This window comes from Coffea arabica, chromosome 9e (assembly GCF_036785885.1).
Source record: "Coffea arabica cultivar ET-39 chromosome 9e, Coffea Arabica ET-39 HiFi, whole genome shotgun sequence".
Lineage (NCBI taxonomy): Eukaryota > Viridiplantae > Streptophyta > Magnoliopsida > Gentianales > Rubiaceae > Coffea > Coffea arabica.
The window spans coordinates 2,160,911-2,232,999 of record NC_092327.1 but is presented as its reverse complement, the minus strand read 5'-3'; the positions used below and the strand labels follow the sequence as shown (position 1 = coordinate 2,232,999).

General features: G+C 35.4%; 2 protein-coding genes and 1 long non-coding RNA gene across 6 annotated transcripts; all 3 read right to left on the bottom strand.

The window, feature by feature from the left end:
- Positions 1-26,051: 26,051 nt before the first annotated feature.
- Positions 26,052-26,456, bottom strand: LOC113708404 (uncharacterized). Its single transcript, XM_027230862.2, has one exon. It carries the CDS (start codon positions 26,454-26,456, stop codon positions 26,052-26,054), a length of 405 nt encoding a protein of 134 aa, XP_027086663.2.
- A 10,268-nt stretch (positions 26,457-36,724) lies between these two features.
- On the bottom strand, positions 36,725-46,982 carry LOC113709611 (replication protein A 70 kDa DNA-binding subunit B-like). 4 transcript variants are annotated; one of them, XM_072066589.1, is made up of 11 exons: positions 46,603-46,982; positions 46,279-46,480; positions 46,059-46,110; positions 39,727-39,900; positions 39,374-39,644; positions 39,086-39,295; positions 38,916-38,994; positions 38,691-38,820; positions 37,740-37,897; positions 37,543-37,663; positions 36,725-37,464 (listed from the first exon to the last, which is right to left on the bottom strand). In XM_072066589.1, the coding sequence occupies exons 2-11, from the start codon at positions 46,314-46,316 to the stop codon at positions 37,045-37,047; spliced, it is 1,653 nt and encodes a 550-aa protein (XP_071922690.1). In that variant the 5' UTR covers positions 46,317-46,480; positions 46,603-46,982; the 3' UTR covers positions 36,725-37,044. The 4 variants fall into 4 exon arrangements, with proteins under 4 accessions (XP_071922690.1, XP_071922689.1, XP_071922691.1 ...); XM_072066588.1 differs by having other exon boundaries at positions 46,279-46,982; XM_072066590.1 differs by having other exon boundaries at positions 39,727-39,890; positions 46,279-46,981.
- A 735-nt stretch (positions 46,983-47,717) lies between these two features.
- Positions 47,718-48,894, bottom strand: LOC113709622 (uncharacterized). Its single transcript, XR_003452758.2, has 2 exons — positions 48,728-48,894; positions 47,718-48,033 (listed from the first exon to the last, which is right to left on the bottom strand). It is a non-coding gene; the product is annotated as an uncharacterized lncRNA (long non-coding RNA).
- Positions 48,895-72,089: the final 23,195 nt, after the last annotated feature.

Genomic DNA, 72,089 nt, shown 5'->3' with positions numbered 1-72,089 from the left:
GAATGGATTTTCAATAACCGTTTCGTTACTTTGGTTGTCATGAGGTGTAAGAATGATGCTTTGGCCGTCGTTTCTACAACCTAAACACTGATCACCCCTTGCATCCCCATTTTGAGCTAAAATTGGTGGTTCTTTTCTAATGCACTCATGGTCGTACCCCGCATTGGGGAAGGAGATTGGGAAATTTTGAAAAAGGGAGGAAAGAGAAAAGCAAAAATGCCAAAAGGGAAAAAAGAGGGAATCACAAATTGGAGAAATTTGAATCTATCTGGGTTTCAATTTTTGGGGAAAAGGAAAAAAGGGTTTTTGTCCATGTGAATCGCCTATGTTTCACAAATATGGATGAGCAAGGGTCTTCCTCAGTCAATTAATTCAGATACACGCAAAAAATTTCGCATTAACGAAAGTTTCCTTTCAGAGTTGTTGTAAGGAATGGAATACAAGTCAGGCCCTCTTCTTTTCCAATCAAGCATTCTATCCCTAGTTATCCCTTTTGAGCCTTCAGAATAAATTATTTCGTTTGGCAACCCCTGAGAATCGCAAACCCCACACTGGGGGCAAGTTGGGTTGAAAAAGGAAAATTTCAAGAAGCGGAAAAGTGAAAAGCCACAAAATCAAAAGGCAAAGGGAGAAAAGAGAACCTCAGTTCAAAAATAAACTGGGGCAAATTTTGTGAAAGTTCAAAAGAATGGCCGAAGGCCGAAAAATCAAAAGGGAAAAGAAAATGAAAGAGAAAAAGCCTCAATTGAGCAAAAACTGGGGCAAATTCTGATTTTACCCTAAAATAGGGTTTGACGCAACAATGCGATCTCAGATTCTTCAAACCACCTTTGAAATCCGTTTTCAGGCCTTAACCTTTCTAAGCACCCCACCTGACCCCATTACAAAGCCGAAAGTCCTGACTTCTGTTCTTTGCAATGGCCCTGTCAAGCAAATTTTTGATGCCGGAAGTTTTAGCTGTATTTCTGAATTGATTGGGTGTGAGGTTGAAGCAGCTCTTCATATGAAATCCCGCGAGGGTATTTCTGAAAAAAGAAGAAAAAAGATGAGCGAAATGAATGCAAAAGAAAGGTGCAAAAAAGATTTGATGCCGAAAGACCCTGTTGAGTGATGACAAAAAGTCAAACAAAGTCCAAGATCTTGGAGTCCAAATTGAGGGTAATTTTGAGAAAAACGCGATCTTCGGTGCAATGTCCTTGAAAATTATTTCTTTCTTTAGCTATCGTTTTCAAGCCAAATTACAAGCTAATAAAGTCCATCGTTGACTTATTCCTTCATGACAATTCAAAGTGACGATTATGCTCGTACGAAATCCATCAATCATTTGTGATCATAGGGGCATAACCCGTTTCCACATGTTTTAGCTATCACTTCTGTCCATACGTTACAAGCCTAGAAAGCTTGTATGTTGACTAAGTTTTCTTGAAAATAAGGGTAACAAACTCTTTGCTTTCACTAAGATGTGACATTGAATGGATTACATACAACTGGGGCACAAAAATGAGACAAATTCTTATCTCCCATTTCCTTAGCCATTTCAAAAATAAAGTCATGTGATTGGTCCTGAAAAGATGAGTCAACCAGAAGTGGTTACCCGTTACCCTAAGCACCAATGCTAAAAGTAAGGAAGAAATCTTCTTGAATTTGGTGTTACTTCGAGGAATTCATCATGAAATTTCTGCATGAGTTCAAACTTGACGCTTAAAGTTTCTTCACATTGTTGTATATGTGCATTCTTTTCTAAATGGGCAAAAGTGCGGTTTTTCTTTGTTCAAGTAAATGGGAAATCATCTAAACCAATTTTTGCAATCAAATGGGCCCAAACTGGGGCAAAATTTTTATTTGCAAAATTTTGCAAAATAAGCCCACACAGGGGCAAATATTTTTGTAGGCCAATTGAGGATTTCGTCCAAGAATCAAAATAATGCATTTTTCAAATCAGTCACGCTCATTTGAGTGCACGTAAGCCCTGTGCAGGTATTCACAGTTGAAGTCGACGAAAAGCATCTGGCGATGTAGAAGGCCGATGCCGAAGAAAGAGAAGAAAGAAGGGAAAAGGGCCCTACACTGGGGCAAATTATTTTTGGAAAAAGATTCTCTCGAAAAATCAGAAAAATTCAAAAGTCAAAAATCGAAAATCAAGTTCAAATTTTTGTTTCTTGGAAAATCAAAATTTAATTTCTTATATCTTGACAGATCAAATCCAATTTTACATTTCTGTCCGGGTCTATCCCGTGGGTCTATCCCAATTTTAAATTTTAGTCCGGGTCTATCCCAATTTTAAATTTCTGTCCGGGTCTATCCCGTGGGTCTATCCCAAATTTACATTCCAGTCCGGGTCTATCCCGTGGGTCTATCCCAATTTTAAATTTCTGTCCGGGTCTATCCCGTGGGTCTATCCCAATTTTAAATTTTAGTCCGGGTCTATCCCAATTTTAAATTTCTGTCCGGGTCTATCCCGTGGGTCTATCCCAATTTTAAATTTCTGTTCGGGTCTATCCCGTGGGTCTATCCCAATTTTAAATTTTAGTCCGGGTCTATCCCAATTTTAAATTTCTGTTCGGGTCTATCCCGTGGGTCTATCCCAATTTTAAATTTCTGTCCGGGTCTATCCCGTGGGTCTATCCCAATTTTAAATTTCTGTTCGGGTCTATCCCGTGGGTCTATCCCAATTTTAAATTTTAGTCCGGGTCTATCCCAATTTTAAATTTCTGTCCGGGTCTATCCCGTGGGTCTATCCCAATTTTAAATTTTAGTCCGGGTCTATCCCGTGGGTCTATCCCAATTTTACATTTCTGTCCGGGTCTATCCCGTGGGTCTATCCCAATTTTAAATTTCTGTCCGGGTCTATCCCGTGGGTCTATCCCAATTTTACATTTCTGTCCGGGTCTATCCCGTGGGTCTATCCCAATTTTACATTTCTATCCGGGTCTATCCCGTGGGTCTATCCCAATTTTAAAATTTTAAATTTCTGTTCGGGTCTATCCCGTGGGTCTATCCCAATTTTACATTTCTGTCCGGGTCTATCCCGTGGGTCTATCCCCAATTTTAAATTCATGTTCGGGTCAGTCCCATTTTAGAATTCCTGTCCGTTCAGATCATTTTTTGCAACCGAATAACACTGGTAAGTATTTGGTGTCTACTTCTTTGTCTCAAGTTTTTCCAAAACTCAGACAAAGAGGGGCAAACTGTAGACACCAAATTTTTGGTGAAATTTCATTTTTAGTTTTTTATTTGTTGTGTTCATTTTTAGTTTTTTGTTTCCAGTTTTATTTTTATTTTTTAAGTTTTATCATAGAATTTGTTGAAAAAGAAAAAAAAAGAAGAAAAAAGAAAAGCGTTCAAAAAATATGATTTAGTCGCTTTCTTGGAAGAAAAAAATGAAAAATATGAAAAATGAAAAATGAAACAAAAAGATGGAAAAATGGCCATTTTTGTTGTTTTTAGTTGTTTAGTTTTTAAATTATTTTCATTATTATTATTATTATTACCTGGTTTTTGGCAATTTGTTATTATTATTATTATTTATATTTTATCATTTCTGTATTTATTAAGGGGAAAGTTAAAAAAAAAAAAAAAAAAAAAAAAAAAAAAGAGAGAAACGCGACTTGCAAGCTGCGTTTTTGCAGCTTGCAAGAGAGGGCCTCGGTGAGCCCCTTGGGCTGCAATATTTGAAGAGAGTGCTGAGCGTTTTAGGGTTGGAGGTTCCAATATAAAAGAAAAAGAAGATGGCAGCCGCAAGAGGGGTTTTTTGGAGGGGAGAGGATCGACGGGCAGAAAAAGCTGAGCGAGGGTTTTGGAGGGAGAGAGAGCTAACGGCTAAAAGAAAAACTGAGGAGCAAGGGTGGCGAGAGAGAGAGTGAAAAGAAAGCTGGGATAATCTGAGGAATTTTCGGGGAGCAAGGGAGAGGAAAAAGAAACAATGACGGACGGATAGGAAAGCAAAGAAACAGCGAGAGAAAGAAAAAGGAACCAGAGAATCAGAAGGAGAAGGAGCCGTGAGTTTACAAGGGAAACAACCAGAAAGTGAAAAGAAAAAGGAGTGAAACAGAGGGGAAGGGGGAGAAGAAAGCTGAGAGATTCGAGTTGAGAGCAAAAAGGGAGACAAAGGAACCGTGAAGTGAAGGAGGACGACGAAACTGAGTGTGGTTCTTCCATCGCAGCGGTTGGTTCCCTGGAGAAGCAGTCGGCGCTCCACCACGCCTTGGTAGCCCAGACCATCGAACAAAGGAGAGGCCACAGTAAGCTATTCTCCCCTCTAAACTTTGAGTTTAAGTGCTGATTCTTCAGGCTTTCCCAGCATATATATACCTGATTAGACATTTACAAGCTCAAGTCTATGAGTTCCATGTTGCGTCAAAATTGTTTTTTTTCATGCCTGCCGTTGTCTTGCACGATCAGTGGGGAAAGTTTGAAGTCCATTGGTGTTTTGTTCCTAGGTTGAGATTCAATAGCAATCTCCTAACTTTGAAAAGGAAGGATCTTTTGGCCTGTTCATTTAATTTGTCAAATGCAAATCATGAAAAAGTCGCCTGTTTCATTCTATTGTCTGTTGTGGTTTGGATTGTGAAGCCTTTGTCTTGGTTGTTGTTGGAACCTTTTGTTTGGTTTGAAATCTGGGAATGGTTGCTCTGTTCATACATCACATGTTTGCCCAAGCCAAAATTCTGATATTCAGCTTGAGTTGAGAATTTAAGAAAGTTACGGCAGTTTTGTTCTTCAAGTAGTTGCATTTTTCCAGAATTTTCGTGTGGTACCTTTCCAAGTTTCTGGTCATTTGATTGTGATCATCATGTAGTTTTTGTTGCTCAGTAAAGTGGGATATTGAAATGAGAGATATCTAATCAAAGCTTTGTATTTGAATCAAAATCTGGTCTGCACCATGAAAAGGAAAGAAAGGCCGTTGGCTGGAAAATTTTTCAGAATGTTATTCCGATGTTTGCATTCCTTTTTCTCTAATTTTTGTGTTTGAAACCCAGAATTTTTTATGATGCAAAGTGAGAAGTGTAGGCTCTGGTTTAGATTGAAGTTTGATGCTGGGTTCGCATGTTTGGGGGCTAGAGTTCCTGATTTAGGATCTAATGCTTGCTGGAAAATGAACGATTCAGGTTGTCAAACCAGTTTTGCGCGTATGTTTTCCAGAATTTCTGCATGATGTTTTGCTGAGTTTTGTTTGTTTGGTCTGGTTTGGTTACATGGTTAGATCCTTAATCTGAGTTTGGAAATGAAATGCAGCTGGTTTCTTTCTTAGTTAGTTGCAGAAACCTGCGCACAAAGTCTGTTGCAACGAGCTCAAGGCTCTTGGTCATGTTGCAGCAGTTTGCGCAGGTGTTACTTTTCCTTTGCTGCATTTTGTTTTGTTTTATCTTTGTTTACCTGTTTTGAGGTCTATCTGAGGAGTTTATCAAAGCCGAACAAACCAAGACTTGCTGAACCAGTTTCATATGTTTTCCAGAGCTTCCAACTTGCCGAATGTATTTCATTTTTGCACTGGAATCTTGCTAAGTTTCTTTTTTTGTTTTGTTTGTTTGGATGATGATTTGCTGCCTAGTTGAAAGCCTTGTGTTTAGGTTTGAGATCTTAGAAACAAGTTGTGTGTTTGGGTTCTGCTTAATTGCTGATGACTGAATAAGAAAATTGCAGAAGTTTTTCTCACGTTATTTTGCTGCATTAGTGTCATGTTTTATTCGGCAAGAGCTTATAAGTGGGTTTCATCACCTTGTTTGCACATTTAAATTTTGTGTTTGATTCAGTTAATAATTGATAGTTAAAATCTTGGTTTGGTGAATTCGTTTGCATGTTGAAATGGATGAAAGGTTGTGGCTGAATTTTGCAGAAACTAGCAATGAGAATAGAAGCCTTCTGCGTGTTGCTGCATGAATCTGCATGAAAAATGTTTCCAAAAATTGCACTCCAACCCCTTAGCTTTTATCTAATGCTTCCATGGCCCAATTAATTGGAAAACTTAATTAATTTTGTCCTCCTAACATGCCATTTCCTCTTTAATACATCCTGATTTGTTTTGGGTAGATATTTAAGGGGTTGTAGAATGAATTTGAAGGGTCTAATAATTTCTTTTTCCTAGACTTGTAGTTAATTTGATTTTTTTTTGGATTCTTTGGCATTTGGTTGTTTAGCTACTAGTAAATTGCTCACCGTTTACCTTTTTGTGAATTTTCTAGTTTGATTTGGTAAGTTTCACCTTAGATTCTTAATTTTATTTTATGTTTTTAGTCCTTTAGTGTTTATAATAGTAATAAATTGGCCCTTTGGACCTCTTTTATTTTTATTTGACGTTTGTTTCCATTTTCTCTGATTTATTTGATAATTTAAGTGGTACCTTGACCTTTTTATTATTTTGGAGGGTAAATTAGTAATTTCACTACGTTAGGGCGTCGCTTCAAGGGAGGTACACTCTATCCCTCACTTGCACTTCATTTGACCCTATGTGCTCCTACGTGTTATGTGAATATGCATGCCTACTCCGCTTTCCTTACCTCCTTGCATGCATTTACTTGCTTTTACTTTTATTTAAGTTTTATGGGGTATGTGTACACCTCTTGGCTTGTAATAGATAGTGCTCGGAGAGCATCTTGTCCATTTCCCCTTCCCCTTTATGCTTTTATGGGGTATGTGTACACCTCTTGGCTTGTAATAGATAGGGCTCGTAGAGCATCTGGTCCATTTCCCCTTCCCCTTGGTTGCTTGCTTTTGTTGTTACATGTTAAATTGCTTTAGTAGGCTCTTGCATCTAGTCGAGCATGCTAAGTGCTACGTGCTACGTGTTTACGAGCGTTTTGGCATGTCTACTTGCTTTCATAACCATGAATGAATGGAATGGATGAATGTACGTCACCACACTAGTCCAACGCTAGTTGTGGCTCGTTATTTCATTAGGAATTCATAGAAAGGGCTAGTCCAACGCTAGACCCAATAAGATTTTTCCTTTGTTTTTCATTCATGCATTATTTGCCTGTTCACTACATATCACGCATTTTCCTTAGTTTTATCATTTGGCATGATCCTCGACCCTCCTTCTCCCCTCATTTTAGGTTTTGCATCCCATACTAGCTATAGGGTTCATTTTGCTTGAGTGTCCCCTTCTGATAAGGGAAACGAGCGAGTGTGGCTACCCGATAGCCTTAGCACGCTAGTTTTGCCTTCTAATCAAAGGGTAAATCAAAGTCGAAAAGTTAGGAGTCAACCCCCGTACCCGACTTGTTGCATTCCTCTAGGATCATGCTTTCATTTTTTATCACCTACATACTCTTTTAATCACATTTTTTCACATTTCTCAAACCATACCTTTTTACTACATGTTACCTATCACTTGCTTATTTTCACTTCACAAATGAAATTCCACTTTACCTTCTATTTCTATTATTCTATTTTCATACACTTGCACACGAAAATACTTGAACTTTATACCATTTCACACGAGCACCTTTATACAATTTCACACAAGCACTTGCACTTACACTTCTTTCATACACCTTCACACTTGCGCACTTGAATCTCATTTGCATTAACCGACCTCTATGAGGTTTTCCTTTGTTGGCCGCCACAATTCATGTGGTTTGGGACCAAAAGCCTCACGAGAGACATCGTAGCATCTAGGATTGCATTTTCTTTCCGTTTTGCATTCATATAGTCATATCCAACGTGCGAACATACATTGGGTAGAAAACTAGGAAAGGTAAGGTTAAGTCGCGCAACTAGCCTTGGCTAGGTCAAAGGGGTGCCTTGGATTCTATCCTTACCTTCCCCTTTGTCAAACGTGACTCCCGAACCTTTTCCTTTGGCTTACGTAGACTAGGAGTCGTTTTAAAAAGGGTTTATTACTACTTGACTTTAAAACTCATTTTTGGGTGACTTGGTACACCCTAAACCATTACCAAGTGGCGACTCCAAACTTTTCATTTCAAAACCCTTTTTAAAACTATTTTTTGGCCAAATCGTCGCTTTCCAAAGTCCCATGGCCTTTACTTTTATTTTGCACACGTTCACACCACACTTCACACACACATCACACAATACATCACAATTCATTCGAAAAGTGGGGCGCGACAGGGATCATAAAACTTATAACCTCTGGATCTTTTACAGTATCCAATAAAATAACAACTAACTGTTTTTGAGTCAAGTTTCTTTTCATTTGGCCTGTAAGGCCTTGCCTCAACTGGACACCCCCAAACATGCATATGCTTTAAACTGGGCTTTTTCCCTGTCCAAAGTTCATAAGGGATTTTGATAGTTGCTTTAGTTGAAACTCTGTTAAGAATATATGTTGCAATCTTAAGTGCTTCTCCCCAGAGTGACTCTGGTAAGGTAGAATGACATATTATGCTCCTTACCATGTCCTTAAGCGTTCTATTTCGTCTTTCAACTACACCATTCATAGTGGGTGAACCCGGCATAGTGTACTGTGGAACGATACCGCATTCCTCTAGGTATTTAGCAAATGGTTCTAGACGTTGTTCACATGAACCGTCATATCTACCATAGTACTCACCACCACGGTCAGATCTGACGCTTTTAATTTTTTTGTTGAGTTGATTCTCAACTTCGGCCTTAAAATTTTTGAACACGTCCAGTGACTGTGACTTTTCAAAAATGAGATATATGTAGTCATATCTTGAAAAATCGTCTATGAACGTTATAAAATATTGTTGACCATTCCAAGCAAATGTGGAAAATGATCCACAAATATCCGTATGTATAAGTTCTAAGACGTCTGAAGACCGATTGGTTTCAAATCTCCTTTTATTGGTTTATTTCCCCTTTATACAGTTAATGCAATTATCAAAATTTGTAAAATTTAAGGTGTCGAGAATTTCATTTGACACGAGTCTTTCTATTCTCCGTTTGGAGATATGTCCCAATCTCTTGTGCCATAATGCAGCTGAATTCTCATTGGCTAATTTTTTCTTTACTCCTCTAGTACTCAAATGCAGAGATTCATTAAATGAGACAATCGTATCAATTAAATATAGATTATCGTAATGCATTAAAGAACCAGAACCAACCAATTTTGAATCATGAAACAATTCAAATTTTTCATTTCCAAATGAACAAAAATAACCAAATTTGTCCAAAGCAGAAATAGAAATTAAATTCCGTCTAAAAGACGGTACAACAAATGTCTCATTGAGATCCAAATAAAATTCGGTCTTTAACAATAATCTAAAAACTCCAATTGTCTCAACTTGAACTGTTTTGCCATCGCCCACGTAGATATATCTTTCACTATCATTAGGCTTTCGGCAATTCAGGCAACCCTGCATAGACACACTGATGTGAGTTGTTACACCAGAATCCAGTCACCATGTATGTCTAGGTACCGAAGTTAAATTAACCTCAGAACAAACCAAATTAAGAAGCATACCTTTCTTAACACGCAAGCGTGATAGTTGGTGCAATGCTTCTTTTGATGCCCTTCAGCTCCATAGAAGAAACAACTACTCTTTCCCTGATCATTTGATTTCTTTTGTTGTTTCTTTTGTGGCACTGTACCTGCAGCTCCTTTTTCTTTCTTTCTCTTAAATCCCTTGTATTTATTATTAGTGGTTGACATCAAATGAGCACTTTCTGTCTGCTCTTGTTTCAACCTTTCCTCTTCCTCTACACAGTGTGAGATGAGTTCATTTAGAGACCAAGTCTCCTTTTGACAGTTATAACTCACCTTAAATTGGCTAAACTGTGTAGGAAGAGATATTAAAATCAAATGCACTAGTAACTCTTCAGAGAGTTTCAATTTAAGTGCATTTAATTTCGAAACAAGATGAGACATCTCCATGATGTACTCTCTGATATTGCCTTTACCACTATCTTTTATTGAAACTAGACGTGTCAAAAGCATACTAATTTCAGCCTTTTCGTTCTTGACAAACCTTTTTTCAATGTCCTGAAGGAACTCTTTAGCGGTTACAGTCGTTTCTGACATTGTTCCCATGAATGCTTTTGGAACGGCCTTTTAATAATCATCAGACACAAATGATTTGATCTCTCCCACCTCTTATTATTTCTCTTTTCATCATAGGTACTCTGATCTATAAGAGGTGGGGGAGAATCATCCCTTAACGCAAGGTCGAGATTCATTATTCCAAATACTATCAAGAGATTTTCTTTCCAGAACTTGAAATTTGTGCCATTCAGCATAGGAATATTATTGATGTTGGAAGTAATATTTGTAAGATCATTCGCAACTGAACAGAAAATATAAAATAATTAAAACTATACTCACATAACTAAAACAATAATAAATTCAAATAAAGGTAACTCCATCTCAAGATATCGATATTCCATTAATATTTCGTCTTTGGACAAAAATATTAACTTCTGAGTGATATCTTGGTGCAGTAAAAAATACTGATAATAATAACATGTCAAAAATAAATTTTTCTTTGGGCCAATTTATAAATCACATGTAAAATATAAATAATTATCACGTATTTATTACCACAAGTGCACATGTAATTTCATTAAATATTGACCTTCCTTTGGGCCGATCAATATTCATAAAATTACAAGTATCCAACTAGTTATATTTTAAAATAAATTAATTTTCATAATAGAGGTCACTTTGGTGGCATATTATTTCAATTAATTTATTCCAAAAAATATATATATATAATTGTAGACAATGAAATTTTAATTAAATTCTAAAAATTACCATTGGTCTATTAAATATTTTCATCCAATCGGATATTGCCATATATCATGTACACTTGGAAAGTTTGGTTATTAAATAGCCAATTATATTCCTCCACGTGTCAAGGTGAGGTGTTCCAAATCAATTCAAATTGCAGGGGTATCTCCACCAACCAAATCACATCATATCACATGTTTATCGGATAAATATCTAAATATTTATTTCTTATTAAAGGGATAATATTTAGAGTTGTTTTATCCAAATATATCTCTTATATACTGCAATGGCCTGACCAGTCAAACGGCGCCACGTCACGTGTCCCCACGGGTTTGGCCAATCAAGGGATTACTTATCTCTTTATTAATAAATATAAAATGAAGAGATAATATTTGGCTAGCACAGTCCTAATATGACTGCACGTCTTGCAAGACAAGTAAGTGGTATGCAGGTCTTTAACCTCTACCCCTTGCCACAGCTATAAATAGGGGTCTTTCAACCAAATCAAACACACAAAAAAATACACAGAGGGACTTCAAAGAGCATCATATACGCTCAAAGCATTGAAGCTCCAAGCTACAAAGGTTCGGCTCTTCAAGCTCTCCAAGTCTCCCAGATATCAAGACTTGAGTCTTCAAATATCTTCTAAAGTTCTTCAAATCTTCTATATCAAGATTTGAAGGAATCGGTGGTGGATCCAAGAACAAGCTGCGAAGCCCTTGGATTGGCGTTCGAAGAGAAGAATCGAGGGAAACTCTCCACAAGTTCGTGAAAACCCCAGAGATTGTACCTACATACTTTTCTAAATTTATATATCATATATTTGTCGTGCATTTTTCTTGTCGTTTTGCAGACTTGAAATTTTATCGCGTACAATAATCATACCAATATTCAAATTTAAAATTATACAAATTAAACAAAATTTTGATCAAAGTCAACTTTAGTTAACTCTGATCAAACCAATCAATTGGATCAAAACTTATTGGACCAAAGGTCCATATCCATAATTTGACCCAATTTATTATTCAAGCCCAAATTTTTTTTTGAAGTCCATAAATACTTTATAAAATTATATATATGGTGGGCCAAACATATGGACTTTGTAGGGCTTAAATATCTTATTAACTTTATTAGGGTTCACTTAAATTAAAAAAACCCTAATTTTCTTAACATAAATATATACATATTGGTTCTGGAACAACGAAACAAGTCAATTTTAATCTTCAAAGTGGGGAAAAGGACGAATGACATCCCAAAGCCAGAAGACAAGTTAGCTTACATCATCAAAGCATGCGGATCCCACTTGAATTTTATGAAACCAAAACAATGAATCAATCGAAACTACAGCAAGTACGGCAGAGACATGGTATCAAACTATGTAACATGTGGGCCCTGCCATGACTCTTGCAACATAATTCTATGGCTAGAATATCAATTAACAATTCGCCAAGTCAAGCTTGGCTCAGGTAGAACCCACGTACATTCTGTAAACTATGAATCAATGTTGAACAGTCATATATTGTGAAACCCGAAGCATGAATAATAAAGCATGAAACCCGAAATCGAATAACAAAGCCGTATATTGTAACGAAAAGTTGAACAGTCATAGTTTCAACAAATATCTCGTTGGCCGATTCTTCATAACCATCGTACATAATTGGTTTTAAAGATAAAAAATACTAAATCCAAATTATTTCCTAATAATCAACCATATGGGCTCTGATACCACTTGTTAGGGTGGTTATCTAAATTTAGCCTTTGGTGAAAACCATCACCTATTAAACCCAAGATCTATATGGCGATTATTAAGAAATAAATTAACAGCAGAAATAGCGGAAGCGCACCTGAATCCATATTGATAGCCTGATATATGAATCCTTAGAGAATTTGGAGTGGCCTTCCAGGTCAACACGTATTCACCGATTCTTGAGAGAGCCCTTTAGTATCTCTCTGATATCTTTCCTGATGATGGGATATCAGGAAAGGACTGTATATTGTGGTACTAGAAAAAAACGACAAATAATGATACCTATGACCTGGGGACCATAACCCTACTTATAGGTAACATTCCTGTTACCTTTTGGAACCCTATTTCAGCCCATCATAGAAATAGGAGTCCATAAGTCTCTACACATTAAAGGCCCACACCCTATTATATACATTAAACCCAAATTATATTTGATCACTTTATTTGAATTTAACCTTAATTGACAGCTTGTAATACATAATTATTCACATATAAGTCCAATGTTGGATTAAAGATCCAACAAAAACTTCATATTCTTGTAGGTTTTAATGGTTAAATCATCAAATAAAGGCAAGCAAGAAGTTAATTGAATAATTCTTGATGATTAAAGCACATTTGGAAAGTCAACATGAAGTACAAATGATGATAAAATAAAGAAAACAAGAAATATTCGAGAATGAAACTTTGGTTTGCAAAACAAGGGAAGAAATCGATTCTTGTCAAGAACCGGTTGGAGTTGGGGATTCTTGGCAGGCCTGTTTTGAAGTGAATTGAAACTTTTGACAAAGCAAAACCGGTTCTTGCATGGCCTGGTTTCGAGCTGGGGATTCTGAATTGAAAATGTGACGAGGTTATACCATGCACCAAATTTTAATAAAACATAAATACCTTGTTTTTTGAAGTATACAAATCGTTTATCGAATATAGGGATATTAGTTGTCGATCCTGACAGATGTCGAATCTGTGCAATAATAATTACCTACTCGAGACAAATATAACACTTTATATAGTGATGAGCAGGATCGTTTTCACAGAGATTTTTCTAGCTGAGATAAAAAAAAGTGAATCAATAATAGCAAGACTCTAGCTAGAGGAATAACTGTCAAATAAAGTTCATAAACCGATCATAGATGCAAGGATGAATTCAATAATTAGTTCTAGCATAAAAGCCAACTCTTCCTAATTTTGTCAATAGTCAAGATATGACAATTGACTATTTCTCTAATCAGAAAACAACCCTAAGTACAATCATAGAAGTTTAATTTCACAATTGCATGAATAATTAGATGAGTCTAATTCTAACTAGTCAACACATTACAAGGGTCTCTTTAACTTAGATTATTTGTTCCCCTAACACAACCTAGTTATACTAGTTGCTACCAGGGTTAAAGCAATCTAACACAACTACGGATTAAATTGCTTCAATTAGCAATCGACTATCAAGTCAATTCAAATACCAGGCCCTTTGACATTCGAATAACACAATAATCATGTATATTAAAACCAAAGAACGAATAAATATCAACAAATAAAAGAAATAGTGTAATCGATTCAAAGTCACAGTTTGTAGAATAAAGTTTTCAAGCTATCCTCAGGTTAGAAAGTGATTTAACCGCGCATCATTGAGTGAAATCCACAAGACTTCATTGGTAATAATTGTTTATGATTTTTTTTTTCAAAAGTGAACGGAAAACAAGAAGAAAAAGAAAGAGACAAGCAATGACCTTCTGCTAATGCTCCAAAGAGTCACAACGCGAAATTGTTGTTGGCCAACTCCTAATCAAACGGGTCCATGCTTTTCTTTTGCTTTTTGTTTCCTATTCGGTATCAACTACCATTAACACAACATGTTTCCTACATAGAAAAAGGTAACTACTAAAGATAATATTCCAAGTTCCCTAATCCAATATTAGAATTAATAATAAAAATTAAAGTCTTCAAAATCTTCCTCCAAAAACTGCCCTGAGTTTGACTTGGACTTGGAAATAGGCTCCGAACGCGCCACCATTAAATTAACTCTTACAATGCCAGAAAATTGCTCCTTTTGATCACATCTCATATAATTCCCTACAATTAGCACAATTAACTAAATATTAGTAGAATCCGACAATTAAAACAATATTTGGCAAGTATAAAGGAGAAATTAATCATAAATTTAATACCAAATTTCACCCTATCAATTCCTCCCACACCTGGTCCATGCTTGTCCTCAAGCATGAGAACAACAATTCAGCAAATAAACTCAAATAATGGTCATCACTCAAACCATCTATTGCCAAGATGCAATTATCCCACATCAAGTCTTAGTGGCTAAGTTCCAAGACATATTCTCCGGTTAGTTTGTAAAATCAAAGACTCGTCCAACTCATGGCTAACTAATATAAGGAGTTAGAATAGTAAATAAGCATTTATCAATAAACGGTTCAACTTTTAACCAAAATCTCAACATTAACCCTATGGATCAGCAGGTACATTTTTCATTTTTCACAACTCTCATTTTCATTCTTTGTTTTTTTGTTTTTTTTGTGAAGTGGGCTTAGTCCTCAGCTACTCAAGTCTTTTGATGGGAACTCTAACATCTACTAAATGAAGGAGCCTGATTAGTCAACTTGTCATCGCCTTAGGACAACATACTCATAGACATCGCTACTTTTTGACGCAAAAGTCGACGCTTTTGGTGAAACCTTGCGGTTGCTAGGTGACGACACTAGCGGAGTATAGCCGAACAACATTCAAACAGCATCCAAAATGAACAGTAAAATAAATAAATAAAGAAAATTTTCAGAAAACTTTATTTATTTTTCAAACATGGAAAACTAAGGTTAATAGTTGGCCAATTTACATAGTAAATGCCAGAAAATATTTTCACTGCCTAAACAAGTTAGTCAAGAACTGCAAAAGTCACAAAATTTTCAATATTCACCAAAGAGATATGCTCAGACATCCCATATTAGCCTCGGCTCATAAGAAAACTTAGCAATAGAAAAGTTTGAGCCATCTAACCATTGTTGATCACAAACAACTATAGAACTGTCCAAAAGTGAAAATAAGAGGATGAAAACACCTAAAATGAACAATACCTACTACACTATCATCCCCCCACACCTAATCATTACATTGTCCTCAATGTAACAAGAAAGAGCAAAAAGAAAGAGAAGGAATAACAAGACTTCCCTGAATACTACGGAGGGGGGACTCCGAACAGCTATGGAATAGATGGGAACGACGGCATGGAACTCACATGATGGAAGAATGCCGCAAAATTCTGGACATATGGAACATATGAAGTGTAAGATTGGTCACCCGCTCATCGATATGGTGAACCTGTACTTGGAGATGTCTCAACTCAACATCCACTGACGACTGCGGAGATAGAGGGTCTAGGCTCGTTCTCAGCTCTCCCCGAAGTAGTGAAGGGACCAGCATGCCCAAAAGGATGACGAATGGGTACACTAGTGGGTCCCGGTGGAATAAACTAATATATGTTATTAACCTGCTCCACGACACCAATTTTTTCTAGGCAAACCACATCCAAATGATCCATTTGACAAGCTACATGCAAATCATGGATAGATAAATCAAGAACACCCAAGTGAACTGCCAAATGAGTAATATACAACCAAATGATTAGAGTTTTTGTTTCTCTTAGTCAAGACAGTTTTGAATTGAGATGCCAACCAATACCCCAAATTAACTTTGATATTATTTTGCATACACAAAAAAAAAAGAATTTAGGTTTGGGAAAGCTCCCCGAACTATCCCTCCTACTTGAATAACTATAAGTTAAGAAACGCTGAACATAACGGGCACTCAGATCCTTGAGATAGGAACTCTTGAACTGACTAGGGTCATAACGGGCCCCGTCGACAGATGCATTCTTCCAGATTTTAGTGTGGAATGAGAAGAAGGGCTTTACATAATCACAGACACTCTCAACATACTCCCTAGAATTGGAATACTCATCATCAATGAACCCAAAGACCAAATTAAACTGGGTAATGGAAAAGTTAAATTGTTGGCCCATCAGTTTTAATCGAATGAAATCAGGGGTGGTGACAGAGTATCGGTGGGAAGGTCAAATTCGAAAGTGGCATAAAATTCCCTAACTAACTCCACAAAAGCACAGCATTGAATCGCAGCATAGGCACGCCACCCTATAGCTGTGAACATCTTCTCAACATTATCCCTAATGCCTAAAATAGCCATAATAAAAGGGTCAAGATGTTTGCAAGGGATAATCCGCCATTCACAACAAGTAGAATACCGTTACTTGTCAGCAGCTCTGGTGAAATTCAAATGCCCCCCAAAGTGAGAAGGTGAGGAGATGAACACCCTTATCTCTACCTAAGCATGCCCATTTACCCGAAGAGGAGTGATGGTGTGAAGGGTCACTAGCGGGAATAGTTGGTTGGGAGTTGGCAGTGGATTGAGACCCAAGTGTCCTAGATTTTGTAGTCATTTTTTTTCTCCATGTAGGCAACAGGCAATCAGCAATTAACAATGATAGTTGACAAGTGCCAAATTCACTGGTTAAATACACACCCCAAGTGACCCCTAACCGCTGAGGACAGCCAAACAGGTCCAAAACAAATAGTATCAGTGAAGAATCGAGACCTTGGTCCCCTTTCAATTAATAAAGACCAGAAATATAGCAACAACACCCAATATAAGTCACGAAGGCAGTGTAGAGGACTCAATGGCAATATCCAATTAAGCAATAGCAAAATCAACACAATTAGTAACCAACAGTCAAAGAAATTACAAGCATGGTGAACTCCTATGCAAAAGGACAATCGTAGTAAGGAAATCACACTTCAAGTGCATTTAGTAAAGTTCATGCATCCACTAATCACCAAACAACACCAATTTTCCCAATCACCAGCAATCGCAAACAAAAATGTAAAGTGCAGAGTAAAGCCCAGTAGCAAAATCAATCAGGCGAGGAAGAAAGACATCAGAGCACCATAACCAGACCAAAATTCCAAATTAGCTATAGCAATAATAGCCCAAATTATATATGGCAGTACAAATCGTACAATTGAAATAGCCTAGCAATTAGAAAGTTGAATAACCTTGGAGTGGCGACCCTAGTGAAGAAATTTATAAGGGGAACAAGGATAATGGAGATGGGGTTAGCAAAAATCAGGGCTGGGTGACGGGGAATGGTGACTTCGAACTGCAGACGATGGCGACAGGTGGCGGCTCATTTCTGCTTCGTACAGCGGATGGAGATGTGAGTGAATTGTCGGCGACGTGGCATGTGATTGTCTCGGGGAGGGGGAGAAGAAATAGCAAACGGCAGCGGCGAGGGCGGTGGCAATGTAGCAGCGGCGGTCAAGTTATGGTGAAGGGGATAGCGGTGGACGGTGACTTCGAACAGTAGGCAATGCTTGGTCAGCGCAGTTGGAGAAGAAACTAAGGGGCGGCTAGAGGAGAAAGAAAGAAGAAAGAGGAAAGAAAAAGAGAAAGAAAAGAGAAGAAAGATAGAAAGTAAACGGAGTTTTTTTTCCCCTCCCTTGGTGGAACAAGACATGGGCATGTCATGTGGGTCAAAAATCTTATGATGTTGAGATTGAATAATTCCTCTTTAGGGCATACCCTCTTGTTGCCTTGTCATTCGCTGAAATTTTTGAAATTAGAATATGAACTCTTCATCAACAAGATGTAGACACATCATGTTGGTCGAGAGTCTTGTGACTGTGGAGTTGGTTAATTACACCTTAGCATGTGCCCTCAAGGCGCATGCATGTCTTGTTGGGTGGACGTCTACTAATTATCAAAAACTAAAATTAAACCTACCAACTATGTAAAACTTAGGATAAAGATAATAAAACACATAATAAAAATGAATAGTCAATAGAAAAAGAATTGGTTTTGCCTCTCAATAAGCGCTTTTCTTTAATATCTTTGGGTAGACATGACCAAACGTTTTTAACTCGAATAGATTGGGTCCTCGAGGCACACCATCTTCACATTTTCAATTAGAAAATATTCATAGTAGGGTTCGAGGCGATACTCATTCATCACAAATTTCTTATCCGTCTTCAAGTTTTGAATTTCCACTTTATCATAATGGAAAACATTAGTGATAACAAAGGATCCATCCAACGAGAATGCAATTTACTTGGAAAAAACTTGAGCTTAGAGTAGTAAAGTAGAACTTTCTATCCAACTACAAATGTCTTCTGGGTGACGTGCTAGTCATGAAAAACTTTACTCTTCTACTTATAAACCACTTCATTCTCATATGCTTCATTACACAACTCTTCCAACTCTTGTAATTGCAATTTTCTTGATTACAAAATCAACCTATAAGGAGACATCCCAATAGGTGTTTTATACATATCTTATAAGCCCATGATGCATCTTCTAAATGCACACTCCAATCCTTCCTATCTGGACGAACCATTTTCTCCAAAATTAATTTGATTTCTTTGTTTGAGACCTTCGCTTGGCCATTTGTTTGAGGATGGTAAGATGTTGAAACCTTATGAAAGACATTATATTTCCTGAATACTGCAGCAATTGTCTTATTACAGAAGTGCTTTCTTCTATCACCAACAACGGGCCGCAAAAATGTTAGACTTTACAAAATTTGCAACCATTTTAGAATCATTAATTCGGGTGACTTTCGCTTCCACCCACTTAGAAACATAATCTACTGTAAGCAAAATGTAAAGAAAATCAAAAGATGATGTAAAGGGACCCATAAAATCGATACCTCATATATCAAAAATCTCATAAAAATTTATTGGAGTCTGAGGCATTTGATCCTTACAAGAGATATTACCTACCCTCTGACATCTATCACATGACTTACAGAATGAATACGCATCCTTGAATAATGTAGGCCAAAAGAATCCATTCAATACTTTATGCGCTGTTCTTTTTGTTTCAAAATGGCCACCACATGCAAAAGAATGACAGAAAGTTAGTAAAGAATTAAACTCACTCTCAGCAACACACCTTCTTAGTACTTAATCAGCACATTGCTTCCAAAGATAAGGATCATCCCAGATGTAGTATTTAGCATCACTCCTTAGTTTGTCCTTCTTGGCTTTCGACCAACTTGCAGGAGATTGGTTGGTCACAAGATAATTTACAATATCAGCAAACCAAGGAGAAAATAAGTTCATATAGAGTAAGTGCTCATTAGGGAAAGCTTCTCTTAATGGAAGATCCTTCTTGACAATAGATAAACGACTCAAATGATCGACAACTGGATTTTCTGCTCCTTTCTTATCCCTAATTTCAAGATCAAATTCTTGTAAGAGAAAAATCCATCGAATCAACCTTGGTTTAGCCTTCTTCTTGGTTAGCAAATACCGCAACGCTGCATGATCAGAATAAACAACAACTTTAGGACCTAACAAATAAGACCTAAACTTTTCAAGAGCAAATACAACAGTTGAGAGTTCTTTCTCAGTGGTCGAATAATTCAATCGAGCTCCATTTAAGGCCTTGGAAGCGTAGTAAATGGCATGGGTTGCTTTGCTAACTTTTTGATCCAATACTGCTATCACGGCATAATCACTGATGTCGCACATGAGCTCAAATGGGAAGTTTCAATCTGGGGGTTGAATGATGGGAGGTAAAGCAAGAAGCTCCTTCAACTTGTCGAACGCCTTCTTACAATTTTTATCAAATTCAAAACTCACATCTTTCTATAAGAGCTTAAACAGAGGTGTTCCAATTTTGAAAAATTTTTTTATGAATCTCTGATAGAATCCTACATGACCCAAGAAAGAACGCACTTCCCGCATATTTATGGGATAAGGTAAAGCAGACACAAGATCTATCTTAGCTTTATCAATTTCGATTCCCTTGGATGACAGTACATGGTCTAAAACTATCTCGTACTCAATCATAAAATGATATTTTTTAATTAATCACCAAGTTAGTTTCAATACACCTTTTTAAGATCAAAACCGAATTTTTTAGCCAATTATCAAAACTATCTCTATAAACGCTAAAGTCATCCATGAACACCTCCATAATTTTCTGGACATATTCAGAGAATATACTTACCATACATCTCTGAAAGGTAGTTGGAGCGTTACACAACCTAAAAGGCATCCGTCTATAGGCAAAAGTTTCAAACTGGCACGTGAAGGTGGTCTTTTCCTAATCCTTTGGTGCTATTGCAATCTGGAAGTGACAAGAGTATATTTTACGTATTTTAAATGTGTTTCATTATTTAGTTTTGGCGAGTTTTAACTACTTTTATAACTAATTAACTAGGAATCTAGTGAAAATATGCATTTTATGGTTTAAGTGTGAAAAATTACATTTATATGAATTTTTATGGTAAAAACTTCATGTTTTTGTAGGATTAAGGATTCAATCATCAAATGCTTGAATTGAGAATATATTTGGATGATTGATGATGATTTGTAGTGGTTTAAAGAGAATATGAAGTGCAAAAGAGAAAATGCAATCAAGAACAAAAGGAAGCAAGTTTCACAGCTTTGACACCTTGTGGTGTTTTGGCAATATCTTGAGCTACAAGCATTGGATTGAGGTGATTCTTAAATCCTTTTGAAGCTAAGAGATAGATATATATTTGGTATGAAGACATCAAAGTCCAGTTCAATCATTTTCATTGTCAAAAAGTCGGAATACAGAAGCGCAAATTCTGTGGTCATAAGCTGGAACAGAGCTCTGACCAGTCTTTGGTGTTTTGATCATATCTCGGTCCACACAGCTCCAAATTGGATGATTCTTGATGAATTAGAAAGAAAACGCAATGGGCTAAAACTCTCATGTTTTACACAAGAGTTAGTTCAGTCTCTAATATCAAGAAAATATCAGTTGAAATTGGACAAAAAATAGAGCAAGGATGAATTCCGCCCAGAAAGGTGCAAACCTGCAAAAACTAAAACGGGGGCTCAAAACGCGGGCATAGGCCACTTTTTCTATCCGTGTTTTAGTGGATTTCGGCTGCAACTTGCTCTGCAACTTGTGCTCTTTTCACACAACCTTTTTGACCACTTTTTCTGCAAAGATTCCGGCTGGAAATGATCAGATGAGTATCGAAACTTTGAGAAGCAAGCTTAGAGAGTTTCAAGAGTCAATTTTGCCAACTAGAAACAACTCATCTTGCTCTTGAATTCCTCTGCATATAGCAGCCTTTGGAGACCATTTTCAAAACTTTGGAAGGCTAGAGAAACTCATCAAAAATATAGTCTTCACTAGAGTTTCCTTAGTTCATTAGTTAGGGTAGTATGGAGTAGTTAGTGTAGTTTATCCATCTTGTATTTGTAGCTAGATTTGGATGAAGATTGGAGGAGCAAAGATGGAGAGTTTGAAGTTCATGTGACAAGGGTGACATATCTCCTATCACTTTCTCTTTTGTATTTGAATTCATGTTTGACAATAATACAAGTTTGGATCCTTTTTTCATGTTTAGTTAAAGTTTATGCCTAGAGTTATGGTTGAACTTGCTATATCTTATTTGTGATGTTTATTGGTTATTTGATGATATTATTTTGAACAAGTTATTTATCACTTTTGCTTTTCTAATCATGATTAACTGGCCATTAGTTGTGATTATCTAAAGGTGTTAAGTTTACAATGAGAATTGAAATTTAACACTAGTTCAAGGAAGTGATAAACCTAGGGAGTACACTCACGAGAGTAGAGGTGCACCTATGTGGCTTTAGTGACTTGTTCATGTAATTTCATGGAAGAAATGAGCTTGTAGTTAAGTTCATAACCACTAGAGTAGGTATGGTTTAGTTACAAGTATAGTTGATTCACTACGAGAGTAGGTTTCACATACATTAGGAAATTACGCCATAACTAGCCAAGATAATAACGTACAAGTAATCGGTAATGTCATTTGAAAGAGTAGTATGGAATTCTATATCTCTAGGAGCTTTCCTGTGCTAATTTTCATTACTTTTATGTTTATGGTAGTCTAAATAATAAAGGAGTTTGAAAAATACCGGTAATTGCAATCTTCCCTGTGGGTCGATGTGAGAACCCTAAAAATTTTCACATTTTCTCAGCCTTTTTGTTTATTTTCACTTCCGTTGTTTTATTTAAGTGAAACTTTGCTATCCATGTTTCCAAGGAAGTTTTCATTATAAATGTGAGCATGTGGTTGTGTATATTAAGTGTATTTGCGTAAGATTATAGATATATATATTCGTTGGAAGTACGGACGAACGCGGCGTGTGAGTTTGGAAAAGAAATTTCTGTTGCAAATGCTTGGTACCAAATCAGGCCAGATTTCCGGATTGTTTGAGGTTTTTGAAAAAAAAATTGGTTTCGCCTCTGCCCTATATCCGGCTGGGAATCCGGCTAGAAACCGGCCGGATTGTGACGTGTCACAGTCGGTCACCAGCTTTGACCGGCTGTTTCCTTCCTTCTTATGCTACTTTTTGGCCCAAAATATCTTCATTTCTTCCTTAGCTCAGCCGTGTGTCTTAGAGAGAAGAGAGAAAACTCTTATTTTTCTAACTTCAATTTTCACTCAAATCTTGAGATTTCACCGTTGGATTTTCAAACTACTCCGTACAAGGGCTAGCTAAGAAGGGTTAAAGGTGATAGTGGAGTTGTTTTTGGAAGAGAAGATTTAAGTTCCTACCTTTCTTGAGTTATAAGGTGAGTTGCTAAGAAAGTTCATTTTTTGTTTTAATAATGGTATGTTGGTGGATTATAAAGGTTAAAGATGCTATTTTGTGGTTGGTTTCATGAATTTAAGTGGAGTTGGTCCAATTTCTGATTTATTGGAAATTTTTCTGATTTTATATGATAATCATGGATTGGCCTTGGATTGATGGATTGAGATGGTGTTAAATGGAACTTGTATGCATTAATTGCGATTGTTTGCGGAAAATTTCCGCTTGTGGGGATAAATTCCGGTTCTAGGGTTTTGATTTGGGGATTTTCATATGGTTGGCTTTTAAACTTCTAATTAGCTTTGATTGAAGGATATTGTGGCCTAATTGGATGTATTTTATTGCTTGTTAACCGTATGTGTGATTGTGGTTAAATTGCTGTGAGAATTGGATTTTGGATTGTAGGGTGAAAGTGAAGAATTTAAGAGGAAATGCCATCCATTTATTTTCTTGTAATGTGAGTGAGTTAAAGTGGTTTTGGAAATGTGTTTTGTGTCAAGTTGGGCGTATTTCATGGAAAACTACATTGGTGCTCTCGAAGGGTGTTTGAGAAGCTACTTTCTATTTGAACTCCTATATTTTCGCTTGGTGAATATCATGACCGTTTTACCATTTTAAAACATGATACCTCTTCAATTTGAAACTCCAAATGTTTACTTACTCCTTCCCAAAATAAAGAAGTATGAATTAGGCTTTTCTCGGCTACGAGAAAACTACTTTCAAGTGAGGTTTTAAATGTGAAATTAGGGTATTTTGTCCTCCTTCTCACGTGATTTTCATCACGACATTTGTATATAATGTTTACTTGATTATAAGTTGATTTTTGAGTCACATAAACGATTCAGAAAGAATATTTCCTTAGCCTATCTATTTGGATACTGATTGTCTTTGGTCCAAGTGTTTTCCGTTGGAAATTTTATAACCCTTTTAATTTTAGTTTTGCGTTTGGTTTATGAAACCCTAGTTATTTCCGTCCACAGATCCAAATACCCTCATTTCACTTGAAAGTCATTTTTATACATTTTACTCGTAATTAGTCGGGTTTCTTCGATTTCACTTAATTGTTTTGCTAGATAAACTGTAATATTATTTCTCGTTTAATCTTAGGTTTCATCGGTGACTGAGGGTAATATCCGGAAGGATATTTTGGACGTTATTTTGCATAACTAGGTGAGTGTTCCTTGTTTGTTATACTTTCCTTGACTTCATGGCTTGTTGTAATTGTTGATAATATGTTAAGTGCTCTTAATGATTGCCAAAACGAGTTTTCTAGGCGAGTGTGTACTTTATCGCACTCGACATAAATGAATGTGAAATTTTCAATGATTCAATGATTGAAACGTTACTTGTGCATGAATGTAAGCCTTTTGGCTGAACTGGGCCTTGCCCTTCGTTACTGATCGACTCGAGCCATAAGCGGATTTGATCGAGCGATTTGGTAACCATGGGTGAATGTTTGGTATACTCGAGTATTACCTTGTAGTCTGGTGGAGCCTGGCCAATGTCCAGGGAGGGGTGAATGAAATGAATGAACGAATGTCAATGCAAACGAGGGGTGTTACTTACAAAAATGTATTTTTAAATGATTGGAGGAATAAGGGAATGAAAGGAGAATGAATGAACGAATGAATGAATGGCTCCTTGTGAGCACGTATCCTTTTAATGAATGTGTTATTATCGCTTTCCATTGTAAATGTTTCTTGAATTATTGGTTATCTATGGTTAATGCATTGGCTTTATTGTTTGATTATGTGTTCAGAACCTCACTGAACTTTTAGCTCATCCCTTTAGTTGTTTTCCTTAACAGGGGAAGGCGAGCCAGAACGGGAGCTTTGTGTAGACTAGCTTAGTCTAGATCTCTGAATTTTGTAATGGTTCTCGCCCTAGTGCTTGGCACGGGTTGGATGTATGACGATTTGAGAACCTTTGTATATTCGATATTTGTACTCCCTTTTGAGATAGAAATGTATATAAGTTTCGCTTTAAGTTTTGGATTGTTGCTATATTTATTCCTGTGATTTTATTCCAATTTTAATTGAGGACTGAAGTGAACGACTGAGTCCCGGCAAGAGTTGGGCAGGCGGTCCGTCAAAACCTTTGGTTTGCCTCAGGGGGAGGTGGGGCTATCACAGTCGACCCTTAATACCCTATACTCGCTCACGATTTGTATATTTGCGATAAATCGCGTGTGGAGTATTTAGGAATTATAAATGTAAAACTTGATTATGGATGAGCAAATTATATATGTATACCCTGCATACGTCAGGAAGTAACCTGAAAAATCATCTAAGTAACAATAGTACGCACAACTAACTAATCTTTCAACCATTTGATCAATAAAAAGGGAGAGAGAAGTGGTTTTTTTGGTTACCGCATTGAGTTTGCGATAGTCTATGCATTGGCGCCATCCAATGGATTTTCGAACTGGGACAAGCTCACCTTCATAGTTAGCCTCTGCTGTCTCCCTTGCTTTCTTCGGGACTACTTGTACTGGACTTACCCACGAGCTATCGGAAATAGCAAAAATTATTTCCACCTCCAAAAGTTTAATAATTTCCTTTTTCACTACCTCCATTATGATTGGTTTCAACCTTCTCTGTACTTGCCTCACGTGTTTTTCATCCTCTTCAAATCCAACTTACTGCATACATGAGAGATTGATACCTTTGATGTCAGCGACAGTCCACCCAATCGTCTCCTTGTGATCCCGAAGCACTCAAATCAATTTCTCTTCTTCACTAGGTGATAATTTTGCAGAGATAATCACTGAAAGCATCTCCTTATCACCTAGATACATATACTTCAAATGACTCGGTAAAGGCTTAAACTCCACTTCAGGTGCTTGCACAACAGAAGGTAACAATTTTGAATAAGACTCATGCATAAAAATTGGGGCAAATTCATACCTCTTGGTGTGAAGCTCCAAAGTCTGTAGTGCTTCAACCATGTGTTTAAGATTGGCACTTAATTCCAGAATGAATTGGTCAAGGCCATTTGTAGTTCATCTTCAACATTAAGTTAAAAGTAACTCCTACAAATCAAGGTTAATAACACTAGCAGAACACACAGAATCAGTTTCAGTGGGATATCTCATGGCTTTAAAAATATTGGAATGGACGATCTCCCCATCAAATTCCATAGTAAGAGTTCCCTTATTAACATCTATTTTGGTATGGGCAGTACTGAGAAATGGTCTTCCTAATATTATAGGGGATAGATTCATAAAATTCTCATAATCTATGTTAAGAACATAAAAATCAGTAGAAAATACTAGCTCATTAACTTGAATTAGGACATCTTCAATTAACCTGTCAGGATACGTATTAGAACGGTCAGCTAACTGAATGATTTTCTCAATTTGTTTCAACAGTCCTAAATTTAGAGAAGCATATACAGTCTTAGGCATCACATTGATCGAAACTCCTAAATCTAGCATTGCATTTCTAAGTCTAGTATTTTCTATTTTACAGGGGATAGTATACATGCCTAGATCCCCACACTTGGGTTGAAGTTTCTTTTGTAACACGGCTGATACGTTTTCTCCCACCACTATCTTTTTATCTGCTCACAACTTCCTCTTGTTGACGCACAAGTGCTTCAAAAACTTAGCATACTTGGGCACTTGTCTGATCGCGTCTAATAGAGGAATATTGATCTCCACTTTGTGAAACACTTCTAAAATTTCCTTTTCTTTGTCCAACATTTTCGACTTCTCTAACCTATTAGGGAAAGACAGCGAGTTAGAATTAACTTTAACAGAAGAGTCAAGAATTACCTTACCATCTACACTGCTTTTGCCTTCTTTCTCAATTTCTTGCTCAATCTGGTTCTCGTTCTTTTCCTTTGGAATAATCAGTTTTGGGTTCGGACCTTCAACCTCCTTGCCAGTCCTGAGGGTCATAGCACTCACATTTTTGGGATTTACCTCAGGTTGAGATGACAACTTTCCTTTCCCTTTACACTCTAGCCGATTGAGTGCAATCGCAATTTGACTCACTTGATTTTCTAGATTTTGAATGCTCGATTCTGTTTTCTGCTTGAATTGCACGGTATTAATAGCTAAAGTCTTAACAATATCCTCAAGAGAAGTTCCTGAGTTGGATGAAGAAGGTTGAGGCGTTGGTGGATATTGGGGCTAGAACCCTTGTTGCCTATAGGGGAAGAAAATCTGCTGTCTATTCCCTCATAGCTGAAATTTGGATGATCTCTCTAACCTTGGTTATAAGTGTTTGAGTATGGATCATAGTGCTTGTATGGCGCGGGGCACGTTCCTAGCCATATTCAATTGTTCCAAACTTTCCTCTTGCAGCATTAGATACCCATCCGTTGGATGACTAGTGTCTTTGCAGATTCCACCTGCTGCAAATTTCCTACTGTCAACTGACAAACAACAGAGGTTAACTCAAATAATTGCTGTTGAATAAAAGGAGCATTTACCTAATTTACTTGTTGAGTTGGTATGTTGTCCCTTGTGCCAAACTGTTTCTCCGCCATCCCCTCAATTAAGACCCATGATTCTCTAAGGGTTTTATTGACTAGTGCTGTGAGGACTCGAAAATTATTTTATATTTTTTCTTATTTAAAAAAAAATTAATCAATTTATATTTTCTTTTATTTTACCTTACTTGCCTATTTACTAGCCTTAATTTTATGATGATTTTAAAGGTTAAGTCAAGATTTTTCTCTTTTTCCTTTTAATAATTTGGTACATGTAAAGTTTCATAAAGTATTATGGTAGTTTGACCGACTAGTGAGATGTGTGCAATAAATTTGGGAGACGAGAACGAGTGTGGTGCAAAAAATATTATGTGATTAGAAGTGTTAAGGGTGAATTGGAGAAACACAAGTTAGATTAGTCATTAGAGATAAATCGAGAGACAAAGAGATAGGCATTAGCCATGCCTTGACAAGTGTCTCACATCCATGAAATCTTGATCAAGACTTGGACCAAGAGAAGTCTTGTGCTTATCTTCCAAAATTAGCCAAAAACTCCTCATTTTTTTCTCCTTGTTGGCCGGACCTAAGAGACAGAGAGAAGAGAGAAAAAACTTTAATTTCATCTTGATTTACTTACTTGATTTGTGAAAAATTCAAAGACCAACCCTAATACACTCCGATCAACCTTGAGGTAAGCTTGAAGGGAAGCTTTTGATGGAGTTTTGGAGGAAGAAATCTCTTGAGTTGCTTGTCATCTTGTGATTTTGAGGTAAATTTTCTAGAAAACATCTCTTTTTTACTTATTTCTTGAGATTTATGCAAGATATGTCATGATTAAATCTAAAGGAAGTATGTTTATAGTAATTTCATGGTTTTGCTAGGGTTTGGTCAATTTCCAGCTTTAATGTTCAATTTTCAGCTTTGAGATGAATTTTCAATTTTCATAAGAGATGTTCTAGTTTTGATATGAAATTTTAACCTTGATATGTGATTTTTAGTCTTGGTATGCAAATTTCTAGTTTTGAGAGGCAAAATTCCAGCTTTGATGTAGTTACTTGAAACTTTATATATATGTGAAGTTATCATGGATTTTCTTGCCAAGAACATATATTATAAGTCTCATGACATGTTAGTTATAAGATATAGTGCATTTGCCATAAAATTAAGTAAGAAAGTTGAAAATTTTGTTGGAGATTTTGCGGGAAAAATTTCTGTTATGGCTAGCCGAGAGGGAGAGAGAGAATTTCAGCTTTCTTTTCAAAAATTTTGTGGTGATTTTGATGTAACCTTGTTCAAGACATTTTTTAAAACCTTAATCTTCACATGTATGTTGAATTTGAGCCATAGGAGTGAGATATCGTTAAGAAAATTTTCATTTTCTCAAGTTATTAGAAATCTAAAAATTTTCACAGGAAGTTTTGTGCAGTTTTGGAAAAATTGGCAATAACTTCGTATAGAGAAGTTGGAATTAAGTTTCATTTGTTGCATCTGAAACTAGACTCAGAGAACTTCAAACGATATAAAATTAAGGGTTTGGTTCAATTTCTATAAATACCAGCAAATTTGCAAAATTTCTTGAAAATCATGACTGTTCTGTTTCTGCACTTGTGACAACAGTGAGTTTTAAACTGAAATTTGACTAATCTATGAGCTGAATTTGATGAAGATGTCTTCTAAACCTATTAGTGCTTTGAGTATATTTTCTAACAGTGTAAGTTTTATGATTTTTCGACTTACGAAACTCAAGTTATACCTTTTTAAAGAATGTCACAAAAGTTGAAAATTTTATCAAATGGATTGAGTGGGACTTGGGAAAACTTTAGAAAACTTTTCTGGGTTTAAACCTAACTTTCTTTGGTTAAATCCTATATATTTTGATTTGAAAATTTTAGTGATGTGTTAATCTTAGCATGCATCATAAGAATTTGATTTAAACAAGAAACCGTGGCCCTTTTGGTATTCTAATATTAGGGTTAAACCTGTAGTTTCTGTGGTTGCTAAGTGAAGTTTCGAATCTCATATTTTCTCATCATCTTGGCTTTAAGTAGCTAGACTTTTGATGAATTACATGACGACAGAATTTAAACCTATCCAAGAGGATGAATCAGTGTTGAAGTGAAACGATTGTGATCAAGTGGTGAGTGTTCCTTGCATGTTTGTGCAATAAGTTACTATGTTGAATATTTGTGAATAAGTATTTGAGTGTTAAATGTTTTCCACTGATTGTTAAATAGATTTTAAACAGGTGAGTGTATACTTTATTGCACTCGACCTAAGTGAATGTAAATTTTCAATGATTAAATGATTGAATGTTACTTGTACATGAATGTAAGCCATGTATACTTTATCACATTGGCTGAATTGGGCCTTACCTTTTGTTGCTAGCTTATTCGAGCCAGAAGCAGACTCAGTCGGGTAGGTTGGTAATCCTAGGTCACTATTTTGGTATACTCAAGTATGATCACGAAGTCAGGTGGAGTACTGGCTAGTGAATAAAATGCAATGAATGAAATGACTAACTGAATGAAATGATCACTATTGGAGTTTTTATTTTCAAATATTTTCAAATGTCGGGGGTATAAGATAAAAGTAGCTCTTAATCTAGGCTATAAACCATCTAATTGGAGCTCATTTCTATCACATATCATCACAATATTAAAGCTGCAAAATCTCTAAGAAAGCTGGAAATTTATATTTAGAAGCTAAAAAGTCACAATAATGCTACCAATCATCACACAAGTCCATAACCAAGCTCAATACTAACATACCATGGATGAACAACACAAATCAAGGCTGAAAATCATAAGCCCTAAGCTGAAATTTCACTAATCTTCACCAAATCTAGGTTATCATCCATAAAACTCCAAGTTTCATGTCATCTTCTATTTGCAAGAATAAGAAAGAGAAAGAAAGTTGTTCATCTTATACCTTCAACCTCTTGAAGAAAGTGAAGAAACCAAGGCTTCCTCTCCAATAACTCTCTGCTACAAGCTTCCTTGCTTCCTTAGTGCTTGTTTGTTCGGTTTAATTTTTGTGATTCTAACTTAAACAAGGCAAAATCAAGATGGAAATGGAAGTTTTTATCCTCTCTTTTCCTCTCCTATGGTTCAGCCAAGATGAAAGAAATGGAGGAAAATTGGTCCAAAAGAAAGATAAGAAGAAAGAAAGTTGTCTTGGTCAAACATGCTTGGATCATTGACGTACACTTGGCAAGGCCAAGTTTTTCCTCTTTTTTTTTTCTTTTCTTTCCTTTTCTTGGTCAATAATTTTGGCTGACTTTAGGGTTAATTTAGGGAGAATTAAATGAAATAAAAACAAGGAAATTAGGGTAAGAAAGTATTGATCAAGTGATGTACTCAACTGGTAACAAACAGCGCACGTCGGTTCAAGCCTACTTTCTTAACTCACTTGTGCTTTTGTTTTAACTTATGATCACTAACTTATTCTTAGCACTTTTAATCACACACTTCCTCTTACTTAATACTCACTCTTATCTACCAAATTTAGTACACACACATCACCAACTAATCACACTACCAAAATGCACAAAAACCCTAGTTTACTCTAACTATAAAAGTAAAAGTAAAACTTTCAGTTCTATTATTTATTACAACTATTGAGGGAGTAAATTAATAGTAAAGGAATTATAAATTAACTTATTCAAAATAAAAGAGGATTATAAGAAAATATAAACAAATTTTCAAACCCTCACATCAAATAGTTGCTTAGAGTTTGGGAGAAATAATGACACTTTGGTTGGTTTTGTAGATTTTGACTATGCCAAAGATCTTGACAAGAGAAGATCACTTTCAGATTATGTATTCTGTATTGGTGGTTGTGCAATTAGTTGGAAAGCAACTTTACAACCTGTTGTAGTTTTATCGATTACGGAGGCAGAATATATGACTATGATCGAGATAATCAAAGAAGTCTTGTGGTTGAAGAATTTGTTTGGCAAGCTCAGTCTGCATCAAGGTGTTACTACTATTTACTGTGATAGTCAAAGTACCTTTCATTTGACTAAAGACCAGATGTATCATAAGAGGACAAAACATATTGATATGAAGTTTCATTTCATTCGAGATACTATTGTTGAAGAAAAAGTCCTTATTTAGAAAATCAGTACTAAGGAGAATCATGCTAACATGTTCATGAAATCTCTTCCAATTTACAAGTTCAAACAGTGGTTGGACTTGGTTGGTATTCGTTGTTGGTGATTTAGACCTATTGGAGCTTATGCGGAGAAGGTAGAGCAGATTTGCTATTATCAATATTAGGGACATGCCAAGTTAGAGATTTGTTAAATATGGATTTGTCCCACATCGCCTTTTGTATAAGGGAGTTTTTTCTTTAGTTGCCTATACATATAATGAACCTGTAATTAGATTATGTGCACTAAACCAAGAGAGATTTAGTGGACTATTTGAGTCTTTGGTCATTAAGTTTTTTGTTTAGTAAAATATTTTTTGCCTTTCTTGTATTTCAAGTATTAGGTATTTTGGATATAGAAACACTTTCGTCAAATTTTATGATCACTAAAAATGAGAAAACTCATCTAGTCACTAAATCCACACATGGAGTGGCCTAAAAAATTATCAACTGCTCATCCAAGTTTTCGTTTGGCATATTATATAGGGAGCGTGCAAATTAAGAAAAAATTAAATTGTTTTTATTTTGTGAAAGTAAAATTGAAAAAAATAAAAGACGATAAAAAGTTTAAACACCAAACTCATGCTTCATGTTTTATATATGAAAAGATGTATGTATGTATACCCACATGTAGGTTATTTATTTACTCAAGATACGTTTTCCCAGAATTTTTTTCCTGCCCTCGTGGCTCCAGTATTATAATTACTTCAGTTCGTTTTTCTTTTCTTTTTTTTTTTTTGGCTGGGAGTCACCGAAAGTTATCAATAAGAAAAAAGATTGTTGATTAAATAACGAGGTAAAGCAAGTATTTAAGATCCAGTATTTAATCAATAATTATTCTTGTATGGCGACCAATAAGATTGTTGACATGTCATATGCACCTTTTGAAGCATACAGAAAACTGAAGGCCATTCTATTGAAGTCATCCTTCTCTCAATAAACAGGGAATTAGGAGTCAAAATGTTGAGAAGATAATTGATAATGTCTGCAGTAGAGAATATCATGAACCTAAGCAATTCTGACTAGTTAAATAAAAGATACTAATAAATTAATGAACTTGAAACTTTGGTACAATTTATTTCATAATCCTAACTTGTTAGTGTTAAAGTAGTCCATTCTGTTCTACTTTCTCCCTTGGCGACCGTTCACAAATTCAATAGAAGCCCATGGTCGACCTAAGGATGAGAACCTCGAGGGGAATCTTCTCTCGGTAATCTGTAGTTTCAAAGATGGAAAGGCAGAATGAATGAAGAAATCCTTGAAAGCAAAGCACATTGTATTTGTTCAGATTCTGCTAAGATTCAAATTAGCCTTCAAATTCTTTACAATTGTTACTCGCAATAAAAGTAAAATTCCTCCTTGTTTTAACCATTTTGAGATCTGATTAGATAATTGTCCCTTTATGCAATTGCTCTAATACATTCAATATACACTTTTCCCCTACTTTTACGATGCTTTAAGTTCCTTTTCTTGTACTATCAACTTGTAAGCAACTAATAAATGCTCCATTAAGGTTCTTGGATGTAAGCAACTAATGCTCCATTAAATACAACTTTTGCTATTTAACTTTACTTTCTTTTCCTAAAATCAATTACTAAGGTCTCATATAAACAGTAAAAACCAATAGATGCTTACACATAAGTGAATAGTGGCATGAACCAGTAATGCTGACAAAGTCTTCACCAGAAACTTGACTTTTCAATGCCAATTCTTCCTTCTGCTACTGGTTTCACATCTAATCCTACGAAATTATCCGATTTTCCAAGGATTAGGTGTTCAATCTGCATTAGGTGTTCCCTCCTATGACGGAGTCCTGTACTCTATTGGCATTCAACTCTCTCTCTTTCTGTGTGCGGGCTTTTTATTTTTGATTTGATTGTCAACTCTTTGGTCTCTATTAAACTCCACCTGAACTATTTAATCAGTCATCAGTCAAAATAGTTTATCATTGCTAAAAGCATTTATCAGTCATCAGCGATCTATTTAATCAGTCAAAATGCTTAAGCGTGTCCTCGGGACTTTTAAAGTTTAAAGTTTCATTCGCATGGTCATAGACAGGCATGTATCCTTGTTTTATAGGATAATGTTTTATATCATTATAGACTAATTTATAGACAGAATAACAAACTACAATTTCATGATATCCGTATACTTACTAGACCAAATGCACAATAAATCTATCATTTGAAACATAGTTTTAGGCCTAGTCGCATTTGATCCTGTATTCGTTGATCCGGTCCATCTAACATTGATAATTTACGAGTCAAATATTGAAAAACTGGTAGCAAGATCCCCTCCCATCCACGGGCCACCAAAAAGTTATGACTATATATAGGAGATTTGATTTTTAATTCTATTTCCTAAACAATAATTTTAAAAATTTACATTGATGATTTCAAACCTTTTTAAAACCACACTATTCAAATAATGTTAATATAGTTTTGTGGAAAAGAAAAGTACTTTTGATTGCTTAATTTTGGAGTTGCTGTAAAAGACAACTGTGTTGTCCTTTCCCCAAAAACCAACATCTTTTAGCTTAAATTTTTGCAATACATTTTGTATAAAAATCAGTACAATTCTGTTTATAATAAATACTCTAAAATAATAGTCTATATTCCTATCTAATATTAAGGCATTTGAGCATGTCATGTTAAAAAAAAAAAAAAATCTGAATTGGCAGAACAACACGACACACATGCATGCATTTGAAATGGAGAGGATCATGACCCGGTTAACTAATGTGAACTGGAACAGCACATTCTTTCTTTCCTTTTGTCCCCTTTAAAAAAGAATAAATAGTGCAGTACTCTAGTTTTCCCTTGGTGAGTCGGACTGCGAGCTATATATACTGGAACAAACAGATGGAAGAGAATAATAATCCACAACAGGGCACTGGAGATGGCTCTAAAGGCTGCTTTTCAAACCATTCTAATTTCCATCTACGCTACTTTACATTTTTTATGCTCTCAAGTTTTAGGCCTTGATTTCTCCTTTTATAGACATGCCTTGTCCAAAGTCCATTGAACGTGGTAAGCATTGCAATTTGTTGGACTCAATAGGTCATATCGATGTGAACAATTTCAGCGTTAATTCTTTTCATATCTAACAAACAATTTGTAGGCATACACAGACCATTTTCCAAGCTATCAATGGTCTCCTCTCCTTAAGAACTGTGCGAAAATGGTTGCCGATTGCTTAATTTACCTAATGGTGCGATTCATCTGGAACGCAGCCATGGGTGGATTTTCTTTTTCGTTTTCTATATTTGCTATTTGGGTCAATGTTTCAAGAATTGATGTACACAAGGAAAATTGTACTGTAAACGTGCCTCGCAACCACTGGTGATTGTCGAGGCTCTAATTAGAATTTCTTTTATTACACCACTATGGGAACCGGGTTTAATTACACCCATCTTAGATTTTATTTTGATCACAAATATACTTTAATTATTGACTGCCCAATTGTGGCCTTGAGGCAGTGAATTTTATTTTATTTATTTATTTTTTTTCGCTTCTTACACTTTGTTAAATGTACTAGCTAGCATTCAAGTAGAATAGGCCATTGTTGCTTTATTGGGAGCTTCCATTCGAAAATTTTCTTTGCTGAATCGACTTTAGAAGCTGGGACATAATTCAGTTGCAGTACACAAGTGTAGCTGTCCTGTCGGACACGGACTCTGTGTACCATGCAATTGTGAGACGCATCCACCTTTTTCATCACTCTATTCTATCTTTGGGCTATTTATGCGACAGGTATACGTTGTATTATAAAATTATTAAATGTATTTTTTTCCTATTTTTATGAAATTATGGATCCAAAGACACTCACCAAAACTGTAGATTGTCTCAAGTTATTTCATTTTTCTGGGTTCTGACTATATATTTCTGGCATGTATGTGTCTTTGCTATGTTTTTCTTATTTTTGGAAATCCGAAAGATATTTTGTTCGAATCATTTTTTTATTTTAACAAAAAATTGGCCTGATTTGAACGTCAATCATTTTGATTTGGAATCCGGAATTTACCACTGTGGAAGCAGGTTTAAGTTAATGAATGTTATATTTTACTTTCAACATACGGCCATTGTATGGAATATTATGTACACTCATATTTTACAGATTCTTTTCTAAAAGTATGACAAAAAGCTAAAATTATACACAGAAATTTGTACGTGTGAATAGTCAATATGTATTTAAAAGTTATGAGTAAAATTATTACAATTTTCAAAAAATTATGCTACCTTAAATCTGTATATGTATGGCTTCCAAGCATTAAATTTGAAAGACCCAATCGATCTAATATTGTGAACAATTTTGCCATTACTTGTTTTCGTATTGGACAACCAGCTTGAGGCGTGCACAGGCGACTGTAGCTGTAGGGTGCTTCGATTTGAAAATTTTCTTTTCCGGGGATCCGGGGATCGTGTCTGGATGCTGGGACACCATTCTCTTGAAAAGGTCAACTGAATATTCATTATCTTCAATCTTTACTTTGATTTCAAAATTCTGAATTTTAGTGCTTGTTTGTTTTACCTTTTCCAAAAAAGAAAAGACCGAGCACTTGAAAATTCACCTATATTTTTCTTATAATTCTCTTTTATTTTGAATAAGTTCATTTATAATTTCTTTACTACTAATTTACTTTCTCAATAGTTATAATACATCATAAAATCGAAAGTTTTACTTTTACTCTTATAGTTAAGGTAAACTAGGGTTTTTGCACATTTTGATAGTGTGGTCAGTTGATAAGATGTGTGTACTAAATTTGGTGGATAAGAGCGAGTATTAAGTAAGAGAAACTGTGTGATTAGAAGTACTAATATTAAGTTAGTGAATCATAAGTTAAAACAAAAGTACAAGAGATTCAAGGAAATAGGCTTGAATCGATGTGCGCCGTTTGTTACCGGTTGAGTACACCACTTGACCAATACTTTCTTACCCAAATCTTCTTGTTTTTATTTCATCTACTAGGGGGGGAGGCCCGCGCAATGCGCGGGAGTGGGGTGCCTGTGGGTCGCGCAATGCGCACTCCATAATGCGCGTGGTGAGATCTATCTAACCTTCGTAAATAATAGTGAAGAGAGAAAAGATGGAAGTTGTAACTGAGAAGCCGTACGAAAATAATAGAGAACCACATCATAGTATTATAAAAAACCATAGCTTAGATCAGGATGTTTGAGTTCATGACCATACGGACAGGGATATAGGCCCAATGATAGTTTCAGATTTAGATTAAATGCTCAGTGGCTCCTTTTCTAAGAAGGTATAATAGACCACCTTGCACTTAACCTAATTTGAAACAGTCTTATTTTAGATACTTCTATTTACATAGAACAGATAAAGGAAAAGTTCAGCCAAGTTTGTCCGTTAAAGTAGTAGTACTTAGGAATAATGAAGATCCATTCGCAAAGGATATAACTTCAAGGATGGGCTTTGGCAGTTTAGGTGCGGTGTTTCTTAGTGGGGTTGACTCTGAGTTTCATTGGGGCTGCTGCAACTGCTGCCTTTTTCTTCTTATCTTCTGTGTTAGAAGGACTGAGTTGATCCACTCCTTTGCTTTGTGTTTCTCCTTCCATTATGCTATCAACTTTTTCTATTGCCATATTTTCAGCCATGTCGGTAACATTCTTTTTGGAATGTTCTTCTTGTGCTGCTGCCCAAGTGGATGCTGTAGCTTTGTAGTTGGTGATATATTTGCTGATGACATAGTTTTCTTCTGCAGTAGCATTGTTGATATGGGCAACTATGGCATTGTACTTTTCTGAGCTCCTGGAACTGTGGATTGTATTTGATTTCTTGACCAAGCAAACTAAGTTTTTCTGCTTGATGAAATCTGCTATAGTGGCGTACTGGACATTTCCCTGTAGGAAGAATAGAGACTTTAAGTATTTATTTGAAGTGAGCAGAATGTTGCAAAGTAGTTTTGAGTTCGAATGTACCTGCTGCTCTTGCTTTTGGATGTCACTTATGCAGAATGGGAGGAGTTGTTCAGCATCATCACCACTCAGGTCAAGAGTTATAGCACCACTCATATCACTAATTTGCACTGTTAGTCTGCAGCTGTTTTTGGGTTCATGTTATTAGAAGCTTTTTTGGCAGCAGGGGTTGTTAATATTAGATTAAGGTATATGTTTACCGTGGAGTGAGACGGATGCGCTGGTAGCATGAAGTGCAGGTGATCTCGCAATCTGGCCTTGCTCTGATGTATTTGTAGCAGTGGGGGCATGAATGGTACCATAGCTTTTGACTTCTATCTAGAAGTTTTGGTATGCCTCTAATCCAATAGGGCCTTGCCTGCAATGAATGAGCATTGTATTATTACAAAGGCTCGGACAAGTATACCAAGTTTGCTAATAGTAATAGAAGTCAAAGTAGATAATCAATTTTGTAGCACTGTTAACCTATTGTGTTAAGCCATTTGTTAACATCTAGTACGCCAGGCAAGAATTGTATTAGGCCCAGAAGACCCTCTTATAAAAGATAATGCAAAGCATATGATTCTTGAATTTCACATGGGCGAGAGTTTCATAATAAAACTATAGAATCCATCAAGCAATTAAAAAGAATTAAAAAGCTTTACGCTACAGTGAGGTTCACAAGAGAGAAAGTACAATTTGACAAGTAAGATAATGAGTAGGGGAAAAAATGGTAATTACGCAGTAGCATTAAAACACGAAATTCCACCTACAAAGTCACAGAGATGCAAAAATACGAAGAAATGGGACAAACAAGTAAATAAAAAATTACTGGGTAAAATGGGAAAACAGGAGCTACTAATTTCATTAACGAGGACAAAATTACTGGATGAAAGCCCGTATATCCGGAAAAACCAAATGAAAGGGAGCATTAATTAGTTCTACAAAAACGTACAGATACAATGAAAACTAAACTGAAGACATTTTTGCCCAAAACATTCAAATCTCATTACCAATCAATCAGGAGAGTAGGGAATGGTAGTTCAAGCTTGTAGTCAGTATAATCCAATTCGATAACCCACAAGCCAATTTTGTAATGGAAGAGACTACAGACTTTTTGGCTGTTGGCATGCATGCAGAAATAAAGGATTGTGAGTGAGTTGTATATGTACCTCAACCACAGCTGTGAGATCGCTGATAGTTATAACTCTGTCATCATCTGGTACAGGTAGGAGTTTGAGACGATCACCATAAGTCCGCTCAGCAATGAAACGCGTGATTTCCTCTTGATTGTGACTGCACCTAATATTTTATTTGTTGTAATGTAAAGGATAGTAAGCCTTTTTGGTAATGAATGTTGAATAATTTATAATGTAACTATTTTAAAGTAAAGTTACCAGTTACGCAGGTCATTGGCTTGCTGAATTGGAGGATTGATTAGTATGCTGCTGGAGAATTTGGTGGATAGATGCATGGCTACAAAGTTGACAATAGCAACATAAGTTTTTCCTTTTCTGGTTTCAGTCAACTTAGGATTTTTGTAAATGGTTTTTAAAAGAGTACGTACCATGGTAAGATGTCACTCGGACTCGAAGCGCTGCAACCACAGGTTGGGTGTGGATCATATCAGCTATGTCTTGTCCCTCTTCTGATTCATGCTCTCCCCAAAGGGTCAGTACCATTGGGTGCGACATGTGATCTGTAAGAATGATATCCCTAGTTGGTGTTCCACCTCTGATTGCTTTCGGGTGCACGTGAATTGCTATTCCAATAAGATCTAATAACCAGAGTTTGATATTAAAAAGTGTAACTATGACTATGTAAATTATATGTTAAGGTAAATCAGGAATGGTACCTATTTCATCAGTTGTGTCAATGTGCTGATAAACTGAATCGTAGTCAGCAAAGTTAAACACATTAGGTATCAGAGGGGGGTCCACTTCATCGATTTCTTGGACAAGCGTGGAGTTGTCAATGGTCCATGAGCACTCATTTGGGTACGTACTGTACCTTGGCAACACATTTTGAATCCTAGCATTCGATACATAATATCTTCGATATGGTTCAAAGTACTTCCTGAAGAACATTATATCTCCAGCATAAATTAGAGCTTGAGCAGTTTGACCCTGTAATTTTGAATACAGTAAGTGCTATGGTAATTAATTAGTTGTGTATAGTGCCAAAGTATGCAATGATAAGCTATATTACCTGACTATCAACAAACACCAACTTTTGGTAGCGTTTTCCATTTCTTGAAACCTGAACCTTTTGCTTTTCAATCACTTGAACAATGGCAGTCCAGTTGTCCATGAGAGGTTGGAGTTCTGTGAAGTTTACCAGGTTGCTTTCCATTTTTTGACGTTTGAAGAGTGCTGCAGACAACTACCACAAAATCGAAGGATTCCAAAGACAAGAGTTACACTCCGAAGTAGTAAGTTCATAGAATTTAAATATAATATATTACTAAGACATTTACTGGTACTTTATTTGCTATTTACATATAACAGAGTACTGGAATTATTGACAAGATAGCTGCAATACATCCTTGTAAACTATATTAGGAGTCACATAATCTAAACTTGAATCATATACAGGAGGTGTGATCAAAATTTTAACAGATTTGCTATTTTTAGCTCTAGATAATGCAACATACAGCTGCCCATGTGAAAAAACAGGTTCTCGCAAATAAATGCCAACATAATCTAAAGTTTGCCCTTGAGCTTTATTAATGGTCATTGCAAAACAAAGTCTTATAGGAAATTGCATTCGTTCAAAAGATATAGGAGAATTAGGGTCATTTTCAACACGAAAGCAAATTCTATGTAGAAATACTTGCTTCCCAGCAAATTCACCAGAACTTATGACTGCATCTATAATATTGTGTTTAAGTGATTTGCATAGAAGTCTTGTTCCATTACATAGACCTTCTGGTGGGTCAATGTTTCTCAACAACATTATTGGTGCATTTTCTTTCAATGTCAATCGATGTGGAGGAAAACCATTTGGAGTGTGGCTATTCATGAAGTCCTCTAAAATTGCTTGCTGCGAATTATCTAAACATTTATCTCTGCTTAAATAGTCAAATGGGGTTCCGGGAAATTCCTGTATCAATTTTTCATTGATCTGATCTACAAAATCATTTTTTGTAGTTAAAATTGCTCTATTAATTAATGAGTATGTATTTTCAGAAAATATGTTGAAGTTTGGATAGACAGTTGTAATCAATTGATTTATGGATTCTGCTTCATTTGTATAGCGAAGAAGCAATGCTTGAGAGATGTGAATACTTTCATTTTTAACTGTGTTTTCTGTTCCATTACCTATACGAAGAAGGTACTTGCTAAAATCAGGATCTAATCTTGCTCTCATGTTTTCCTTCAATTTTAATTTCTGCAGATGAGGCCAAATATAAGATTTTACAAGGCTAGCTTCGATAAAGTCTGATTTTGACCCTTTTACAACTACCGGCAGAACTTGCCTAAAATCACCACCAAATACCATCACTTTTGACCCAAATAATTCAGAGTTATCCATTAGGTCTCTAAGTAAACGATCTACTCCCTCAATTCCTGCTCTATGTGTCATAGGCGCTTCATCCCAAATGATCAATTTGGCTTGCTGTAATAACTTTGCCAATGAGCTTTGTTTGCTTACTTTGCACATGTTGTTAGGATTCATGTCTAAAGGAATTTTAAATCGTGAGTGGGCTGTTCTACCTCCAGGTAAGATAGAAGCAGCTACTCCACAAGAGGCCGTTGCCAAAGCTATACATCCCTTTGATCTAACTGCAGCTAGTAGTGCACGGTACAAGAATGTTTTCCCTGTTCCCCCAGGCCCATCAATAAAGAAACTTCCTTTGCTGTGTATAAAAACAGCATCTATGATAGTATCAAATGCTACTTTTTGATCCTCATTTAATTTAGAGATAGCAGCAATATCTTCTTCATTGACTTTAAAGTTTAGCTCAGAATTTGTGTCTCTTGTACCTCTATCCATTTCATCAAACTTTAAGATTCGTGGTACTAATCCATACATATTAATGTTTTTTCCCATTGATTCTAAGAACTTGCTAATCTCATAGAGAACTTTATGTTGGACCTGATCGTTTGACAAATTCAAAGTTCTATTGAAATCTTCTGACATAGATTCTTTGAATTTTAACCATAAACTTCTTGGATCAGCAGGAGTGAAGTAAACTAATAGGGTAGCAAATAGTCTTCTAAAGCTATATGGCATGTGGTATAAAGCTGCTTCTTCTAGGCACTGCTCTTGAGGGTTATTGGATTCAAATAATCCTCTCATTATTGCTGCTTCTCTAAAGGTATTAACATAAACACCATCGACAGTTTTCAGGTCATCAAATGATGTTGGCCCTTTTACATTCAATAACAATAATCTTAAGAAGTACCTCTCACCCTCACTTGGATTTGCTGTAACAATTCGGCCTATTGAACCTCTTTGTTGCCTAATATCCCATATGCGTTTACCAGGTTTCCACACAAAATGTTCAGGAAATTCTTTGTATGTGCATTTCAATGTTTTGGCTCTCTCATCAGTAGCATTCATATGGAAAAATTCAGTTAGCATACTTTTCTTAGCAAATTTACTTTTCAAAAGATCTCTAAGATCAGCATCATCTTTGAAGGTCAGAGATTGGTAATTTTCAAGATGTAGCTGAAGGTTAATGACAGCAGGATGTGTTTCAAATAAGGGAAATCTGTAAATTCGCCAAATGGCTTCAATAGGAGAAACCCATCTTGCTGATTGGTACTCCTTAATTTCATCTATCTCTTTAGATCTGTCATCTGAATTCACAGCAAAGTGTATTTTATCATGTCCCTTATATATGTACTTATAAGTATACTTGACTACCTTTATTGTTGAGCAAATTTCAACATTCATATGGCAATTGAATTTTGCTAACAAGTAAGGATTATATGGAACTACCCATCTATTATCCAATTCATGGCCTCGAACTTTTACCTTTTCTCCATTGCTCCTCCGCCTATATGTTGGATAAGAATTTTCAGATTGTGTAGTTTTTTCTGCCCACTGTTTAGGATAATGATTTTTGCATTTTTTAACTGTTGTACCTTGCATACACACATTATCTGCATTTTTGTCGCCACAAGGACCATGCATCATGTGCTTGCGAACCATTTTAAACAAGTGTGGATGCTCTTTTTTGTCTGGAATCTCAGCAGAAACTATGTGATCATAGGATTCCGTTGAATATAATTTAGACGCTGGGTGTAAAATTATTAAGAAATGTGCATGCGGCAACCCACGTTTTTGGAATTCAACAACATAGGTGTAAGCAGCTACTTTACCCAATACCTCTTTTTTAAACAACTCTTCTTTTAAAATTTCTAATTTGGCATGAAAAACTCTAGCAGAAAGATCAACACGGTTTTGAGACTCATCAGTGGGCAGTAAGTTTTCTTTTATTTCTGGCCATGATGGGTTACAAGTCATTGTTAAAAAAATGTCAGGTTTTCCGAATTTTTGAACTAAGGCCATAGCATCAACATACCTTCTTTTCATATCACGAGGACCTCCTATAAAAGATGCTGGCAAAATTACTCGTTGCCCTACTTTTGAACCTCTACATTGGCCCTCAACTACAGAATCCATGACACCCTGTAATTGCTCAGTCCTAATTTGTTGTTGCCTATGCCGGAAAAAATCAAGCCTTTGACTCTCAATTTTTACGTACATGTCCACTACATACTGTTGAAATGCACGGGCAGTATTAAGAATACTTGGTTTATTTTTCTCCCTCATCTGGAACCTATATGCATAGTATTCACGCATGGACACATTCTCCTTTGAATTCTCAAAGTTTTTGAAAGCTGTTTCAAAAAATTTTAAGCTTCAATTTACATTTGGTAAACTAAAATTGTATTCATAAAATTTGTATTATATTTAAAAACAACTAACCTTTCTCTTCTGATTCTATTATATCTTCGGCAGATCTGAAGCTTGTTAAAGTTGCAGTCTGTTGATGATTTCTAACTGACCTTTTCCTTTTTTTTGGATTACCAGTGCCAGATCTCTGAATTCCAGGTTGCCACCCTGTTTCGCCAAAGGGAAATAGAAGTGGATACTGCAATGGATCATAACAGCCATAGTAATATTGAATTCTACGGCTTTGACCCTCTTTTGTGTATACTTGAATGTGTCTAGCATAGCTGTCCTGTGAGTTTTCACCTTCAACCCACAGTGCAGCTACTTGGGATACTGTTGGCTTGTTAAAGACTCGCTGATCAGTTTGACAGTAAGATTTCAGGACTATTTGATAATTGTTCAAGTCTGGAACATGTCTCAGGCTTCGGAAAAAGCAGGCATAAGGGTTACTTTTCATGAGTTCCATGAGTTTCACCACTATGCTCTCAGTTAGTTTTGTTGAAAAAGCCAATCGATTTGCGATTTCATGTTCAGTATCATGAAAGTATAACTGCAAAAACATTCCCGATCCTCCATGGGGAATCAATTGATTTATAAAATGATACGTTTGGCCCTGAATTTTGAAAGTATATATTCCGTTTCTTCTTTGGCAAAGCGATTTATCATAGTTAACTCCAAAAGAGGTGAAAGCGAACATACTATTGTATGTTCTTACATAGGTTCTGAAACAAATTGCTTCTTCAGTTTCACCAGTAAATAGCTCTATTAATATGTCTGGCATTTTATTCTCTTCTAAGACTACTTCTCCATCAGAGCAACAAAAGTTTGCAGACTCAGAATAAAATTTTTTGGCTCCGCAGTACTTGCAATTCTGTTGCTCTGGTAATCTATCAGCTTCCAAGCTTATCGAAGATAATGCCTCAATTCCCGTCACCACCCTTTTATGTTGTTTGCGTACATTGTTTTGTTTCCTAATCGAAGCATTTTGGTCTTCCCCACAGCTTTTAACTACATGAATGGATCAAAAATGTCATTAATATGATTTTTAATATGTTGAAGTTTTACAACTTGTTTTATTATGTAGAAGGAATAAACCTGAATTCTGTTTACACCTTCGTCTTGACATATGTTTAGCTTCTCTTGAACGTTTAGGTTCAACTGAATATCCTATTTATGCAATGGTGATCAGTTTTTGTCAATGGGATCGCCACTGTTATATGATCAACAATGGTGATCAGTTTGTTAGCTAACCTGTTAGATCCTCCATTGCTTCAGAAAGCAAGCTATAGCAAGAGTTGCAGATGGGTGGTTGGTCTACAATATTGGCAAATAAGGTGATCACTTTTAGCTAGTAGCTAGGGAGAAATCTCGGTTGGTAATGTTTGTTTCAAGAGGAAAGAATAATTAAACTTAGCAGTAGGAAACAATAACTAAACCTGAAGATTGGGTCGCTTTAGAATGCTGACACTTTTTTATCCGTCGAGCTGTAGAAGTAGAACCTATACATTTTCCACAGGATGTTAACTAACATATTTTGTAGGTCTCTTTTAATATATCTTTGGATATTTGTGAATTAAAAATGTTTTTAATTCTATGTGGTTCACCTTTGTGATATGTTGAAAATTCTGAAACATGCTCCTTCTGCCTTCGATTACCTTCAACTTTGTCTCCAGGAACTAAATAGATTGTGAAAATGTTATGCCTATATGACATCACAATAGCCTAAAGGAAAAGGGATTACAAAAATAACCTGCCTCACTGTGGTGCTTATGACCACAGTTAGGTTCCTGAATGCGAAAAGCCTGCTGTAACAGTTGCTTATTACTGGTGTGCTCATCATCTGAGCATAGAGATACAGGCAAAGGTAGTTTAGTTTACAGCCATACTTGTTGGGAGTTATTATAGAGGTAGGTGGGCATCTAAATATTCACTATAATGTAGTATATACAGCGCGATACCTTTTCCTCTCAATACTAACGAGGAGGTAAAAGTAGTCTTTGTCTTTTCTTTTTTACTTTTATAGGTATCACGGCGTTTTTTCCGTTGGATTTCTTTCTGCTCCTCAGTTAAAGAGGCATATCTTTGTCTAGCCTTTTCGTTACGTCGAGCTTTTCGGTCGAACATTTTAGAAGGATCAATGTTTCGATTCATAGTGGGTTGCTATGGAAATGTTGGGTCAACTAACAAAAGTGGTTGGAACTTGAGGTTTACACAAACTTGAACAATTCGAATGAATCCTAAGACACAAGAATGAATCCTAAGACACAAGCTTATTTGTAGTATACTTCAGCACAGATTCAGCCTACAAATATTAACCACTTTTTGCTACCGAATGAACTGCAGCTCTTTTAAAATAAGGAACAACTACAATACTAATTGCTTATGCTTTCATGTATATACACATGTCATGAAATCTATGAGCGATGAAAGAGCAAAAGATTTTTTAACTGTACTACATAATACTCAAATCCAATGTAAACAAAAGAAGATTGCCAAACAAGCATAAATTGTAAACTAACGGAGATTTCCAAGCAGGCATGAATTCAATGATAAACACAGTCCACAAAATCATTTTTAAAAAAAACAAAACAGCTATTCCAGCAAGTTTGGAGAAAGGTCGAAAATGAACTAACCTTTTTTAAAAAGAAACCGATAAAACTTGATCTTGATGAGAAGAGTTTGAGCCTGCATGACAAAAAAAATAATTAACTTGGTATGAAAGGCCGGAATTAATAAACGGACGAAGGATGCAGATGAGAACAAACACATCAGGTCTAAGAAAGCATGGTAATTCTTTTTTTGAAAGCAAAAGCCAAAATCAAATGGGTAAAATTACTTGTATACGAATCTCACCTCAATTCCAAGGAAATTCCATATCGGCGACCAAACATATCACAGAGAAACAGCTATATGTAGCAACAGATTTAACACCAACCAATCATAGAAGGAAAGGAGAGAAACGGAAGAAGATGGAAGGCTATGCGTCTAGCAAATGCGGAAGGAGGAGGAAAGCCATAGGTGGAAAACGTGGGGGAGCTAATACTTCATCTGGTGGCTGTTTAATAATTAGAGCCATTAAGAGGAATAAAGTGGAAGAAGAAGCAAATAAGCGGAAATCAAACCTAATCAGCCAAGGAATTAAAGAAGCCCAACATAATAAGAGGAACAGAAACTGACATGGGTGGCAAACATGGAGAAATTAAGAGACCGTTTAACAGAGGGAGGTGAAACTGGTGGAAGTTGAATTAAAAACCTCTCATAATAGTCACCAATAATCAAAGGGGCTTCGGTGAAATTTGCAAAGGGGCAAATGAGAAAACGGTTTTGGGTGGCAGAGGAAGAGAAACAGGGGTCTGACCATTTAATGTTAGATTTGATTACTGAGGTCCCTTATTCAGTGCCTATTCAGTGCTGTGTAATTAAGCTTAGCACCGGCCACTTCAGGATTGGCATACGAAGGATTATACTGGTGCATTTTATTTAGGAATTAGTATTCTACATATGGGCTCATTTGGTAATATGAGCCCCTAAGCAATTAAGAAAGGGACCCATCAAAATAATAAGAGGAGAGCAGACTACAATGGGTGATAACGTTGCAAGCATCATGGATAAAATAGTCATATTAACACCAATCATTGCATTAACAACTTGTACAATATCAGCTCAACATCTCTACCTTGTCCAGTTGTCCACTCAATTGACAACGATATCCAAAAAGGGCGGTTGAAACTTAAAGCTTTCTTGCACAACGAAGATTTTCTTATATATGTATAGGAGAAATGTTGGATATCTATTGATTTGTTATTTGAAGTGTTATTGTCCACTTTTATGAATTCTTATGCTTGCTACTTTGATATTTCAAGTTTTACATAGTGGTCAACTTGCTACTTGATTCTTGCATGATGTTTGGAATCTCACTGAGTTTTGGTTCACCCTATTAGCTTTGTTTTCCTTATAGGGGGTACGAGCGTGGGCGTTAGGGGTTGGTACAGGCTAGTGTCGTCTAGTTTTTGGTTTTTGTGAATTGTACTCGCGCTAGTGCTTGATTAGAGTTGAAAGTCATCTGGATCTTAAATCTTTTATTGTATTTTGAGGAATGTATGAATATTTGAGATAGATTTGAGCATAAATGTACATTCTAAATTTGGAACTCTTGTTTCATTTCCCTTTAGAAGTTATCACTTGTTTTCTTGAAGTGAGTGAGTGAGTCTTGGCAAAAGTTAGACAGGCGATCCGCTAAACCCTGGAGTACACCCTAGAGAGAGGTAGGGTCGCCACAACAATAATCCAGCTTCACAAACAAATACACAAAACTTTATACAATCAACATTTCCGACATACATAAAGAAACTCCTTTTAATATCTTGAAGAAACTGAAATACAGCAGCACTATGCATGGGAAATATTCTCCTACCATATAGCAGCAAGAATCTAAATTGTGACACCCATTAATGAATAATCACAATAATTGTCAAACAACTGTTAACTAAAATTAGTGGAGAAGCCAGTAGAAAACCACTTGTTGTAAGGACCAAGACGTTGGAGATGCTAATTACCAAAATCCCCTACGGATGTGGACCGCGAGGAGAGCAGCTTGGGTCTACTCCTCTGTAGTTTCAGGAAATTAAGAGAGTTAAACAAATGTGAGAAACTAGTATTATATGCATGTAAATCTAATAAGCAGAAAAATCCTGGAATGTGGCCTTGGTTTATCACTTTTATGGATGGGGGTGCATGATAAAACAGAAGTTAGTCGAGCGGAATTTTATAAGGCAGCACCAATATGCATCAAGTATATATGGCTATCCAACACCGAAAAGGAAACTGTCTTGAATGTTTGTTTATTAAAACTGTTTAATTAAATTGGAAAATACTAAATTTCTGAAATATAAGTTGTCAAAGAAATTTTCTATAAATGTATACGAGCTAACATCCGTTCTGTACACCAAAAGAGTATGTTCACAAAAATGGAAATGAATGTATAGTAGGGATTTTAAATGGATTTTAAAGAAGTCATCAAACATTCTAATAGGGTTGCCAAATCATTCATGGGGTGGGCTAAGGCACTTTATAGGCAAGCGGTAACAAGATCATCGATTGGAGACTATGACTACAAAATATACACTTTTTTTTTTCACAACAATATAGAGTTGAATTGCAGGGATCATGTGATATAACAAGATAAGAGAGAGAGAGAGAGAGAGGAGAGAGAGAGATCAATTTAGTTTGGAGTATCGATCAAAATAAGTTAAGCACAATGTAGGCTGTGAAAATGGAAGATAGGAGGAGGGATGATACTCACCCCAAATCACAATTTAAGGTCGGAGAAAAATTCTGAGGCCGAGGTGCGACAAGTGTCTGAAAGAGAAGGACGAGAGTAATAACCCACAACAGGGTGAAGATCACCCTTGACCTTGAGGCTGCTTTTCCCAGCATTTTGTTTCCTTAAGAGCAAGTCTAATGCTGCTTCAAAACTATGTATAGCTAACAGCTTTAATTAGGTCTCTGAATTAAGAGTTTTATAGATATGGACGCATTTCTCTCTTCAAGATTTAATGGCCTAAATTAAGTCTCCTCATCGACTTGACTTTGCCAAGTTTACTTCGTCTCTTCAACATTCAAAGTCAATTTTCACAAACTACCCCGCAGTCAGTGCTCTCATGTATCAAAATTTCTTCAACCATTAAATGTGTACACATTTACATATTGCAACTGGGAGATTAACTACTTACCGAAATATTTTTTTTTGACATGTCTGTATCGACATTTGGTATTTTTAATAAGTACCCATTTGATAATCATTAACACAAATAAATCACATTTAATCTAGCATATGAATATACACTGTATCATATTAACTTTAATTTTCTAATTAATATATGAATGACTGTTCAAAACAAATCCATAAACATTTTCTAATTAGTATATAGAGATCGAGTATGGTTGTTGGCGTGTCACTACTTAGTGTGTGTAACGTTATTATGCACTTTGAAGCGTAGGAAAATATAAATACAATTTTACATTTAGATGATAATATCTGAATTTTATTTGGTATCTTTTATTCCTTCTTTGCCAAAGCTGTTCCTCAAAGATTATTACTGATAATCGTTCAGAAAATTTTGTGTCCCTGCATAATTGGATGCTGCAAGCACGCTTTCATGTGCATGCCAATTGTATCACTCAGCTATACATGCTATTCTTCACCGGAAATGTGATACCATCGAAGGAAATGTATCGTCTGCCACTTCTGTAACTAAAACTATTAGTTAAGGTTTCCAGCCTGATTTGATTTGCACACCGTTTTATTATTTGCACTCAATCTCCACGAATTAAAATTAAAATTAATCTCCACGAATTATTTGCAGTAGCTTATTAGTTACATTTTCTTATTGTTGCAAACCGTTTTAGTGTTTACGTTTTCTTTTTCTTGTTTCTTGTCTTTCTTCTTCTCATGCACTAGTCAAAAAACGTCATTGTCAACCCCATATTTGACTTCCATTAATCTGACTGAGAATGGCTCTTCTTGTCGGGTTCTATCTTCATGCTGTATCACCATCAAAATTCCTTATTTTTTTCACCAGACCAATCTGACCTCCAGCAAAGTTTACAATATCGATTGAAACAGTACGCATGACTCCGGAGACTACCCACCGAACTATTGAACAGGTCAACCTACCAAAGGCCAGGCTGGAATTTAGGCGATTTGCACTCGAGTATGGGAGAAATACAAATTTGGTCCTCAATAATTGACAATTGTGCTATTTTAGTCTTTAAAGTTTTGGCAAAAACAGATCTGGTCCCCAATGTGCTGCATTTGTGCAATTTTATTCCCTAGAATTTAGACAAAAACAAATTTGGTTCTCGATTTTTTAAATTTGAAGTAAATTTAGGATAATTGACAGAATTTTCCAATTATAAATGGAATCTAGCCACGTTCACTCGTGTGTTCATTAAATTAATTAAAAAAAGAAAAACAATGGCTAACTTTAAATAATAAGAATAACTCATGTCATGGCACATGAATAACTAATTAACCAAGAAATAAAAATATTAGTTTTGTTAGACTATACACAATAACTGAGTGGTAGGGTTTTTTGCTTGGAAAACTAGGCGCTTTGATTGGTTTTAATTTTGTAGTTTAACAAATTTTTACTTTACTGGTTAATTAGTTACTCATATGCAAGCACATGCACTATTAGTACTCAACTTTGTGGTTTAAAATTAACACTTTTTTTGCTTCTTTATTTTTAAATTTAATTTACTAGACACATGATTGCAAGTGACTAAATCATGTCAGTAATTCAGAAGAAATTTTAATTTTCCTAAATTTGCTTTAAATTGGATACATTGGGGACTAGATTTTTTTTAAACGAAACTTTAAGAACTAAAACTGTACATTTAATTACATATTAGGGAACATATTTGTTTTTTTATCAAAACTTTAGAAATTACATTTAATTTCTAGCTAAGCTACCTCACATTTTTATGCTTTCAAGTTTTATTCCTTAATTTCTCCTTTTATAGACATGCCTCGCCCAAAGTCTATTAAGTGTTGTATCTCGTAAGCATTGAAATTGTTGGATTCAATCGGCCATATCATGTGGACAATTTCAGCTGTTATTTCTTTTTATATTTAACGAACAATATGTAGGCATACACACACCACTTGTCTAGCTATTAATTTGTCGAGATCTTGATCCCTTTGTATGGGTTCCTTTCCTTAATAATTGTGTGAAACTGGTTGAAGACATGATGAATTGCCGATTTTTTAATTTTATCTAATGCGTGATTTATCTAAAACACAGCCGCGGTGGATTTACATTTTCGTTTTCTAAATATGCTATTTAGGTCAAATTTCAAGAATTGAAATACACAAGTAGTAGAGCTTACGTGCGCCCCCGCGTGAATGGTCCAGCGGTAGCACCTCCCACCGGTGACCAATAGGTCCCAAATTTGAGTCTCTGCTCTGCTGGATTTCTCCGCGCACATATCGAACTTGGGTCGGGTTGGGGCGCCTGGCCGGGCCGCAGGGGATTAGTCGGGCCCGTAAGGATTGACCCGGACACCCCTGTGTAGACAAAAAAAAAAAAAAAAAAAAGTAGTGCTTACGTGCAAAATTTTCCTAGGCAACCACTGGTGATTGTTACGGCTCTAATCGAAACTTCCTTTATTACACCACCATGGGAATAGGGTTAATTACTCCCCCTTTTTTTTTAGTTTTTATTATGATCACAAAATATATTTTAATTTTTGACTGCCAATTATAGCCTTGCTAACAGTTTTGTAACTTTTGTTATGCAGGTGTTAGCTGTACATTTTAGCACGCAATTAGAAAAGATAATTAATGTTGCTTTCCTGGGGCCTTCAATTCCAAAACTTTTTTTTGTCGAATTGGCTTTCGAAGCTGGGACATAATTGAGTTGCAAGCTACGTGGTATTTCACGAATTACAGCCAAGGTCCTTTCCAAGCTGGGACATAATTAAGTAGATGTTTTGTCTTTGTCGGACGGACCGTGCGCATTGGGCGGAATTTGAATCAGGGGGCACAATACAGGACGAATGTGTCAATCTAATTACTCCAATTCATTATCCTTTTTCATCATTCCTTTATTCCCTCTTATTTCTTTCTCCGTTTTTCTTGTCTTTCTTCTCTATTCAACAAGCGTCAAACACAAGGTCGTGAAGTGGGAACTGCAGAATTATATTGGTGCTATTTCTTTTCAATATTTTGTATTACTTTTCAGAAGATTAACGTTCAACACTTTAACTGTCTATTTCATCGCCTTTTCGTTTTTCTTGAATTTTAAAATTCTTAATTTTTTGAAGGAAAATAGGAATGTTACTGGTGCTGTAATTTTGAAATTTTCGGATAACTCTTAACCACAAAATTTTTTTATCTCAATCATTATCTTATTTCCTTATCTCCATATCGTGACTTTTTAGACGATCTCACGATTATTTAAAATTTCAAGCAGTATAAGTAAAAATTTAGACAATTTGTATACATATCTGTAATTTTCAAATTTATAGGTCTGCGACAGTACTAGAATCCTTTTCTTGAAATGTTATGTATTGATATAACTTCACACTTAAATTATCAACTTGTTTTGCAAACCTTCAATTATTAGATTCATCGTGCATCAATATTTCACTCCTTGACGAAGGCTACATGTTTCTTGGTCCTTAAGCAAATGTCGCATGGTGCGCGTTGGTTTCTTCATACCGTTCTTCGGAAACTAGCCATGATGCTTTTGCATCATAATAAGGGAAAATGCTACAATTCCTTTTGGGCACAATATCAATGATTCCAATGTACTTATATTTTATCATATCATTTAGTGATTTAAAATTTAAAAATAATCTAATAGTTATTGATAATTTTTATTTTATATTTAACGGTAAATCTAATTTTATCAATACAATACTCAAAAGGAACTGTAGAAGTCCCTTATAATAAGCAGTAGTTGTACGTTTTTCCTATTTTGGTCTCTTTAATTATATAATACTAGTGGTTGGGGTAGACGCAATGTGGTACAATTAATAAAAATATTTAAAAAAGATTAGTATTAGTTTTTTGTTGAAAAGTAGTTAATTAAAATAGTTCAACTATTTTAGTATTTTAAGAAGTTATAATATTTTTAGAGAAATGATAGTTAATTCAATAGTTGTGGAATGGTTGTAGAGAGGTGGACAGTTAAAATAATATAATTGTCTTTAGCAATAATAGTAGACTAACTAATACGTTAAATGACACAATTTGTTTACACCAAACCTATTCCTCCCACTCTCTCTCCCTATATATATATATAGTAAGATGTTCTCCCCCCCCCCACCCCCACCCCCCAATTTAAGCAGACCATGTTCATACTTGTTCCATTTATCCCAGATAATTTAAATTAATTAACCACACAAATTAAACCAAAAAAGGGATTTCAAATAGTCAACATTTTTCATATTGACGAGTTTTTAGGAGCAAGATGGGTCATAATTTATTCCACATAGTTGCAAGAATCTTAACCATCACACGATTAGACAACGGCATTATAGATTTGGAGAAACTGGAGAATGAATTTGATATTAATTAGAAAGGCCAAAACAATAGCAGTCTCAATTACACGAATGTCAAACCAATGAAACTATAGGAAAAGCATGTAGAATAACCACTTGGTATAAGGACCAAGATCTTTATTTCATCACCATCTTGCGGATTCAAATCACCAAAAATTGTGTTGGACATGCTGCCAACAAGTTATCACCAAGAAGAATAGCTGCAAATTCTATTTCCTCTTCCATTGTAGCATTTGTTCCCATCATCACAGTGCAGCAATAACCCTATGGATGCTGACCGCGAGGCGGGCAAGGTTTATCTACATTTCTGTAGTTTCAAGAAAATTTTTTTTAAGCAAATGTAAAAAGCAAGTAACCAAAATGTAAATTTTTAAGTAGGAAACTTGAGCAATGATTCCCTATTTGTCACTTTTATGGACATGGACTTAAAGCAAAAGTTTAACCAAGAAAGAATTTAGAATAAATCAAGTCTTCTCAAGTAGGACTGAACTTCCGATCAATTGGTTAATAGTCGACCGCTCTCTTACAGGGTGCAACATCAACATCAAGATGATATAACAGAAAAGCTTCTTCCCACCCAATTAACTTTTAGGCATAAATGATGTAGAATTTGTCTAATAGGTGTCTTAGAGGTTTTGAAATTTTGAATTATCAACAAACTAATTTAAGCAATGGGGAGAGGCCAGGGTCATACACACAGCCAACATGGATGTAATAAAAATACAGTAAAAAGTATACACACCCCCCACATGGTGATGACAAATTATTGAAGAATCGAATGGCCGTAGGCGTCTCAAATGAATGGAATAGGATGATAATCCACAACAGGGTGAAGATTGCACCAAAGGCTGCTCTTCCAAGCATTTTGTTTTCTCAAGTATTACGGGTTACTTCAAAATTATGTAGCTTACACTTTTAGTTCTGTTAGTTCGCAATTTGTAAATTCACCTTGCAGTTTTATAGGCATTTTGCCAAGGTCCATTGGAATTCCCTAGTCTACTTTTATCTTTTGGACATTCTAACTCAAATTGCGTGTAGGTACTCGGTCCTAGCTTGTGCAGAAATTTCTTCAACAGTATTGTGTATGTTGAAAAAAATAATCCGAACTATGCTAACAAAATTGCATATGAGAAAGCTTTAGTCGTGCTTAATAGCACTGTCCTAAGAAACTATTTCAAGAAGTTGAAATGTTTTCCCAAAATTACACAAGTCTTCTTCTTGTTGTAAACAAGAAGAATCCAAACTAGCAAACGTTGTGTAAATCCAACAAAGAGGAGAAAAGAGATTTTGAGAGAAAGAATGAGAGGAAAAGAGCTGCCAAGATGATTCTACTGTAAGCTATGGTGTATTTTTCAAAATGGGATCAATTGGTATTTATAGGTTTCAAAAAGTGTACGCTGGAGAGGATAAGAGATAAGTTTCAATAACAAAATAAAAAAAAAAACTTGTATGATTTTGTGTAACTAACAGAAGAATGTTGTGCCTGATTTTTGTAATCGAAAGAAAAAAACATTTAAGATATAAGATGAGATAAGATCTTATCTTCTTAGTGAAAAGAGTCCAATGTTATCCTGATTTGTAAAATGTAAAAGTAAAAATAAATTTTACTTCTTGCAAGATATAAGAGCAGTAAAACTAAAACTATCTTGGGTCATGTTTAACCTACGCGCGGGGGAGGGGGGCAAATCCGTTAGTTTGTACTAAATCGGCCCAACTCAACCTCTCTCTTATGCACGCGAGCCCCGCACTAGTTACTAATCTAACACAAACCCAACCAGAAACAAAGCATTATAAAATGATGAGAAGTCTCTTTGGTTTTTAATGTAGGACAAAATCTCTTGAAATACTTCTTTACAACAATCTCCTTCCTATTTCAAATGATTTTGACAATAGAGAAAAATGAAAATAATATACTGGATTTTTTTGCGTGAAATGTAATTAGTTTGGTGTCTTTTGGACTATGAACCAAACTTAGATTGACAAAACATGACGTACAGATTTATTGGTGAAATATGAATTTCTTTGAACCAATAACTCTTGATGTATGATAGAGATTTTATCAATTATATTACAACTCACAATTTGTTGTTAATGTAATTTTGCACTTTTAGGTCGTGCGCCTACTTGGTTATTCATGAGAGCTCTAAAGAGTCGGCCAAAGAATCTTATAGGAGTGGCTACACTCCACTCTCATGTAGGTGAATTCATCAAGTATATACTGCTTTAAATACATCTCCCTAAAGAGATATGAATTCATTAAGAGTTTTAAACTCAACCTCTTAATTACTAGCAGTCAAAGCACTTATCTCTAGAGGAACTTAAATTTGAAGTGCTTTATAGTTAATATTGACTTGTTATTACCCATATGAACCTATTTCATGGGATCATAAATAACATAAGTTGGGTTTGTGAGGACCCGAAAATTCCTTTAGAATTTCCTCCCATTTTTGAAACATTAATTTACATTTCTTTCTATATTTCTTTACTTGACTATTTAACTATTTACTAGCCCTAAATTTCATGGTGATTTCATTAGTTGAGTCAAGAGTTTTATTTTTACTTTTAAAGTTAGAGTAAGTTAGGGTTTTGGTGCATTTTGGTAGTGTAATCGATTGATGAGGTGTGTATACTAAATTTGGTGGATAAGAGTGAGTATTAGGTAAGAGGAAGTGTGTAATTAGAAGTGCTAATAATAAGTTAGTGAATCATAAGTTAAAATAAAAGTAAAAGAGAATTAAGAATATAGGCTTGAACCAACGTGCGCCGTTTGTTACCGGTGGAGGACACCACTTGACCAATACTTTCTTACTCTAATCTCCTTATTTTTATTTCATTTTTCTTTCCCTAATTTTTCCCTATGGTTGGCCAAAATTATTCACCAAAAAAGAGAGGAAAAAGAACAAAAATAAGAGGAAAAATGGTAGAGCGACAAGTGTTGGCCATCAAGCCAACTTTGACCAAAGACCATTCAAGTATTTATCTTGTAAATTCTCCTCGAAACCTATTCATTTTCTTCCTTCTTTGGCCGACCCTTAGAGAGAAAAATAGAGGAGAAAGCTTCACAAATCATCTTGATCTTGCCTTGATTTAGTAAGAAATCAACAAGAACCACAAATCTAATCCGAACAAAGGTGCAACAAGGTAATAAAGAAACTTGAGGTGGAGTGATTTTGCATAGGCAGTCTTGGTTGTGTATTTTGCTTGAGGTTTGAAGGTATTAAGCTAAGAAACTCTCCTTTCCTTTCTTATGTTGCATTTTATTGGATAGATGACTTGAATATGGAAGTTTTATGGAAGATATCATGAATTTGTGAAGTTGGTAGAATTTTCCAGCTTAGGGTTTCAAAATTTCAACTTGGGTATATTTGTTTATATATCAAGTATATGTTTAATTTGGTTAGTCTTTGCTATCTAGAATATGTACCAATTGTCTCCTATAATTTGTGAGCTTGATTTGGAGCTGTTATATTATGAGATTGTAGCCTTGAAAATGGATGAAAATTAGGGAAAATAAGGGGAAGTGCTGCTGAAACTTTTTCCCGCAGTAGACTCTAAGCAGTCTTGGAAATCTACATATCTTAGTGTAGAAAAATCCAAATTGAGTATTACTTGTTGTGTTTGAAACTAGATTCAAAGTACTTTCTACCGTGAAAATTTCAGAATTTTTCTCAATTCTTATGAATATCTGTGATTTTTCAAAATTGACTAAATTTTCATTCCTGTTCTGTCTTTCTACTGGATAAAGGAGTCACTTGAGATTGGATTTGGACTGAAGTATGGATAGAATCTTGCAAAGGTGTCAGAAAATTGTAACTCTTTGAATCTATTTTCCAACGGTATAAAGTTTATAAATTTTGGACTTAAGAAACTTGAGATATGATTTTTCAAATAGTATTGCGCAAAACTGGAAAAATTCTGTTTTCCTAAAACTGTCCTTACTTTCATTTCCAACTTTAAGTTGGAGTTGTTAAACCATTTTGAGCTTGGTTTATGATTGGAATGAGGAAATTCTTGGTTACTCATGTCCCTTGGGTCTAAATGTTCTCTTTTCACTCCAAAACTATATTTGCATCTTTGTACTAGTAGTTACTCGGATTTTCTTTGGTTCACCTAAATTATGGATGGTTGAACCATAACATTTTTTCTTGGTTATTCTTAGAATTTGTCAGTGATCAAGAGTATAATCTGGAAGGAAACTTTTGACGTTATTTTGCTTAAATTGGTAAGTGTTCCTTGCATGTGTATGCTTTAAATGACTATGTGAAATGTTGTGAATGTTGCCGGAATGTTAAATGCTTTCCAATGACTGCTAAATGAATTTTCGATGGGCGAGTGTGTACTTTATTGTACTCGATCCAAGCCAAAGTGAATTTTCAATGATTGAATGCTACTTGTGTATGAATGTAAGCCTTTTGGCTAAACTGGACCCTTGCCCTGCCCTTCGTTGCTAGTCGACTCGAGCTAGAACCGGACTCGGTCGGGCAGTTGGTAACCCTGGGACAATGTTTGGTATACTCGAGTATTACCACGAAGTCTGGTGAAGAACTGGCCAGAGAATTCAATATAATGAAATCAATGAATAAGTGACAATGAATACTGAAGGAGTTTTCACTATTAAATATTTTCAAATGGCGGAGGAATAAGGGAAATGGTTGGTGACTGAATGAATGGCTCCAAGTGAGTACGAATCCTTCCAATGAATGAATGTTTATTTCTTGAATGATTGTTTATTATTGTGCAAAGTGTTTAACCTGTTAAATACCATAATTTCATGATTTCTCTACCTGATTGCTTGTTTGGGAACCTTACTGGATTTTTAGCTCATTCCTTTAGTTTTTGTTTTCCTTACAAGAAATGGAGGTCTGAAGCAATTAAATGTGACCTAGAGTATATAACTCTCTTACACTTGTACTCTTGGTTGATATGATGTATTTTGATATTTGACGTTATATCATATATTTGGCTTTTAGTTTGTAAATAAGTTTACATTTTGGTTGAATTGTAGAACTTAAATGTTATTTTGGAGGTTTGAATGGTTAATCTTGAGAATTAATTGAGTGAGTGAGTGAGACCTGATGAGAACTAGGCAGACAGTCCGCCAAACCCTTGGATATGCCCTAGGGAGAGGTGGGGTCGTCATAGGGTTACTGTCTCTATTAACAACTTATTGGCCTCAATCCCATTTCCCTTATAGTTTGAAGAATTAATTTCCTTCCTACAGGTTTAGTCCAAGGATTGGCCAAGTTCAATTCTGACTTCACAAAATCAATGGAAATAATTCCATCCGTAAACAGTTGCTTTATGACATCATATCTCAATCACATGTGTGGACTTTTACAATTATAAGATTTATTTTTAGTAATAGCAATTGCCATTTGACAATTACAATATATGGACATAGGAGGCAGTAGATCCTAAGTTGGAGCAATATTGACTAAGAAATTTCTTAACCAATCAGCCTCAGAACCAGTCAACTCCAGAGGTATAAACCCTGACTCAATAGTTGATCTAGCAATGATTGTCTGCCTAACTGACTTCCATACTACTGCACCACCACCAAGAGTGAACACATAACCACTAGTAGATTTTGTTTCATTTGAATCAGAGATCTAATTAGTATCACTGTATCCTTATAATACAATGAAAAATCCACAATACAAGATATCATAATTCATGGTACCTCTCAAATATTTCATTTGTCTCACTAATGCAAACTAATGCTCACTATTAGGATTGTGAGTATATCTACTCTGTCTACACAACATAAGCTATATCAGGTCTTGAGAAATTTACCAAATGCATCAAACTGCCAATAATCTGAACATATTTAGGGTGAGCAATTGGATCACCATTATTTTCTTTTAGCATTATAAGGAGTGCTTACAAATGTCACATCATAATTTTCAAACTTCATAAGAACTCTCTTTGTATAATGTTCTTGTGACAACTTTATACTATCATCTCTTCTTATTATTTTAACACTCAATATCATTTTAATTTCATCCGAATCTTTCATATCAAAATTAGTGTAAGGATCGAAGACAACCTAAGAGGGGGATGAATTAGGTGAATTAAAAACCAATCAAGTTATAAGACACTTTTTGGCTCAATATGAAATTTATCCCCTTTTCTAAATGAACACTCAATGGAACAGTTAATAAAAGAGCAAGATTGTTTGCGAGTAGAGGAGATGAGCAATTTATATTTGCAAGACAGTAAGTAACAGGGAAAGAATAGCAAACCAAATTCCAAACTCCTCTTGAACTTGAATGTTACTTTATAGAGCAAGTTTCTTCAAGTTGATCAATTACAACCAATCTTTGTGTACAAAGAAAAGATCACTTCTTCCTTGCCCCCAAGCCACACTTGGTCAAGCTAGAAAGTTTTACTATCATTCGGATAACCCTCACAAATCTACACTATTGAAGTAATTTTCTCACACAAGAAAAGCTTCTACTTGTTTCACACAACTAAGAGTACAAATCTTCCTTATAGAGTCTTTTCTCAATAAAATCACTCTTGATCTTTTTGTAGTCTTAATGTGCAAAAGTACTTTTGAAGTGATTGATCATGCTCTATTTATATGAGACCAAAAAATTCCTCTATTAATGCTTCCAATGGATAGAAGGCAGCTGAAGAGTCAACTAACCGTTGGTAGTGTCGGACGTCCGGTAGTTTTGTTTATTGCATCCGACAGCAGGCAGTGAGCTTAAGAGATTTTTGTCAATTCTTTTGGATGTCCGGTACCTTCAATGTTTGCATCCGAAAGCGGATAGTGAGATTGAAAAATTTTTTTCAAGACTTTCGGACGTCCGGTACCTCTAATGCTTTGTGTCAGAAGTGCCACATTGTTTATCGGACGTCCAGTGCTCTTATGTTTTGCGTCCGATTGAGGTCAGTGAGTTTAGAGAAAATGTTTTAATTCCTTTGGACGTCCGATGGTGAGTTCATTATGCGTCCGAAATTACACAATGATTATGGGACGTCTGATCCAGTTTTCACAAGCGTCCGACAGCTTCCAGTACCCTTTGTCTTTTTTAATTGTACTTAATTTTTGAACCTGATTTGCTTCATAGTTAAAAAGATCTTTGAAGAGATATTAGTAACATCCATTTGTTTTATAAACATCAAAAGTTAGGGACTAAAATTAACAATCTCCCCCTTTTTGATGATGACAAAATAATGGATTGAAAAAAGACTCCCTCTTACTTAATGCATCCAAAAAGAAGTTTTTTAAGTGTTAACTCCCTCTCAGGATAATTCAGTTTACCCTTTCTGGCATTCCAACATAATCTTAACATCCATTTCTCCCTCTTTTTGTCATCATTAGATGATTTTAACAACAATGGCAGCAATCCAATATCAGAAATCAGATCCACATCAACATAAAAAATTATACAATTAACATCTAGTCAGAAATCAAGTCCAATATCCAATCAATCAGAAAAATATCCAATCCAATATACCACAGCATACCAGAAATGCACACCAAACAGAAGCACAGAAAATTAATATCAGAAATCAAAGGAAGTACCAAACAGAGGAATACTATAGCAAATTAACCAGAAACCATTAAAGTTAACCAATATCCATAGTACAGAGTATTTGAAATGTCAAAATACAAAAGATGTAAATATCTATTATGAAGTGTCATCCTAAAAATGAAGTGCAAGTGCCTAAAGGTGCCTAAATGGTGATCTTGGACGATCCAAACCTCCTCCTTGCTAGACAAATTGAGCAGGATCCACTTCTTCTTCAGTTTCCTCATCATCATCACTTGGTTCAATTGCAGGAGCCTTGCCTTTATCTTGTGGCTGAGAACTAGAGGCAAAAACTTCAGGGGTGGACTTAGTTTGAGGCCCTTTGTCTTGTGGAACAGGGGTTGACTCAGTTGCTCAGTCCGAGATTCCTTCTGATGTATATTTTCATCTTCTTGAGGGGTAGGAGGCACAAACAGATTTCTTTTATCAATGAAGGTGGCTTGTTGCTCAGGTTACATGGTCATCATCAGACCATCTTCAAGAAGGAAAATATGTTGTTTGAGATCCTCAAACAAGGATATGACCTCAGAGTTAGATGAGGAAGGCTGAGTGGATGATTTTCTGGGATGGATGGTAAAGGGTGAAACATATTGAGACTGGTCTCTGGGAGGTCTAGGGGTGACGGAGTTTCATAACTGCTCTTTGTCCTAAACTCCAAAACAGACTCCTTGTAGCACCAATGATCATCAAAGAATCTAAGATTTTTTCTTTCAAAATAAACTTTTGAAAAGATGGTGGATGTACTCTCTTTTGGTGACACTCCAGTGAAAGAAAACTTAAAGTGAGCAAAGATTGGAGTTAGAAATTTTCCATATGAATGTTTCCTACGGCTATCATTGCTGATTTTGAGCAAAAACTTGCACATAACAAAGCTGAAATCAATTCTGATCTTTTCAAGAAAGCAATAAAACAAGTAAACCTCCATTTTATTGGCATCAGTCCTATAACCATCAGTAGGAACCAACAGATTTGATATTATTGAAAAGATGATCAAATTTTGAGGATTGAGATCCTCCAATTTTGCCACAGCAGGAGTGTTAAAGTGTGTTTGAAAATAGGTCATCAGTTTTGCAACATGAAAATGATGATAGGCAGAAGGAAACTCTTCATAAGAAAAAAAGTTTACAATTTTTCCTTTAAAATCATCTTTAATTTTGGTGTTTAAAATAGCATTAACAATATCAGGATTGAAATCAATATCAACTGAATTGACTCGAGAAACAAGATCAGTGTGTGAGCTACCCTAAGATTAGCAAAAAATTGATGAAGCATATCAGGATAATAAGTGTTAGGAATAGTCAGAATGTGAGTCCATTTTTGGAATTCAAAAAGTTTAAGAACTGGTTCAAGGTCAAACTTACGGAATTCATAAAGGATAATGGTCATCTGAGTAGTGAAGCCCTTCTGTGAAATCCATTCAAACCCCTCCTTGGCATCATCATCAATAAATTTGGGTAATGGAGTAGGTTCTTCTTCAGTTTGAGCATCAGGTTGTACTCTGGCAGGGCGTTTCCTCTTTCCACCGCGTTGAGCAGCAGTTGGTACCTCAGTCCTTGTTCTTGGTGATTTCCTTGTGGAAGGCTCAATAGAGGGCTCAACAGATGGCTCAATATTTTGCTGTTCCTCGGTTTGAGCAATTCGTTTCTTTCTGGCAGACTGTTTTCTTTTTCCACCTCGAGTTTCAGTTCTTTGTCTGGGTGATTCCGTGGTGGAAGGTTCGATAATTTCAATATCTTCATCTCTTAGCCGGGCAATGCATCCGGCACCAGCAGATCCTCCTCTTACTCTAATCATGATGATATGCAAGATGTTTTTTATGTAGAGTATGATGAAAATGTGTATGAGATGGACTAAGATTGCAGTATGGACTACAATGTATGCTTGAATCTTCCAAAAGGAGTGAATTTTGAATGACTAGGGTTTTGGCTGAGAATTGGGATCTGTGGGGTGGTTGGCAGTTAGAGAAAGTTATGAGAGCTAATGAATGCGTAAAAAAGGTGTGTTGGTATTGGAGAAATCAATTTCTTGGAACTTATTCAGAGGAGAGATGAATTTGAAATTTGAAAGTGGGAGAAGAGGAAAAGGTGCGTTGGAGACCAACGGTTGAATATGAACTAAATAAAGGAGAGGATTGCTTTATAATACGCCTCTTTTGGGTGTCAGATGGTCGAACGAAGAGAAGCCTCCGACACTCCCGTCTGAACCAAAAAATTTTCTGGAACAATGACTAAGAACACTGTCAGACGTCCGTTCTAATGCATCGGACATTCGATAAAGTGTGATCAGCGGATTTTTTAGAAGATCTTTTCTGAAACTCCCAATTTTGTTCTAAAAAATACAAATTGATCCAGTGGTAAGGCTTTTGTAAGAATATCAGCAATTTGATCTTTTGAGCCAACATATTGTACACAAATTTCACCCTTTTGGACAAGATCACGAATGAAATGATGTTTTATGTCTATATGCTTTGTCCTAGAATGTTGAATGAGATTTTTTGTCAAATTTATAGCACTAGTATTATCACAATACATAGGCACATAGTTATACTCCAATCCAAAATCATTTAGGGTATTTTTCATCCACATTAATTGAGCATAACATGTACCGGCAACAACATATTCGGCCGTAGACAAGGAGATAGCATTTTGCTTCTTATTAAGCCATTACACTAAACAATTATCAAGAAAGTGACATGTATCACTTGTGCTTTTTCTATCTATCCTACATTCACCAAAATCAGCATCCGAAAAATTACATAAAGAAAATTTAAGACATCTTAGATACCAAAAACCATAGTTTAAAGTTCCCTTCAAATATCTAAAGATTCTTTTCACAGCAATTAAATGAGACTCTTTTAGACAATATTGGAAACGAGCACATAAATAAATAGCGAATATAATATCAGGTCTACTTGTGGTTAAATAAAAGTAGCTACCAATCATACCTCTATATTTCTTTTCATCAATTTTTATACCTTCTTCATCCTTGTCAAACTTGGTAAATATGTTTATAGGTGTTTCAACTTGCTTTGAATCCTTCATTCCAAATCTTTTTGAGCAGCTCCTTGGTGTATTTAGCTTGATTGATGAACGTACCTTCTCGAGTTTGAATCACTTGGAGCCCAAGGAAGAAATTCAATTCTTCCATCATACTTATCCCAAACTCTTTTTGCATAATAGTAGAAAATCCTTACACAAGCACTCATTAGTAGCACCAAAGATAATATCATCAACATATATTTGTACAATAAAGAGATCATTGGAACTTTGTTTAGTGAAAAGAGTGGTATCCAACATACCTCTTTTAAAATCATTCTCAACCAAAAAAATCACTTAAACGTTCATACCATACTCATGGAACTGGTTTCAATCCATACAAATTTTTTGAAAGTTTAAACATATGATTTGGAAATATCTCATTTTCAAAATCGGGAGGTTGGTCAACATATACCTCTTGATCAATAAAATCATTTAAAAAGGCACTTTTAACATCCATTTGAAATAATTTAAAATCCTTATAACATGCAAAAGCTAAGAATATTCTAATTGATTCTAACCTAGTTATGGGAGCAAATGTTTCATCAAAATATATTCCTTTTTCTTGAGCATACCCCTTAACTGCAAGTCTAACCTTATTTCTTACAATTTCGCCTTTATCATTCATTTATTTCTAAAAATTCATTTTGTCCCAATAATAGGATGATTTTGAGGCCTTTCAACTAATGCCCAAATCTTGTTCCTTTCAAATTGATTTAGTTCCTTTTCCATAGTTAAAATCCAATTTTCATCTTTCAAGACATCAACAACATTTTTTGCTTCAAAATGTGAGACTAAGGTAAAATTATCCATTAATTACTTAGCGAAGGAACGAGTTCTAACCTTTTCGGATAGATCACTAATGATAAGATCTTTCGGATGGTTTTGAACAAACTTTCAAACTCTTAAAAAATCTTTAGGTGTACCAACATCCTTGTTATCTTCTTCCAATGCTTGATTCTCTTGAGAATCATCTTCCTTCGAATTATCTTCTAGTGGAGCTTTGTCTTGATCATGAATTGTGAGCTTTTTAAGCCCTTCTTGAACACCTACATCAACATCCTTACAACAACTCTTGAAAATATTATCATTAGATTTATCAAATGTAACATGAATGGCTTCTTCTATAATAAGAGTCCTTCTATTGTAGACTCTAAAATCTCTTTTGTTTTCACAATATCCCAAGAAAATGCTTTCATCGAATTTCTTGTCAAATTTTTCAAGATGTTCCTTGATATTTAAAATAAAACACTGGCAACAAAAAATTTTGAAATATCCAACAATTGGTTTTTTATCAAAAATCAACTCATAAGAGATTTTGTTCAAAATTGGTTTCAAATGAACTATATTCATTGCATAACAAACCGTATTTACGGTTTCGACCCAAAAATATTTTGACAAATTACATTCACTTAATATGGTTCTTGTGGCTTCTTGAAGAGTTCTATTTTTTCTTTCAACAACACCATTTTGTTGTGGAGTTCTTGCAATAGAAAATTCATGAGTAATTCCATTATAATCACAAAATTTCAGAAAATCACAATATTTAAATTTCGAGCCATTGTCACTTCTAATTTTAATAATTTTCAACCCAATCAGATTTTAAACTTTTGCAAATAGGGAAACAAAATTTTTGAAAGCATCATCCTTGTGGGCAAGAAATATCATCCAAGTGTATCTAGAATAATCATCAACAATAATCAAGCAATATTTTTACCACCCAAACTAGCAATTTGTGTAAAATCAAACAAATTAAGATGTAAAAGTTCCAAAAATTTTGAAGTAGAAACACATTTCTTGGATTTGAAAAAAGTTTTAACTTATTTTTCAAATTGACAAACATCACAAATCTTGTCCTTTTCAAACTTAATTTTTGGCAATCCTCTAACAAGTTCTTTTTTAAAAATTTCTTTTAACAAATCCATGTTGAAATGGCAAAGTCTTCTATGCCACAACCAAGGGTCTTCATTTGACACTTTAAGACAATTAAAACTAGAGGAATCAACATTTTCAAGAATAACTACATAGATGTCATTTATTTTTTCCCCTTAAAGATAATATTAAATTTAAAGTCAAGAACAAGACACTCGTGCTTTTTGAATAACACAAACAGATTTCTATCACACAATTGACTAACATTTAACAAGTTATAGTTCAAATTATCAACTAGAAGGACATTATGAATAAAAGTTTGACCATTCTTATCAATATCTCCTATTTCAACTGTTTTGGCTTTGTTATCATCCCCAAATATTACTTTTTCACCTGATTTTGACTTGAACTTGATGAATTATGATGGATCACCGGTCATGTGCCTTAAACATCCACTATCTATGAACCATTTTGATTCCTTAATGATATTCACCAAATTCACCTACGCAAAATTCAAAAGATAATATTCGGTACCATTTACTTTTTGGGTGCTTGAGAGTTAGCATTATGTCTAATTATCCACATGCATTTCATGCCATTTTTCATATTCTTCCTTACATAACAATTACTCTTCATGTGACCAATTTAACAACAAAAATTACACATAGTCAGCGAATTACAGGTTTAACAAATCTAACTTGCCTTCTCTTATAAATAGTAAATTCGTTTGCACTAAAGTTCAACCTTATCTCATGAAAGCCAAAGTGAGGTTTTGATTCATTCTTTTGAAAACAGTTTTGTTTCTTGTGTTGTACTAACTCATTTAGACAATCCATTCTTTTTTCAAGTCACTTTGTTCCTTTTTGAACAATTCACAGAGCTTTGTTTTCTATCCAACTCAGAAGATAAAATAGTCTCATTCTTTTTGAAATAGTCATTTTCATCTTTCAGATTCTTGTTTGTCGAAAAAGGTTTGCATTGTCTTGAATAAGAAAATTAATTTTTTGTTTTGGTTGCTTATTTCTGGCACAGGATTCTTTCAAAGTATCATGCAGTCTCTCAATGAAGGAATTAACATCATCACCAGATTCATCGTCACTATCAAGTTGAGAGTTGCAAGTAATTACCTCATCATCACCAATAGCCATGAAAGCCATTTGAGCAGATTCTTCTTCCTCTTCAACATCAGCATCCGAGTTGCAAGCATTCCAGGTAATTTGAAAGTTGTTGAATCTAGCTTTTCGTTCAACATTTCCTTCTCTCTTCTTCTTCATTGGGTACTCATTCATGTAGTGTCCCAGTTGGCCGCACTCAAAGCACTTGTCAGCTTGCTTTTTATTAGCCTCTTGCTTTCCTTTGTTTCTTGCATTGTTGAACTGATTTGAAAATGAATTGCTGGATCTTCCCTTTCTGAATCTCCTCTTGTTGAGGATTCTTTTGAAACTTCTTGTGATAAGAGCAAGATCATTGTCGTCAACTTCCGCATCATCTCCATCCAAGGAAGCCGAGTCATCTTCATCTTGAGATGCTTTTAGAGCAATGCTCCTTCTCACCTTTGCATCCTCTTTTTCTTGTACCTTGGTCTTAAGTTTTAGCTTATAAGAGGTTAGAGAATTAATAAGAGATTCAATAGGCATAGAATTCAGATCTTTAACCTCTTCAATGGCAGTCACCTTACTCTCCCAATCTTTGGTCAAGGCATTCAAGATCTTTTTGTTTTTCTCACTTAGGGAATATTCCTTTTCTAGCACCTCTAAGTCCTTAATGAGATCATTGAATCTATAATACATCTTGTCAATATTTTCATGAGGTTCTATCTTAAATGATTCATACTTGGTAAATAGGATAGATTTCTTTTGTTCTCTCACATTCTCACTCCCTTCATGGATTTCTCTCAATTTATCCCAAATCTCTTTAGCCAACCTACAACCTTTGACCCTAATAGACTCATTTGAATTTAAAGCACTATATAACACATTCATAGCCTTGGCATTCAAAGTAAGGTGGGTTCTATCATCACCAGTCAACTCATTTCTGATTTTTGGTTTTGGTCTATGAGTGATTTCATCTATTATAGAGGCATCATATGGACCTTCATTAACAATAAATCACAATTCAATATCAATAGATTGCAAAAAAATAATCATTCTCTTTTTTCAACTCACATAATTGGATCCATTAAATATTGGGGGTCCAGTGACAGATTGTCCTTCAAAAAATATGGTATTGTTGGTTGTCATTTTACTCCAAAGTCGTTTGAGTTTAATCTCTAGGAGATCAAACTCTGATACCATTTGTCAGGATCAAATGCTTACTATTGCACCAAAAGCTATAGCTTTTAGCGAAAGCGCAAATTTATTTCCTTAACTACAATGGTAGCACAAAGCACCGTACAACGCTCAGCCAGCATGAGGGGCTGCACCGCTGGATGTCACGGGTTGGGTGGTTAGTCCCTTCGAACCAGGATCTGAGGGATATTGTTGATTAGGCCAACAATCCTTCCCCCAGCAACAGCCAAGGAGATTCGAACGCGCGACCTCGCTCTGATACCAATTGTAAGGATCGAACACAACCTAAAAGGGGGTGAATTAGGTTAATTAAAAACCAATCAAGTTATGAGACACTTTTTGGCTCAATATGAAATTTACTCTCTTTTTTAGATGATCACTCAATGGAACAGTTAATAAGAGAGCAAGATTGTTTGTGAGTAGAGGAGATGAACAATTTATATTTGCAAGACAGTAAGTAATAGGGAAAGAATAGCAAACCAAATTCCAAACTCCGCTTGAGCTTGAATGTTACTTTATAGAGCAAGTTTCTTCAAGTTGATCAATTACAACCAATCTTTGTGTACAAAGGAAGGATCACTTCCTCTTTGGCCCAAGCTACACTACTTGGTCAAGTTAGGAAGTTTTACTATCATTCGAATAACCTTTACAAAGCCACACTATTGAAGTAATTTTCTCACACAAGAAAAGCTTCTACTTGTTCACACAACTAAGAGTACAAATCTTCCTTATAGAGTATTTTCTCACTAAAATCACTCTTAATCTTTTGTAGTCTTAATCTGCAAAAGTATTTTTGAAGTGGTTGTCCATGCTCTATTTATATGAGACCAAAAAATTCCTCTATTAATACTTCCAAGGGATAGAAGGCAGCTGAAAAGTCAACTAGCCGTTGGTAGTGTCGGACGTCCAGTAGTCTTGTTTTTTGCGTCCGACAACAGGCAGTGAATTTAAGAGATTTTCTTCAATTCTTTTGGACGTTCGGTACCTTCAATGTTTGCGTCCGAAAGCAGATAGTGAGATTGGAAAATCTCCTTCAAGCCTTTCGGACGGCCGGTACCTCCAATGCTTTGTGTCCGAAGTGTCGCATTGTTTATCGGACGTCTGGTACTCTTATGTTTTGCATCCGATCGAGGTCAGTGAGCTTAGAGGAAATGTTTTAATTCTTTCGGAAGTCCGGTGGTGAGTTCATTATGCATCCGAAGTTGCGCAATGATTATCGGACATCCGATCCAGTCTTTACAAGCATCCGACAGCTTCCAGTACCCTTTGTCTCTTTCAATTGTACTTGATCTTTGAACCTGATTTGCTTCATAGCTGAAAAGATCTTTGAAGAGATATTAGTAACATCCATTTGTTTTGTAAACATCAAAAGCTAGGGACTAAGATTAACAATTAGAAGACAGAAAATATTTAGTACTATTAACAATATCTTAATTTGTACCAAATATAAGCATGTCATCCACATATAAAGTAATTATCACATATTGATCATTTATAATTTTGACATATGCACATTTATCCACTTCTATAGACAGGAATTCATCTTTTATTAATACTTGATCAAATTTTTCATGCCACTGTTTAGGAGCTTGTTTTACGCCATAAAGAGATTTAATTAATTAACACACCTTATTATCTTATCTAGATACAACACATCCCCTAGGTTGAAAAATATAAATTTCTTCTTCTAAATCACCATTTAAAAGACTATTTTGACATCCATTTGATGAACAACTAGGTTATGGATAGAAGCTAAATCAAATAACACATGAATAGAAGAAATTCTTGTTAGTGGTGCATGATAAGTGTGTATTTTTTGTGATTTAAGTGTGTTTTATTATTTAATTTTAGTGTGTTTTATTTATTTTTCATAGTTAATGAACTAGGTTTCTAGTAAACATTGACATTTTTATGGTTAAAGTATAAAAATTGCAAGACCTATGGTTTAAAGTGGTGAAAACTTCATGTTTTGTATGTTTAATGATTCAATCATCAAATGGAATGAATTGGAAAGATATTTGGATGATTGTTGATAATTTGAAGTGATTTAAAGAAGACATGAAGTGCAAAATGTTTAAAGGATGAAGTGCAAGTTAACATAGTTTTGACAACTTTTGGTATTTCGGCTATATCTTAAGTTACAAATATTAGATTGAGGCGATTTTAAACCATTTTGAAGATAACTCATAGCTCTAGATTTCTTATGAAGATATCCAAATCCAGTTCTTTAGATTTCCTCATCAAAAAGTCAAAATATAGTTGACCATTTCTGTTGTCAAAAGGTGAAATCAGGGATTGACCAATCAAGAGTATTTTGGTCATTTTGCTGTCTACAAATCTCCAAATTTAATAATTCTTAATTCATTGGAAAGCTAACTCAAAAGGGCTATAATTTATATTTTGCACAAGAGCTAGTTCAGCTACCATCATCAAGAAAATATCAGTTGAAATTAGTGCAAAAACAAAGAAAGGATGAAGATTGACCAGTAATAAGCAAACCTACAAAAAAGGCAAAACATGGGGTCAACAGGTCACGTTTTTGAGGCCACATATTCTTCAATTGTAGTTGTAACTTGCTCTACAACTTGTGCTTTGTTCACACAAGCTTTTTGACCAATTTTCTACAAGAAATCTGGCTGGATATGAGCAAGCGAAGAAACTTGTAGAAACAACTTTTGGGAGTTTCAAGAGCCAATTTTGCCAACAAGAAATAACTCATTTGTGGCTTGAATCTCTCTACAAATAGAGGCCTTGGAGTTTGAAAACTTTGGAAGGCTAGAGAAACTCCACAAAAATATAGTCTTCACTAGAATTTCCTTAGTTCATTAGTTAGGGTAAATTAGTATAGTTATTGTAATTTTTCCATCTTGTATGTATGGTTAGATTTGGATGAAAATTTGAGGAGCAAATATGGAGAGTTTGATCTCATGTGACAAGGGTGACTTCTCTCTTAACACTTTCTCTTTTGTATTTAATTTCTTGTTTAACTATAATACATGTAGACACCAGAATTTTAATTTTTATTTATATAATTCAATTTTAGTTGTATTTTTTATTTTTATTCTTGTTTTATTTTATTTTATTTTAATTGATTAAATGATAGTTAATGTTTATTTTTGCTTATTTTTATAAATTAGGTTCATTATTTTTATTTTAAAGATATTTTTGCATTAAATTTCTGAAAAGGAAAATTTTCACAAAAATTTGTTTACTTAGATTCAATTTCTTTAAATGAAAATTTTGCAATGCATTTGCAATTAGAAATTAACATTTTTGTTTACTTAAATTGATTTTGAAAAGAAAAAAAACATAAATAAATAAAAAAAGATAGGTGGAGACCATGCACCATGAATAGGTGGGGTGCATGCAAAAGGGACAAGTGTCTTTATTTCTCTTTTGATACCACAACCTTCAAAGGATAGGTGGCTAGGACACTTGGAAGCTTAGGAAAAATTTGAAAAAAAAAAAAGAAAACAAAACAAACAAGAAAAGAGGGCAAAAGCTACGGGCAAAAAAAGAAAATAAGGGGAACCAAGCAACAAAAAAGAGAAGACTAGGGGAAGCTACGGGCTGGAATGAGTGGGAAAAACAGGGAAGGAAAAAGCAAAAGAGGGTTTCGGCCAAGGGAAAGAAAAAAAAAAAAAAAGAACGAAGGGGTTTTGCGGCTGAGAGGGAAGAAACTGGGGAGGAGAAAAGAACAAAAAAACTGAGGAAGACACAAGGGAGGATTTGGGAACAAGCAAGGGAAAAGCAAAAGGAAGAGGCTACGGGCTGAGAGAAAGAGGGAGAAGGGTTTTGGGGAAGCAAAAACAGAGAAAGAAGGGAGAAAAAGAAGGGGTTTTCGGAGAGGAAGAGAGCTG

What these genes read in the sequence shown, in the direction of transcription:
- LOC113708404 (XM_027230862.2), bottom strand. Translation starts at nt 26,456, where the DNA reads ATGCTAGATTTAGGAGTTTCGATCAATGTGATGCCTAAGACTGTATAT.
- LOC113709611 (XM_072066588.1), bottom strand. Translation starts at nt 46,316, where the DNA reads ATGTTTGGTCGCCGATATGGAATTTCCTTGGAATTGAG. An exon ending in CCGAGTGACATCTTACCATG is followed by an intron (nt 38,995 to 39,085) that starts GTACGTACTCTT and finishes TCAACTTTGTAG; the next exon opens with CCATGCATCTATCCACCAAA. An exon ending in TCCAAAAGCAAGAGCAGCAG is followed by an intron (nt 37,465 to 37,542) that starts GTACATTCGAAC and finishes TTCTTCCTACAG; the next exon opens with GGAAATGTCCAGTACGCCAC.